This window comes from Tachypleus tridentatus, chromosome 5 (genome assembly GCF_004210375.1).
Source record: "Tachypleus tridentatus isolate NWPU-2018 chromosome 5, ASM421037v1, whole genome shotgun sequence".
NCBI lineage: Eukaryota > Metazoa > Arthropoda > Merostomata > Xiphosura > Limulidae > Tachypleus > Tachypleus tridentatus.
In genome coordinates, this window is record NC_134829.1 from 50,603,087 (window position 1) to 50,675,175 (window position 72,089).

A 72,089-nucleotide genomic window follows, 5' to 3' on the forward strand; every position below is an offset into this window, starting at 1 on the left:
AACAAATCTGCTTCTATAATTAGCAGAGACAAGGAATCCAGCCTGTCTTGTTGTATAATTGTTCTGTTGGAATTTTTAATACGCTTGAGTTGAGAAAATGAACGCTCAGCTGTGCAATTTGTGACCATTACTGTTAAAAATATACGTAATGCAATGCCTATGTTTGAAAATGCACACTCAATTCTGAAATTATTTTATAAAGTTTAGCATGACTGAATCTGGTTTTTTAGTTTTTGTTGCACTGAACTTATGGCGCACGTATGAGTGAAACAGCTGAAGCTTGACAGAGATTAGTGTCCAAGTCCTCTGGGTAAACATCAATTGGCTTTTGGGAACACCGAGTACCTTTCAGTTTTAGCAGATGAAGTGACGTCATTTGTCACATCACTTAGGAAAGAAAATCTGTTTGTTATTTCTTTGTACATCTCTCCTCTTCTTCTCTTCCGGGTTTCTAGTTTGTCAACAATTGTATAGAAGGTGATGATACGAAATTTATCTCTGGCATTCAGATGTACTTCTTGTGCATCTCCGTCATTGAGTACTTTCTTTCTGACGCGTTTACGAGTTTGAGCTGCATTATAATCAACATCTGGTAGTATTTCCTTAGCAACTGCTTCAAATCTTTCAAAGTCATCCCTTAAAGTGCGTAGTTAGTCAGCTAATGACCCGTACAGATCTGTACATGTTTTTAAGTTCACATCCTCATTTTGCAGAACTTAACTTGCTTTATGAAACTTTTGCAAAATCAACATGATCAACATAAAAACAAATTATAGCTCTTGCAATATTTGTAATATTGTCTGCTTCTCTTCCAGTGTCTGCCTTTTGTGACTAGTTTTTAACTAGACATTCTAAAGCTACCACATCCCCTTATAACGCCCAGACACATTAGTAGCATTGTCGTAAGATTGACCCCTACATTTTGAAAAATTAAGTTGGCAAATTTTACGTAAGTACTGTACTACCTAGTTTGCCATTTCCTCACTGGTATGGCTTTTCAGTTCCAGAAAGGTTAAAAAGTGTAGGCTGCCCGTCTTTTAAGTATCGAAGTACAACACTTAACTGATCTATATAGATCTGGCATCGAGTCAACTGACAAACTAAAATAACCAGAATTTACTTCATCTAGTCAACTGACAAACTAAAATAACCAGAATTTACTTCATCTAGTCAACTGAAAAACTAAAATAACCAGAATTTACTTCATCAACAATGAGCACGTGGATCTTCTGAGGCATTGATTCAATGAGTTCTTCACACGTGGTTTTGGACAAGTAAGAAGGATTTCCTTTTCCCAAATTTCCATATTTCGAAATATGCCCTGCTAAAAACGGACCAAACTGACTTATGAGCTCAAGCAGCTCTAAAAAATTCCCATTCTGCAGTGAACCAAATGTTTCATCTATTCCTCGAAAAGCCAGGTCACGTTCAGCTAACGTGCGAATAACAGCTATTACACACTCTATGATATATTCCTAGTAATTACACTTTTCTTTAATTTGTTTTTCTTACTCTCTTCGCAAGCCTAAACCTTGTTTGCGAGTTAAGTATGTTAACATAGTCTGGGTGAGTAGTGCTTCATTCATGATGATCAATTACAATAGTATTTCATCAGTCACTGAACCCTTCTCTTTAAACAAAACACGAGGAAAACTTGGACAAAAAGTTCACAAACAAAGTAGTAAACTGACCCTGTTGATGGTGAATACAATGATCACTCTCTCTTGTATTGCTCACCATTGGCTTTTTACCCCAAAGAAAAGTTTTTGCAAACAGTATCTCGTTGGTTTGCTACTATTGAAAGTAACATAGTGTACACATAACAACGTTAAGAATCATGCTGTCGTACATGTCGAAGTCTTATGCAATTTGAGCTAAAAGGTCGAATAATCGCTTTCAGACTGCTTTGATCAATCATTTGTTTTCTCAGCTTTTCAGAAATGTAACAGAACACATATTGATCTGAATTTATAGTCGCAAAATAGTTGAATTACACCAAAAGTTTGTTGTCGTTGTCTCTGTGTTTCTGTCTCGGATTGTTCGTTCGTCTCATAAAAATATCACAAGAGGGCCAGTTCGGGGTATTGTGACGTCAGGATAGGATCAAAGAAGAAGTGAGGAGAATATAACTGTGATCTCCATTTTGGGTCTAAAATTAGCATATTTCACAAAATGTTGTTGGCTATTAATGAATGGGGATAAAAACAAGGGTGTCTGGTCTTAAATGTGATTTATTTATCCCCTAAATATATCTCAGCTTCAGATCTGTTTATATTATTACATAATTACAAGGGAATACATACATGCTCAAATACTCTTATAGGTTACATGTAATCTATGAACGGTGGCATTCCTTTCTAAATTTTTTTCTTGGCATGATAAATTTTTAAAAATATACTCACACACAAAGGAGGTTTTCCTACAGTAAGTTGTTTGAAGCCAAAAATATTACGGCTCAGAAAAGCTTCAGTGAGAAACACACTTATAAAAATATTATAAAACACACATGAATAATGCAATACTAACACAAATAAAACTGAAAAAAACGAGACAATAACCCAAATATAACGTATGAAAACAAAGCAAAAAAAAACAACAAAATCAGCCTCGTCTCTGTACACATCTGTCACTACTTCGTTTTACTTATGTTTGTGTGGTATTATACTCTTATTTTTCTGTAGGTGTGACTGAATAAAGCAATAAAAGATAAAACAAACCAGTTCCACTCCTATAATTGTTTTATAAATAATCACAACAAAAAGAATGATTCAGAAAAATATTTCATCTTCAAGGTCAGACATCATAACATATTTTACCTGAAGATTTATCAACATTTTGTACTGCTTTTTACAGTAATCTTTCGTAAATCAATGACTTCTTACTTTAGATACATAGTTTAGTAGTTACTCGAAACTTTAGTCACTCACCGAGCCAAAGAAAACGTTTTTTTAACAATGCAGAATAAAGTCAAATACGGCAGATAAGGACAATTACAAAAAAAAATCAAAGTTGAGTGTGGCAGTGAAAGAGTTAAGGTCATGATAGTTAGGAGAAAAATCTGTGTGGTGCCCCCATTTTCTTGGTGCCCTAAACACGTGCTTATTTTGCTTAATGGTTAATCCAGGGGGAAAGTCAGGTACCTAGAGGGGATATCTTCAATTGTTCTATGTGCGACACTAGAATCTTTGGAAAATTCGTCGATAAAATGTACATCATAGTGCAGGATCAGCCATGAAACACGGACCCTTAGGATTCTGCATTTCATTACACAAGCCGATTCACTGGCTTCAATTGGCATTAAATAAAAGTAAATAAGGTAGCGTTTCCGTTGACATTCACAGTCACTCAATCCGCTTTCTGTGCTATTAAAGAACCACAACTTCTTCCCTGCACATGAAGGAGCTACACACACTTAAGTAAACACATAATAGTTTTTATTGTGCACAACGTTGTCCTTTCCAGAGAACTGTTACTACTTGGATAAAGTTGGGAGATTTTTCACGCAACATTTTACATTTGATAGCTAGAAAATTAAGGATCACAACCTTGGTTTTTCATTAGTTTGTTGACTGTATGACTGCATAAGCAGTTAATTAAATGGAATTCACATGATGTATTACCTACATTGTATGATAAGCATCAGTTAATAACATGGAAAATAATGATCGCACTTTCTTTCACAAATGACTTTCCTAACTGATAATCTTGTAGTTAATCCTAGCCATAATGTGTGTGTTTCTTATAGCAAAGCCACATCGGGCTATCTGCTTAGCCCACTGAAAGGAATCGAACCCCTAATTTTAGCGTCGTAAGTCCGTAGTCTTACAGTTGTACTAGCGAGGGTCCTCGTCATAATCATAAAATAACCTACCCATCAAAATGAATTTAGAGTAATGTCTGTAGTAATATCGTCACTCTCATCAGTAGAATTTTAGGACAGGTATATAGACGATAATATAAATCAACGACAACTGTAATCTACTTAAAATAGCCGATTTTGGTATATAGGTATATGTCTATGTGTGTCTTCTGTCTCTCCCTCTCCCTATATATGTATATTACACAAACGTTACACACAAAAAATTGTATTACCCAAATTGTACCATAAACATATGTTTATAAACAAATAATCAAATAAAACAACGGTTTACACATGAGCGCTACTACCATATTTTATTTTTAATTGGAACCTACACCACAGATGGCATCCAAACACAAAACATTTTATTTGTTTTGTTGGGTTTTTTTTTTTTTTTATTTTCGCGCGAGGACACTCAGCGACACCTGATACATGTTCGGTGAACGATTCCAAATCACGATGCTCAGACTGGAAACTTCAGGCACCCTAACTACCAGGTCACGCTAGGTCCACAGTATTTTCATTCCACTACATAGATGCTCTGCAGTTTGTGAGTACATTATAGTGATCTTTAGTTCATCTATTTCTTGTTTCGGTAATGTAATGAAGTTCAGAAAAATACTGATTATCCAGATGTTTATAAAGAAATTCTACTGCATATCAGGTCATTATAAAAGGCTAATTTTCTTTCGAACAGCAAAATGGCTGATTATATACTGTTGCAATGAAGGAAAGCAGAAGCGAAGATGTAGCCGAGACCAAAATCTAGATGAATAAATTTTTTATATGACCAAATGTTCAGGCCTCAGCATGGCCAGATGGTTAAGGCACTCGACTCGTAATCTGATGGTCGTCGGTTCGAACCTCCATCCCAGCCGCAGGGACGTTATAATGTGACGATCAATCCCACTATTCGTTGGTAAAAGAGTAGCCCAAGAGTTGGCAATGGGTGGTGATGACTAGTTGCCTTTCCTCTAGTCTTACACTGTAAAATGAGGGACGGTTAGTGCAGATAGCCTTCGAGTAGCTTTGCGCGAAATTCAAAACAAACCAAAGGTGTCTTCCGCTAGTACAGCAGTAAGTCTATGGATTCACAACGCTAAACTCAGGGGTTCGATTCCCCTCGATGGACTTAGCAGATAGCACGAGGTGACTTTGCTAAATGAAAACACACACGCGCGCGCAAACCAAACGTTCAAAATAAGTAAATAGGCCTGTTGTTATTGTTGTAGCCTGTTTTTATTCAAAAATATTATGTGGATTGTAAGGTTCGTCACATAACAAATAATGATCTTGACTAATTCTCCAGTTAGAACTCAATGGCACTCTACTCGTAATCCGAGGGTCACAGATTCGAATTCCCGTAGCATCAAACATGCCCTTTCAGCCGTGGGTTCGTTATATTATTATGGTCAATTCCACTATTCGTTGGTAAAAGAGTAGCCCAAGAAGAGTTTGGGATGGGTGATGATGACTCTAGTAATCACTGCTAAATTAGGGACGGCAAGTGCAAATATTCCTGGTGTAGTTTTGCGCGAAATTCAAAACAAGCAAACAGAAATCAATGGATAGCAGAAAACTATACCAGATTTCCCAGTCTATGGCTCTATTTTTGTAACTTGGCTGATGTTTGACACACAGTGAAAACTTTAATTATATGAAACACACTATAGTGATTTTGAAACTGTGTCACGTGCAAAATTTAATATAAAAATTAAACAGTTAGTAGTAAGCCGAATATGATGTTTTGTACACTATCCTTACATCTAGCCTTACCCTACGCCTACAAAGGTTTGCCAATGCCTTTTTTTTTTTTTTAATTTTAGTCAAAGTTTACTAGAGCTGCTTATGCTAGCTGTTCCTAATTTAGCAGTACAAGACTAGATGGAAGACAGTTAGTCATCACCACCCACTCTTTTCCAATAAATAGTGAGATTGACTATAACATACAACGCTTTCACAGCTGAAAGAGGGAGAATGTTAGGTGGGACGGGGAGTTCAACCCTCAGATTTTGAGTTGAGCACCCTGAAGTCACTTGTGGTGTTACCAATTTAGTTGTTTAATTGTTTGTTGAAAATTTAGTTTTATAATATGCAACACAACAATTTTTGTTTCATTACTCAACAGTTTTTCTAACAGCAAATTAAAATAATATTTACAGTGAATTACAGAAATTATTAACCTGATTGGTTCGTTTTAAATTTCACGCAAAGCTGCTCTATCTGCGCTAGCCATCCCCAATTTAGCAGTGCAAGATTTAAGGGAATGCAGCTGGTCATCACCACCCACCAACTCATAGGCTACTCTTTTACCACCAAAAATTGGGATAGACCTAACATTATAACGCCCCCACGGCTGAAAAGACGAGCATCTTTGGTGTGACGGGGATTCGAACCCGCAACCGTCAGATTACGATTCGAGTGCCTTAACCACTTCGCCATGTTGGGCTATATTAACTTGATAAAATGGCTGTAAAATGTTTCTCCTCTGTGGTGTTTTATACACCCCACTTTGCACCCATCCACTCTAATGTTTTCTGGGGGAAATCAAAAGGGATCAGTTTTGCTCCCTTCAATTAACATAAATTTGAAGACACATCCTTCAAATGTGTCAGAAAAACACAAAAACTACAACCTACTCATGATTGGTAATTATTAATAAGTACATTTTGCTACTAGATTTTTCATCTTAAGTTTTTAACATAAAAGTCACATTGAAATAAATGCTCTGTCCACTGTGGGGAATTGAACTCTCGATTTTTACGTTGAAAGTTCATAAACTCACAAACAAATACCACATACACAAAGTTAAAAAACAATCATTTATTGACAATAATATTATTGAAATAGAAATTACATAAATTTGTCTAAATAATAATAATTTCTTATATTTTTAGGAGCAAATTTACTGTATTAGAAGTGAAATAAATTAAAAAATACTAACTCTTTCCATCAAATTTTAAATGGTGAAAAGATTAAATAATTTAAAATTTTGCTTTAGCCCAATAGAATCAACACATGTTCAAAATAACACGTTCTATTACTAATGTTCATTAGAGCTGGACAGTTAGCTCCACATAATCAATTAAACGAGAGTAATTACACCATATCAAGTAAAATAATCTGGCAATTGAAGCTACAATAAAGTTTATTAAGGTCACAAAAATAAAGAACCAGCATTTCTGATTGTCCCCACTATTCAAATGTCAAATACTGTATTATGATTTTTTTTTTATTTGTTATTTTCAAGTAATTAAATTTGTTCAGCTTAATCAGTGTCAAGACTAATGAAAACAGACAAATCAAAATTAGCATTCCATTTTTTCAACCATTTAGTAATCAAAATATTTCCCTTATATTTATTAAGCACAAAGATTTTTAAATGGACTATCCATTCTTCTCACCACACAAACTTATTTTTATTCCTGCAAGTTTGGTTTCGCCTCCTCATGTAAGAATTAATGAGCCTAATGATTAATGAATTAACAAAGTGCACTGATTACCCAGATCTAGTGTATCATATCCCAAATTTTAAAATTAAAATTTATATATTTTTTTTCTTAAAGTGGTTTTAATAAAAATATTAATTTTAACTTGTCAAGATGTTACTAGTATCATTATTTTGGTTACTTCAGTTACCAAACCAAAGATAATTTACAATTTGCAATTTTGCCAAAAACAATTTATGGTAATGTAACTCAGAAGTTTCTCATTAAAGTTCAATCCTCATACATTAATCATGTATTGTTTAATTAAGTAATATTCTCCCCTTTAAAAATATTTGTTGCTTTTTGAAGAAAATTTTCCACACAAAAAATCAAATTATTAACTTTATACATTTTGGAATTATATACACAGCAATGGTCATTCTATTTAAGTTTACTGTAGTTATAAACAAACATTTTGCAGAGAATCTAACTCCACTGGAAGTTATATTTTAGTATTCAAATAATTAATTTTATTCTAATTACATGTAGGCTACATTTATATACATATTGTACATTTAACCTTAGTGTTATTTACAATTTTGTAATAGTTTTCAAATTTATCATCTTATGCTGTTCTATTAACAGATGAATTTAGGAACATATACTTAGATGTACAAATAATATTAATTCAGTAATAATATTTCATACATGTTTAAGAACAATAACCAACTATATCACACAAAGTTCAGTTAGTTTCACATATTATCAGTTTTATCACAGCTCAATAAAACGTGTTATAAATCTCAGTTTGTAACACAATATCAGAACAAGCAATATTTTCAGTCATCTTACTGGATAAAATGGGCCTGGTAACACGTGCTACAGGACATACTATTGGTTGGAATATACAAAATAATTCATACAAGTACGCAATATTATACAGGTTCTGTACCTAAAACAGAAAATATCACTCTTGTGAAAAAATTGTTTGTAAACTAAAAATGGCAGATTTCAAGAAATAAAGATACATGTACATAACATATATCAACCTGTTACATACAAATAAAATACATCATTGGTGAGAGACATTGAGTAGGTTGGGAACAAGTTGTCAAAATTTCTCACCGAAATGGTAATAAGTATTATTTTATGAGAAGTTTACTTTCATAAATATGACACAGCTATTATTATATTATATTATATTAATTATATTATATTATATTATATTAGAAATACCATTTGAAAATAAACCATAAAACAGAATTGTTAACAAATGTGAATAAAAAATCTTAAAATCAATAATCCTAGCAAATATAAATTAAAAAAAAAGAAAAGATTTGTATGACTGTATCATTTCTCAAAAATATAAAACTGTCATAGAAATGACTAATTCTTACTCGGCCATCTCTGCTGTACTGACACCAAGATATCTTTTAATACAGTAAGAGAAGGACTTAGATAATTATATTTTTACATTGTTTAAATTTACTAATTAATCATCTCTTTCAAGAGCACTGTGTGTAGGTTGTGATCATGTTACCAATTTTCCGAGTGACAGTCCGACACCTTTCTTCACCTGCTGGACAAAGGAAAGATTTATATCAAATTCTTAGAACCTTAGAACACAATATATATGTATAGTTATATCAGTAAGTGTAGAGTATTTGTATGAACTTTATTACTAACAACATGTTTAATATTTTAAAACATTTCTTTTTATAAAGTTATTTTATGATAATATTGTTCATAGCACAGTGTGCATTTGTAACAATATTAAGATAATTGACAAGAAATAAAATTAGTAATCTATATCTTATATTATCAGCTACTTTAAGTTATAAATAATTATTGAAAATGCCACAAATAAAGACAAACAGGTAATAAAATCTAGTAATGCTAAAATCTGGGGTTTGGTTCCCCTTGGTGGACTCAGCAGATAGCCTAATGTGGCTTTGCCACAAGAAACACCAAATCTAGCGCTATTAACATTATGATCGACATTCCTCATATCTGGAGGAAATAATTTCTATTGGAAAATTAAGGTAATTTGATTATTTAAGTTTGTTTATGGTTTAATTTCTTTATGAAAAGATTAAGATCAACTACCCTTAAGAAACAAGACTTAATATAATGAGAATTTCAATAAATATGTAATTAAAAGGTGTTAATGATTTTGTTATGGAGTTGTTTCTGTTGTTCATAGTTTAATCTTTTCACATACAAGTACACAAAAGTTGCACACACTAGTTTTAAAATAAACTGAATACTATCCACCCATTACTGAAGTATACGTATGTGACACAATAATACATAAAATTAATCATTTTGTCAATTATTTTGCATTTTACAATACAACTCAATGTAAGGATATTGTCACTTATATCCTACAGATTCAATACTGTATCATGTTGCAACACACTGGCTAGGAAAACGTAGCTGTAAACAAACAGCCAGTCTTCTAAATTAAGCATATTGAGTTGTCCAAGCATAGATGAAAACATGAAAGATTTATCCTGGCCAGAACAATAATTTGAATTTTGGAGTATGGTATTTTCCAGTTAGGATAAAGTAGTGGTTGGATAATTGTTTTTTCCTGGTGTACTAAGCAACAAGACTGCTGGTTATTCAATATGTACAGGTAAGGTACAGTTGTGCTAAGGATACTAGTCTAGTTGTTAATCTGCAAGTAAATATAGTAGCTCATGAAATTAATGATTATTTGTGGTCCAAGGGGGTTTGTACTCCTGAACTTCCTTGGACAAAAACCCTGAAAAGTTAATAAAACCACAAACCTCTTCATAGAGGTTACTTACCAGAATTTCCAAAATTCGGTTGTGTCTGGAAAATAATATTTGGCTGTTGATGACTCCCAAAAAAAGAATTTCCACTACCAAACTCATCTACTTCTTCAAACATTCCAAAATGTCCTTGAAAAGGTACTTCTGTATGCATGCCGGCAAACATATCGTCAAAGTTGAAAAATCTGTTATTACCAAACTGAAACCTATATCCATTTTTTTCATGGTTGTGGTTTTCATGTCCATTTTGATGTCCACTGTGAAAACTAAAAGCATCATCAAAATGATTAAAAAAACCAGTGAAGTCAAATGGTTCAGATCCAGGGTTAGTTCCCCCATTTTCAAAAGCAGCTGGTCCATACCTGTCATATTTTTTCCTTTTATCAGGGTCAGAAAGAACTTCATATGCTAGAAAAAAAAAAGTTTACAAGTTGTTTTTTTTTGCAAATATTCATCATTTGATTCATCAGAATCAAAGCTTTCAGAAATAGTTGGTACAATTATCAGAAGAGCACTTCAATTACAAAATAATTTATGAACATGTAAAGAGTATTGAACCAAATTTGCATGGGATCAATTTACTGAAGCAACTCTATTAGTGAAGACACACTAACCATAATTTCAAAGTTGCTGGGTATCTACACAAAATGTGGGAAGCTTTTAGTTAAACCCAAGTCTGTTGTATTCAAAAATTCAGATGTGTTGCAATTTTATCTGTACTCAAGATTATGTTTATTTCTTGATGATGAGAAACCAACTTGAAATAAAAATTCATCTCAGAATGGCTGGTATGGGTATTAACACTTTTACTATTAAAGCAGAGAAAAATGTTTCAACCTTCTTAGGTCATTTTTCTTAACCTGAAGATGACCTAGGAAGGTCTAAACGTTGTTCTCTGCTTTAATAGTAAAAGTGTTAATATCCATACCAGCCATTCTGAGATACATGTCTGTATTATTAATACCAGCATTACTCAGAAGTCAGAGTGCAAGGTGATGTTCATGTGATGAATAAAATTAGTTATCCATTATACAGTTTGGATATTGTTTAACATCTAAAACCACCAAAATGAGTATTATGTTTTTTTGACTAGCTTTGCATATTATATCTAGTATTTCTTCAACCACAAATTGTACATAAACCAGCAATGTAGGCTAATATACACAGTATAATGTTGCATAACATCCTATGAAAGATTATAGAATACACACTTTGACCCTTAAAACTAAACAGATAATTCAACAGTGGAAGAACTTCTGATAATATTTTGTATGCATGTTCTACACATTGTAATATTAAAGTTTAATGTTGGTTCACATTGAAAATCTCATGATAATGTTTTGTGTTTTTAAAAGATGTACACAAAAGCCAATTTGACTTCAAGACTAGAAAGAACTAACTCTGCTGAAACTAACTATGATGTCATGAGCTGTAAGTGTGAGCTTGTTTATGAATGAAGTTATTATTATTTCATATGGTTTGGTAATTATAATAAATTGTACATGGCACTTGGCAGCTTGTGGGGAGAATTATGTCAACCTTCATGGTTTACAAGTAAATTTGTTAGGAGTTTTTGTAGTGTACCACTTGGTGAGATGAAAGTGACAGACTTTATGGAGTAAAATTTCAAGCTTTCAAAGCCTTAAACCTGACTTTTTCTTTGACTAAAATCACTCTTCTGTCAGAGTTAAACTTTAGAAATAGTTTGACCAAAGATGTGATGGCACTGTTAGTGTGAGTAGTTTTAAAAACTCGTTGAACAGTTGTATGGAAGTGGAATCCATTTCAGAGTTTATATTTTACTTCACTGTTTGAAAGATAGAAGAGTGACCTTTATGAGCTTAATAGCTAAATCAATATTTTAACTCACAGTTTTTGGAGGATGGAAGGATGACCATTACAAACTAAATAGCAAACTTGATATTTTAATTGACTGTTTTTGGAAGATGGAAGGATGACCATTACAAGCTAAATAGCAAACTTGATATTTTAACTGACTGTTTTTAAAGGATGTTTTAAAAGGTAAATGGGTATTCAACACTTTTGTCTATTTTATTTTTTCTCACATTGAGACAAAAAAACTGAATGAAAGTTGACTGGTTAACTCAAGTTACTGAACATTTTTTTGTCAGTATATTTTTCAGTGTGCATTACACAGCAGGTATAGTTCAACTTTCACATAAAATCTTCTGACAACTTTAAAATATAAACTTACAACACACTTATTGTAAACAAAATAATTATGGATATTTCTGTTTTTATATATACATCACTAAATTAAGTAACAAGATATAAAACGTAAACAAATACATGCAAGCATCACATTTACCTTGAGCTATTTCAGTAAACCTTTCCTCAGCACTTTTCTCCTTATTTTTATCAGGATGATATTTGACAGCTAACTTTCGAAAGGCTCTTTTAATTTCTCGATCAGATGCACTACGTTTGACTCCAAGTAATTCATAGTAGTCTTTCTTGCTCAACCCCAAAATGAGGTCAAAGAATACTACTACTCCATACAATGTGCCAAGAGCAAGTAATTTACTCAAATTCATCGTGGCCTAAAAAGGAAAAAACAAATGACGGTACATATAATTTCAATACTTAGTTACAAGAAATGAATACTCTTAACCCAACACAAAGTATCATATCATTCATTTGATTAAACAAGATATAACTGCATGTGTACAAAATTTTAACATCAACAGATCACTCATTACTTAAATACAACCACGTACCATATAGGCAGCTTCCACTTAAAATTATTACTATGAACTTCAAATTCAAACTTTTATATATTTGCTTCATCACAGCTAAATATTCATCATCTGATAAACTAATAAATCAACATTTGCATCAAATGTCTTTTTCTAGAACCCCGATACTCTTCTTATGCAAAAAAAAGAAGCTATTTTCAAATTTTCATAATTTTAAATGTTAAATTAATTTTCAACATCCTGCCTCATTCATTAACACAATTATTAATCCCAATATCAAAGTGTCATCAGCAAATTGGAAAATTTTAGGGTTCACAAAGTCATCCAAATTAGTGAAATAAATAATGAACAAAAGTTCCAACACATATTCCGAGATCCTATCGGTTGTATTATTTTAACTGAAAGCACTATTTATTCTGTGCCTTCTCTCTTTGGATTTTTTTTTTTTTTACACTAACCTTTTACCATTTTTTAAAAACATTAACTCACTGAATAAACTTTCTGTAGTAGAATAACTAAAATTCTTTGAAAAACAAGATATACAAAATCAATCTAAATACCAAACTGATTCTTAATGAATAAATGCCAACTTAAAAATATTAACTCAACATGACATAATGTTGAAAAACATCTTAGCTGTCCTATCTTCCAAACCTAAACAAAAACCAGTCATTATTCATACAATTTTCAATCTTCCTCTTAAACCTGATGCCTCAAGAACATCTGAAAATAACTCATTCCAGAGTCAAAACATCTTATTAGAAAAATAAAACTGTCTTACCTGAAGATGACTTCTACCTTACCAAAATTTATACTTATATCCCCTAGTCTTACCTTTCTCACCATTAAGTATGAAAAAAGACAATACATGAACACTATCAATTTCCTTTACAATCTTAAACACCTCAATCATATCTTGCAAATTTTTTCTTTATTTAAAACAATACAATTTCAAAGATCTTACTTTAACATTACAAGCATAATTCCAGTAATCTCACTCTGAACTTTTTCCAACAATTAGGTCCTTCCAAAGGTGAGAGAAGCCAAAGATTGGACACAATCCAAATGTGGCTTAACCCATACAATTAATTACAACATATTTCAGACTTGTACTCAAGATTTCTTTAAATACCACCTAAATTCCTATTTGCTCTACCACTAGCAACATCACACATCTTGTACAACTTAAAAGTGATCAACCATTATACTAGTATCCCTTTCTTCCATGGCAATGTTAAGGTTATTCCAATCCAAATTATACTTACAAATCAAAATTATATTGCATTTATTATAATTAAAACCCATCTGCCATTTATTTATGGAATACGACTTTTGCATATTTCAAATACACTACGTACTACAATATTGTACTTTTTTAAATATACTTTTACAATATTTAAAATGTTTTGCAAAATTAACTACGTATTTTTTACGTTGTGTGTTCAAACTTTTTTTTCAAATTTACTTTTCTCCAACTTTTATTGTTTAAGCAATAGCGGTACTGTTCCATAAATTTAGATGTACATTTCTTAAAAATGCAGGTAACTTCTTATAGAAATATGTTTCTGAACGTTTAATAATTAATAATTTCATATAAATTCTAGCTTCCTAAAGATATATATTTCTAACGTTTTTATAACGAAAAATTAAATTTATACTTTTATAACACGTTATCTTAACAGTGCAATACTAAATTAACAATGAATATTTTCTATTTTCATATGCACATGATTAAACTGAATAAACATCATATGAGGTATCACCCAGTCACAAATTAATTACAGATCACTAAGTGCGAGTATGCTTTAATTAAAATTACTTACCTTTACAAATTAACGAACATTATTTACTGGAACTTAGGATAATATTGCTGTTTGTAGTTATGAATACAATAGAATCATAGTTATTCTTATATATTCGAGTACCAAAACCCTAATCATATGTGCTCCAATTCTTATATATACGTGTATATAAGTGACGGGACACGAATCTAACTACTATTGGACACTATAAAAATGCGTGTATGTTACGTCACTCAAAAGAAAAGCGCACTAATACTGTGGCAAAGTCTCAACAAAAAAATATTTTTTAACATATTTTACCATTAAAAATAATAAAAATATATATACATTTATATTTTAAGCTTCTTTATATTTTGTAACAAAAGTACGAAGAAAAGCAAACAATACAAAAGTATAATTACTTTTCTTGATTTTGAACAATGAAATAAATGTGTATATTCCCCTTAGGATGCCAAGCGCGTAAGGCGTGCGACTCGTAATCTGAGGGTCGCGGGTTCGCGCCCGTGTCTCGCTAAACATGCTCGCCCTCCCAGCCGTGGGGGTGTATAATGTGACGGTCAATCCCACTATTCGTTGGTAAAAGAGTAGCCCAAGAGTTGGCGGTGGGTGGTGATGACTAGCTGCCTTCCCTCTAGTCTTACACTGCTAAATTAGGGACGGCTAGCACAGATAGCCCTCGAGTAGCTTTGTGCGAAATTCCCAAACAAACAAACAAACCCCTTAGGATCTAACAGAAAACACACACACATATATACATACACAAAAACTTGCACATTATTTTAAAAAATATTTTCCGTGAAAATAAAAACTTCCGGAATTACCATCTATTGTAAACACACGCTATATCATGCATTTTTTGACCTAAGTAAAAGTAAAATAGGTGATGTGAAAATGAATTTGCTCAAACCTATGAAATCGTACACCCCACACGTTGTCAAAAGAGTACAGTAAAATTAATTGAATAAAATGGAAATTCACTTAGTGGTTATAAGTGTTTGTTTATCCTACCTTTATGCCATCATACAGGATATTCAATACCTTTGTCGTCTGATTGTAAAAGAATAGCACTAGCACCACAGTCGCTGGCATCAACAGCTAATGCGAAAGAATTATCAAAATCAGGTGTCAACAATATAGGGCAAGTGCAACCTAAAGATTAAACATTTTCAAAATCAGATTGACATATTTCAGACAACTTGAACTTTTGATTTTTTCTTTAGTAGGATTGTTAATGGTACAATGATGTAGCAAAGATCTTAGAAAACTTCCGGTAATAACCGGCCATTCCTGAAAAAACATTTCTTTTTGGTAGGAATTCGATAATTCACAATGCAATCAACATTGGCTTGAATTGGAAAAACTTAGCTGTGGTCTACAACATAACCTAAGTTAACAACTTTGGGTTTATAAAGTCACTTTTTTCCAAATTTACCGTGACATTGGCTTTCTTAAACCTTTCAAAAGTATCATGTAATACACATAAGTGTTCTTCCCAGGTGTAATTGTAAATCAAAAAATCATCAACACAAATTCCAACATCTGACAGATTGTTAGGATATTGATTCATCATTCACTGAAACGTTGCTTGAGAATCTTTCATCCCAAATAGCATGACATTGTACTAGGAAAATACATCAGGAGTAACAAAAGCAGAGATTTCTTTTGCCCTGTCAGTTAGAGGAATAGCCCAATATTCCGTCAGCAGATTACACTTTGTGATATATCTGGCTTTTCTAATTTTATCAATACAATCTTCTATTTTTCAAATGGGACAGGAATCTGTCTTTGTCAAAGCATTTACAGCAAAACTCTATACAGAATCCAACTGAACCATCAGATTTAGGTGTGTTGTCATTTCCTTCATTTAATCTCACTGTTCGTTTGTCTCGTGCCATACCTTGTTTTAATATAGGTTCAAATTCTATAGCAACAGAGAAATGTTTTATGGAGAATTTAAGTTACTTGCAAATTTACTTTTCGCACTGAACATTTTGTTTTAATGTAAGTAAAGCAGCATCTGTATGATAAGCTGTCACTTTTCCCAGTAATCTTGAAGTATTTGTCAAGATATGGCCAAGGATTGTGGGGATTTTCGATATAACTGCTGGTTCTTTCGTGTGACATTGTGTTGCATATAACTTCCCACTCTAATAGCTTACAGACAAGTGATAGAAAATACCATTAAAGACGTCCTTAATTAATTTGACGGTCTTCACTACAAGTCTACAAGTTCACAACTAAACTGACCATGTTTCAGCAGGATTATATGTGCCATATTTTATTACTCTGCTGTTGTTCAAATATTCAGGACATTTTGTTCTACCCATTGTGCAGTCTAACATTCTACAAAGTGCTGTACATAAAATTACACCATGTTGCAAGAGTTCTTTCTTGGATGTCATCCAATAATGAAAAACTGAGACAAAAGTCAAGAATAATTGGTTATGAGTTTCTTTTCGGGTTCTCAATTGAACAGAAGATTTTATGTCATGCAGATAATTTAAAAACACCCTACAATAGAAAGATATATTTGCTGCAGAGGGTCAAGTACTGACACAAACAACATAAAAAAGTATCTCTCTAAAATAATAACAGAGGACTTATTTAATAGCTTCAAAGTGACGGATAATTGCACTGCCATTTGTTTCTATGTCAATGAGCCTAGTTTTCCAAGATAAAGAAAAATAGCATAAGGGTTTTTTACTGGTTCTAGTGAAGTATTTTTTTTTCATCATTTGCAAAGAAAACATCAACATGCTTATTCTGAAGCACTGGATATTGCTATTGCATGGGTACGCGATAATTATTATCATAGTGGTTATAGCGTATATAGAAAGTTGCCAGATCAACTTTTAAAACCAATGCAACAAACAATGTCGACTGCTTCAAAAAATTCGAATTCGATGTGAACTTTTATGGATATGATATTAACAAATATCTTCTTAAAGTTCAACATGAAGTAATAAACTCCTCAAAACAGAAGGTCCAGGGAATTTAACCAGAATTTGAGCATAACACTTACTGCTGCTCTATTAGGGACCAGTTTTTCGTACTTATAAACGTAGAATTGAAAAAGTACCACTGTGCACATTTCAACGTCCAAATATTATTAACCCATACGGTAAAAATATGGAGGCGAGCATAAACCCCCATCAAAGATAGAAGTAAAATCAGGAGCTCAAGAGGAATAAGCATCTTTTTCTGGCTCAAAAAAGAGAATTATAATAAGACAATTCCTCCTGTAGAATTCCACAGAACTCATTAAAATTATTATAGGTTATTATAATGTTTCTCTCCACAGTAATATTATATAGTAAAAGCAAAAGGTGAATACTAACTAAAAGAAACAAAAATCAGGGTATGTAACTTGACTCAAAATGTATCGTATTTTATTTCATTCACTGTGTTAAGCATCAATATGTCATGTGGGTGACGTCACACTGAAGTTATATGACAAATGTAGAGAACTGCATCGTTAAGTTGTTCTCAATCGTGATTCTAATTATCCAGTGCTCGTGTTCTCACATGCAATAGTCTAATACTAAACTTTTTAGCACCAGAATCCTGCTTAAATTTATGAGACGTGTAACACTACAATCATTGTAAAGATCTCATATTCAAAAGTTAGTTTCCATCCTAAAAATGAATTGCAGCACTAATTATTTGAGACTTTGCACATTGTTATTGAATTGCACACCCACTGGGCCTGGGATGGCCTGGTATTAAGAGCTCTTAATTCACAATTTATGAGCCGAAGGTTCGAATCCAGTCACTAAACTTGCTCGCTATTTCAGCCATGGTGGCATCATTATGTGATGACCAGTCATACTTTTCTTGGTAAAAAGTAGTTCAAGAGTTAGCAAACAAACACACATATTTTCCTAATAACACAAATAACTACATAAAGCTTTATTGTATATTATGTAAATAATAAAATTTTCAAAATATGTAGATTTTAAACACACAGTACCCTTGTAAGTGTTTTGTTAAGCGTTTATTATCATATCAGTGTGTCTTAATAACTATGTGACATATGACAAAATCGTTTCTCCATTTTAATGCTCTGGCACCTGCTCTTGAGTCATAGCAGTTGCACAGTGCCTTATGCTTGCTCCTTAAGGAGAGTGGCAAAATATGTGCTTGGTGATCTGAAAATGGGCACAGGACTATAAACAGCTAGAATGCCCTAGTATTTACTGACACTTTGAGAAGTTTATTATGAAATACATTTAAGTTAGGGTGCAGACTGAATACTTTATATATATATATATGTGTGTGTGTACTCATTTTTATATTTCAAAATGCTGAGATTAATCTCCAGTTTCATCTGCCGGAGTAGCATCCTGCTATGCTATAACAGCTCTACACTCCTGCATTTACTTTTAATGTATATGGTGACATACATGGTGATCAAACCTCAAAAGGACCTTATATTATGACAAATAACTTGCAAAAATATTGCCCCAAAACAGCTTCTGCAAACAATATTGGCTTAAATACGTCTTTCCTGTTTCAGACATCTATTTTTTTCGGTTTTGTTTTCCTCCTAATTTTGAATACACAGTGATAAACTTATTATATGCTACATTTGTTATCAAAAAGCCTTGTCTCAACAGAACTTAAATATAAACATTTTACCGAAAGCAGTTTTTTTAGCACTCAATAAATAACTATAATAATTTTATTATTTCTGAGTATTCAAACAATAAACTCTTTTGTTTGAACATATTATTTTATGTTGTTCTTATGTTGACCAATTCCATTAGATTAGCTTATAAAAATAATTCAAATTTCAGTTCACATAAATTATAACGAATTAGTTTATTTTCTCCCTCCACTTTTGTTTAAGCTTAATCTGTACGCTGTTGTAGGCCTGCTTTACAAATAACGTTAAGTAATGTTTAAAAAAATCAGTTTTCATCTACGCAATAACTCACAAAGTGCTCGATAGTAAACATAGACTCAAATACTTCACGGAGACACACTGACTGATTCATGCCTCTGCGTTGGAAAACTCGTATTTCCATGACTGTCTTTCAACCAACTCTATTCCTTAAATAATTATACATATTTCGTATTTATAATCTACCTTTGAATTTATGAAAAAAAGCAACTTTATATTACATCCTTAGAATATTTTAGCTGTTCTAGACCTATCTTTCGAACATGTTGATCTTAAAATCCGCAACTTTTTCTTGCCAATATTTAAATTGCAACATTAAACATATGGTTTACAACAATATTACTGTCCTCATAATCGCATTTTCAGGTACAAATTACACAAATATAAAATACGAAATTCAATCTGTTATTCAATTTTCAATAAAGTCTGAGTGACAACTGAACAATATATCAAATTTTAATATATGTTTCATTATCTTTTTATGTATAATAATAAACATATATGAAAATTCGTTTACAGTTAAAACTGGTTTACTGTGCAGCATGTATGACACATCCAATGTCCTATTTATGACTATCGTCTGAAACTATTATTTTTTCATAAAAACTTTCGAATGTTTATACCATATTACAAGTTTATAATACTCTAAAATATATTTATTAAAATATGGTGAAGTGGTGTTGCATCAATCGTATTAATTTAAACTTTATCATTTATATGTAACCATGATTTTTAACATACAAAGTACACATAATTTATTCAAACATGTATTAAATGTGATTTCATAGAGTATTATAAATATATTCAATGGGTTTAAATCGCTTCTATAATAATTTACCTAAGCTGTATAGCTGAAATTTTAATATACATAAAAACGCTTTTATTTGGGCTAATTTGTAAATAGAGTGCCAAGAAAAAGGGTCCACGATTTGCAATCAATCGCGACTACATCGTCCAGTGCTCAGTAAAAGGAGTTCGCATTTGGACTAACTTGCACCTGCAATACTCACTAAATGGGCTATGCTTTGTGATTAATTGTGAACTATGTTTGTTTTTTAATTTCGCGCAAAGCTACAAGAGGGTTACCTTTGCTAGCCGTCCCTAATTTAGCAGTGTAAGACCAGAGGGAAGGCAGCTAGTCATCACCACCCACCGCCAACTCTTGGGCTACTCTTTCACCAACGAAAAGTGGGATTGACCGTACATTATAACGCTCTTACAGCTGAAAAGAGAAGCATATTGGCTTTTTTCCCCTTATTCTTCATTTAATCTTTTTGTCTCTTTCTTCAAATTCATATAAATATGTTTATTTCTCTTTGTTCTTCTTTCCATTGTTTTACTATCTCCAGAAAGTTTTGAATTTTACTTTGTGTCTATTTTTATCTTGAAAATTGAAGATTAGTGAAAAGTGCTAATTTATTTACCCAAAAAATAATCTACTTCTGAAGTAAATGTTATAACGTGATCTCTTGTTAGATGGTTCTTGAAGTTGAGCGCAAAATTACATAACAGACTATCTATGCTTTGCCTACCATGGGTATCTAAACCAGGCTTTTGGCGTAGTAAGTCAGCAAACATGCCGCTTTGTCATTGGGAGGCGGATGGGTTCTTTTCGAGTATTTGTTAAAAATAATTCAAAGTCCTCTCCATGTAATGATAACGAATTCATAAATTTCTTCAATAAGTGAATAACGTTCGTTACAGCCTCGAATACTTGTAGACTTTACTCTAAATACAGCAACTCAAATAATGTGGTTAACAGAATTTCCGAAAACTAAGAGAAAGTTCAAGTCGTAATACAAAATTTACTTTCAGAATTTCAGTTATAAGCGCAATAACCCTCACTGTCTAGCTTTTAGTGAATTGCACAGGCAATTAATGTTCACTCTATAACTGTCATTAAAGCAACTTAATAAAAGTCCACTCATTTCTTCACTGTTGCTTGTATTTATATGGCACTCATTTTCTATATGGCTTAGTGGCAGTGGGTTTATAACTTTATAATTAAAATATGATAAAAAACATACAAGTTAGCTTTCTAGACTAAATTTCCACATAATTAATTATTACATAATGCCAAACTCCTCTCAGCAGAAAATTTAATAAAATCCAAATCAGTATATAAATTGTAGATGCTGTTAATTTTTCACGTATGTTAAGACAACGAATAGTGTTAATGTAATAAAAAATCTACTTTTTAAAAACTTTAGGTGTAGAATAAGTTAAAAATATAAATCTAATCGCAGCACGCGAGTCGTGATAGAACGCATCATATTTTATTTTATAGCCACATACAGTGTTTCAGCACCTTTGGAATTTTTTTGAAACTAAAAAAACATTTTAAAACAAATTATATTTTAATTTCACTATATCTACATAAAAATCTATCAAAGAATATTGTCGTCCGACGTTGCTTTGTTTTGGAATGTTGTGACAGTAAATTCACATTGTTGTTGGTTTGAAGTGAAGTATAAAGCTACACAATGGGCTATCTGTATTCTGGCCACCACGGGTATCGAAACCCAGTTTCTACCATTGTAAGTTCGTAGACATACCGCTGTGCTACTCGAAGGCAATTCATAGTGCCTGACCACGAAACGGAAATAAATATTATATGCATGTTTATCAATTTATTGTTTTTGTGTACACATATGCACATTGCAATCAGGCGATTAGTTTTGTGATAGCAACAATGAACAAAAATATCGTACAATGTCTTCCAAACAGAAATTATAATTTTAAATTATACTGTTGGTGTGAACGTACTTTGTAGTTTCTGTGGGTTAGGTTAGGTGAAAGAAAGAAAGGGTGTGTGTTTGCTTTAGCAAAACTATATTGGACTATTTGCTGTGTCTACCGAGGGAAATTAACCCCCTGAGTTTAACGTTGTAAATTCGAAGACGTACCCCTGTCTCAGTGGGGGACAAAGGGAAGAAAATGAGCTATCGGTTTCTATTCAGCTCTGCACCTTATATCGCTGTACAATAGCAGATATCTATATAAATATAATATTACTGTCTGTTGTATATCCATGTAAGTATTTCGCAGTGTGTGGACGGACTTTCACCAAAATTGATGCGGAGGTTTATTAGGTCCATACGGGGATACACACAAAGTTTTGCATTTTGCGTTTTTAATGTTTTTTCGTTTTTCCACAATTACATTTAAGAGAAGCAATTTTTCATGTCGTAAAATAACCTTTCATTAATCATGAATTTATATAATTCCCGTCCAGTAGACGTGTTCTCCAACCAATAATAAATAAACTTATTCCTAAAATTGTTTAATCTCGAAGTCTAAATTGAAAAGAATCCAGTTAAATATATAATTTGATTAATGTGTGTTATCCGGTAATGTCACACAGGAAATATGTTTTATTTATGTAAACGGTTATTATATTCAAAGTAATTTTTTATGTTCGTTGTTAAGTCAAAAGCATATAACGAGCTAAGGGTGTTCTGACCATCGCAAAAGAAATTTAATTCTTTCCGCATTATGAAGTTTTCAGAAATTACGAGTTGAAGTTTGAGTTTAAAGGCACTATATGATTTGTAGTAACGTATACCATAGCTACGATCATTTGTTTAAAAGTTAGTACAGGTTAAAACAAGTACGTAATTTGAGTTAAATGTTTTTGGTTTTTGTTTCATTACCTAGAATGCTTTATGGTAAATAACCTATTATGGAGGATGAAAGACGCATAATTTCGTTGGTCGAATATCATATTCATGATGAAGATTCCGAAAGTTCAGATAGAGGCAAGCCTTAGGTTATGATTTTCAACAATTTTTGGTAAATAAGTGTTGTAGTGATATTTATTTTAGGCTATGTGATATTGAACTGACTAAGATGTAACATTAAAGTTAAAATACTGGTTCCTAATCAGTCGTAGTAATACTGAGTCATCGGGCCTATGGCAATTATTTGAAAGTGAAAGTAGCCTATACCTAACTTTCTGTTTAAAATTTTAACTTTAAAGTATTAGGTGTTCTGTTATTTTGTGGTAGCTGCAAATTAGTGCGTGGATTGCAAATGGTTCGTTGGAATAGAAGATTGCACTGCATTGCAGTCTCTTCTGAACACTTTTATATAACATAACTAAGTAAATTTGGCCATTTTTTCTTAAATTTGACGCATTTTGCTATAGCTTTATTTGAGCCCTCAACCACACAAGTTTAGACAAATGTTACGTAATATCTTTATTCAAGTTATTGTCAATGTTAGTATCAAGCGGTTTGTGATTTTTATAACAGAGACTGCACAGATAATTTTAGTTCTACTCAGAAGAATATACGAAGAAGCAAGTGATGTTTAATAATAAAGAATATTGCATTATTTAGGAAGAAAATAATTTTTACTGGTGTAATATGTTTCAGAACAAATTTATTCCTTTCTAAGTAAAACCTAAAAACAGGATCTGCTTTTGTGTATTAAAATCAGAATCAGAAGATATAAGTTTGGGAAATAGTGAGAAAATGAACACATTAACATGTATAATACATAAAGTTAAATCTAATCAAAAGACAAGTTTTATTATGAAAACAATTTGTAGATAAAGTACAACAAAAAAAGATACAAATTATTATTAAACATTCAAGGCTAGCCTAGTCTTGTGGTTAGGGAGCCCAACCCACAATTTGAAGGTTGCAAGTTCAAATCACTATTGCTATCTAGCTGCTCACTTGGGTGTGAAATGTCTTAACATAAAACATACTGGCCGACCTAAACTAGTTGGGATTTAAGGTTGTTATTGTAAAATAGGATAAGGATACAAGGTCAGTTGACAATTTTACCATGATTGCAGCTAGATCTATGGACATGTAGCTTCTCAGTAAAGGATGCCAACTGATTGCAGAAGAACAACTGGCTCTAAATAACATACAGATACCTTTGTTTTAAGGATTTTCTGAATACATTTTCAAATGTAATCATAATTCTGTATATCTTGAAAAGATACTTTAGTCTTGGGGTGATGTCTCCTTCTTCCAAAACTGATTTTCAGCATTTACAAAAACTCTAAAAGTGTTTGTTTCTAGAAAGCAAGAAGTTGTTTCTTTTTCACAACTTAGAAATCTAAACAGATTGCTACAGAACTTAAGGTTCATGGTCTGAATTTTATTCAAACTTTTAACTTGATTTAACTGAGTAGAACATGTTGGATAGGCAAGCACAAGTTTTAAAAGAAAAAGTTACAACTCCTAATTATGCTGGTTAAAAACACATTTGTTTGGATTTATTAGGCTTAAGTATCTTTCATTTAACTTTTATGAGATTTGTAAGCAGCTTTTTCCTGCAATTTATCAATGTTTATAGATTGAGTCTTGTACAACATTACTAAAAGTTAATTTTAGTTGTACTCTTTAATAAGGATTTGAGGCTTACTATTAATTCAGACTTTTTTTTTTTGTTTCATTACTTGTACAAATATAAAAAAAACATTTTGAATAGACTGAATTGGCTTCTCTTATTCCTCTTATGTCTTGATAATATTTTTGTAATGTGTTGTTCCATCACTGGACAAAGTTCAGTTTATGTCACAATTATGAATTAATTTATGTGTCCAGTGATGTTTCTTACAGGCTGATAGGCCTCACAAACTGTCTTTGGAACATAAGTTCCAAAACTAATGTACTCCCAACTTACAAATTCATTTGCAAAATTTCTTCAATAACCAATCCATGCTGACTGACTCATTATTTAGCCTACTAATTAACTGAATCGCTGTTTAATTCATTAACTGATACTGAACTGAACAACTTATTAACATAATGATTCACTGGTTCTGGATTTTATACACAATCACATTTTCTGTGGAAGAAAATTTCTACGTTCTACCAAGACCATAATTTTCATGAAATACTGAATTTTGTATTATCATAACAAGATCCCTCTATAACACAAACAACTAAATTAAAATATTAAAAAGGAAGCTGTTACAACAATGATTTAACCTGTTTGTCTTTTCCTATAGTGTTTGTCCTTGACCACTAAAATGCATACTTATTAATCCATTAAATATACAGTGATAGGGATGGTTTACAAAGTAAATGTTCTTACAATGAAAATAATGTTTTTATGTAAGATTTTGTGCATGTTTATTTTATATTTGTTGACTGTAATGAAACAAATATGTTTCCATGTTTTTCATTTACACTTATGAGGCAGTGTGGCTCAGTGACTTCATGCTTTGGACATGCAGTTGGATGATAACTCTTCCTAGCTGTTTGATGGATGATAGCTGGGAAGTTAGCCTGTGATTGGCTGGCATCCCATTGAGGGGGGGGATGCATCATTACTCTTTTCTGTATGTCCCAATAAAGCCAGAGCTCAGCAAGAATTTTTGATTTAAGAGGCTGGCTTTAGAAGTAAAATATATGTGTTTATGACCATTAAGAAGTTAAATACTGCTGAGATTTATTTATATGCATACATGTGTCTTGGTAAACCTTTTATTTTTAATATTTACATCTTTCCAGTTACTTTTGTTTTTATTCAGTTTTGTGGTAAATTTTACACTTGGATGTGTTTAGAGTAGAGTGAACTGTAAAACAAAAATATTATTATAGGTTATCATACCATGACTTACAGAAACCAGGGGACTATTTGGACCTTCAAAGCTGTCCTTAGGCACAGATTGGTGGGAGAAGATAAAAAATTTACCCCCCTCCCTTTCCTTCTTCTTAGCTAATCTTTTGTGTGTCACTTTATTGAAGATTTTTAAAGGTTTTAGTATGTCTAGTACATAGCACATAATATGTTCAGATAACTTACTGTTGTTATAAAGGTATTATGTATTGCTGAAACAATATTTCATTTTGGTGATTTCTATTTTTGGTTTCATGTATGATGTTTTACTAAATAGTATAAAATTTCTTGTAGTACTGTTTAGAATTGTTCATGCTATAAGCTCAAGATTAGTTTGTATAACTCGTCACCTTTTTAGTTCTTGAAGTACGAGTAACAAAAAAAATACTTAGCAAAGTTCTGTCAAATAGTGAAGATGGTTTCACTGAATGAAAATCTTTCCTTACTAATCTTTTTGACATTCTTTGAAGAAGAATGTTGGCGAGAAGACTTGATTTACCTGGATTTCCAGAAAACACAACAAGAAGGCACAAGAGGAATTATTACTATCATTTTGCATATGTTTCATTTAATAGATGGGACGGCCTCGGTTAACTAACAGGCCTCTTGTTGTCTTAAGATGATATGTTAGTGTCTTGCAGTTTATTACATAGGTTATTATCTACACGATTCAGGTCAATTCCAATATTTTCCACAGAATACTCAAATTGGCAATATTGCAAATATAGCTTTTGAAAAATGGAAACATTTGAAAGCTTATCATGTAATCTTCAGTAGTAACTTACAGACTGGAGGAATGTTTCTAAATGTTGTCATTCTAAGTTAAACAAATTGATATCATAAGTAACTAAAATCTCTTGTTTCTTAGATTGGTCTGAAATATGAATTTTGTCTTCTAATTTTACTTGTAAGTGGCATAAGACAAGTGTCACACATACAGTTCATGTGTATTACCTAGACATTTTTTATTTATTAATGCTAAATATCAAATATTACCAATGAACATCATGGCGAACAAAGGTTTTGTTTTAAATAAATGTTTGAGTTGAAGGTGGTTGTGTTTTGTTTTCTTTGACTAAGCTACTGTCATTTTCGTGTGATGTTAATTTTCTGTTTATAACTTTAAAAGAATACACTTTTAGCAGTTTAATATTTGATTGTTGAATATAACTGATGTTAGTTTCTGTAATTATTTTTACTACAAGAGCTACTAAGTAAAAAGTATATTTCTGTATCTAGAAGATGTTGGTATTTCTTCTGACAGTGAAATAATGGCCAAAGGTGATAAGAAGGAAAAGAACCCAAACATTTCATATGATACCTCTCTTCCAGCACAACACACTGTAAGTTCCATTGAAAATTATGAACTTGTAATATCATATAAATGTAAACACTTTTGTTTGTTACAGTTAGTTGCTTGCCCGCTTGTAGTTGAATTAATGTTAGAATTTTTTAACTGTCAGTAATTTTATGTAGCTTTTTCTGTGTTGGGTATTTGGGTTTTTTATGATTTTAACATACGAGAAGGTTGTTTTCCCTTTTAATGATTAGTTTTCACTAAAAGTGAAAAATAGATACTTCTGTAAATGATAAATATTGGAATCTTGGTTTTTAAAATGTTATCAGTTTTTTTTTGTAGTATATTGCATGTTGCTTATAGGTACTAGTTAGCTGTCTTAATATTGGGAGTTTTATTTCATTATAGAAAAGTAGATGCTTATACATTTTACAAAGTGCAACATAAACATTTTTTAATTGAGTGAATAGGAATACAAAATTTATTTTCATAGATTTAAATTGCACCTGCAGAATTTAAAATTAACATTTAGTAGCTGTTTGTTAACTGGGTTTGTTGTTGGAAATGTATGTTACTTTAAAGATGTTATGCTGACAAGATGTTAATTATGTACTAAATGAAAATGTGGGATTATAAACTGTATTGCATCTTAAGTTAAATTAATGAAGTTGTAGTCATAAAACCACCATTGTCCGAGGTTTCCAACACTGTAGTGTGCAAAAACACAAGGCAGATTATTATTCTGAAATGCACCCATTCTAGACCTAAATTAATCAACCTTCAGTGTGCAAATGAGTGCTAATTTCAAATTCCAGTATGATACATTAACTCCATTCACATAAATAGCTATTTGTTTTTAGTGCTACCCTCTATGCAAAAGAACTTTAAATGCATGCCACAATCTTTTTTGTTTCTCTTCATTGAAATTAACTGATTACAGTGTGTTTCTCATGCAATCATCACCTGTCAGTTCTCTAGCTTATAATAAGAGTACAAAATACTCTTATTTTGCATGTGACTACCTCTGTTTAATTCTACTGAATTATCACTGTTTGTTTAGCAGTACTTGTACTCAGATAAATTTCTTTTGGCACTTTTTGTGTGAATCATGATTTTAATAGTTTAATTTCTAAAGTGGGATTTCTTTATTGATATTTTCTGTTTACATTGAATTTTTTTTAATTTAAGGTAATTTCTCAGTCTTTGCTTTTTTCTTATACTTGCATATTGCCCATCAAACACTTTGATTTATACCATGAATTCTGAGGTTCATTTTCCCACTTTGGATTTTGCACTATTTTCACAAATGCAGATGGAAGATTCTCATCATTGGATTTCTCTGCTATTGTCCATTGTGAGATTAATCATTCTATGGGTAAACCTACCTCTCATGAAAAACTGAACCTGTGTGAAGGTTTGATATTCTTCTTACACCATAAAAGTTTGCCACATTTTCTCCTATTTCTTCTGCAGAATTGATGAAGTCTAATGCAGAATTTTTTACATGATTTCTCAGGTATATTATACTTTATCCAAATCCATGTTTTTCTGTCATTCCTTATTGCCTTAATGTTGGCTTATTTGTCATCTTTGACTATTGCTTTACAGACATGGTTTCACCATAGTTGGGATTTTCTGGGTTGTGATAAGACCTTATTCTGGTAGTATTTTTTCTCTGGTGATATACTTTTGATTGTTTATCACAGACTTTAGAATCTTGCATGTTAACACTTGACCATTTCCTTTTTTGGCTGCATGTTTGTTGTGGTTCAAGTCATAACATGTCTATATTCCTGTCCATTCTGGTCCTCATCTACCAATCCATGTCCCTCTTCCATGGGTTTCTCATCTTGTTTTATCCAATATTGATGGCAAGTTGGCAACAGCAATGGGGACTGATAAGAGTTTTAGTCCAATGGGAGTTTGACTATATTATATTGTAATCCTTTGGCAACCTTTCACTATAGTTTCATTGGTTTTTTTGGATTGTATCAAAGGAATTTGCCCTACTATTTCCTTCGTGCCTTCTTTGTCTCTCTTACTCTTTTCCTTCCCCGTGACCTGGGATCCTTCTGCCAGCCTGCATCTCTTCAAGGTGGTACAAGATTTTTGGTTTCTACAGGTCATTGCAGTTGTTCATCACCTCTCTCCAGACTGTTTGTTGTCCTCACAAAAAATAGAAACTGATAGCCTGAACTGGGTTTGTCCCACCCCATTATGATTTTTAGTCTGTTCCATTTTACCTTGGAGTTATTTCTCGCTCTTAAGTGGCTTATTCTCAAAGAGGAATGTCATGTATGTTTATTTGAACATCCCAATATTTCATTATTGTGACCCTCTCTTTAATTTATTCTCCATAGGGGGTTCCTGTGTTTTGAGTGCTGCCCATTAGACTTGCTTTGGCCCTGTATATCTTGTTGGGAGTTCAGAGCATTTGTTGCATTTTCCTTTCTGTTTGGTGAACTGGCTACTGTTTACTTTTTTTGAACAGGAGTCTACCTGGTACTTTTATCAGCTGCTTCTGTAGGTGGTTAATCAAGTTGAAGAAGTCCTTACTGCGACCTGTACAATATCTTGTACAATTGGGTTTTTTATTTTCTACACAGTCTCAGTTGAGCCTGCTTTTCTCCTCTTTGACTTCATTCAGTGGATTTTCAGTTTAAGTTTGTACAATTCTATCACTTTTGAGGATGTGATCTTACACAGTAACCTTTATCCCCATAGATCAGGTTGTATCATAGGCTTTTCACAACTAGTGGAATTCTACTGAAATCCTTTATTGGCTCTTGTTACCCTTTATCTTACCCTTGTTATTGATCAGCATTAGTGTTTAGATGTGACTCGCACATTGGCTGATGTCCCACTTTCTCCTCCCCATCTAGTGTTTTACATTTTATGGGTGCATCATTTAAGATATGGGTGGTATGGGTTGATAAATTAGTAGATTCTGCATTTTTGGTCTACAGTTAAGAGGTCTTATTCTATTATCATCCTGGACCTTAGATCATGTTTTGGTTCATTTTCTTCATCTGGTGGTTATCCATTCAGATATTTCTTCAGTGGTTGCCTATCTTAATCATCAGGCCAGCATCTGTTTTTCATTCCTCTTTATTTATACATTTGACCCTCTTTTTGGACCCACATGCTCTATTTCTATCATTGAATGTCATGTTCTGGGTGCTTTTGCTCTTGCTGTGGATTTGATTCTTGTTCAGACAACATTTATATGATGTAGAGGTCTCATAATCCTTTAGTTTTCCATGGTATTTGACGTCATTGGGGTACGTCTCCCACTGAGGTTTTTTTATGTCCTTTAACCATAAATTGCTTTGATCTCTGATTCCAGGTCATATTACTCTGTCAATCACTGTTTTTATCCAGGATTGGACCAACACATCTGTTTATCCTCCCATTCTCCTCCAGGTGATCTTGTTCATCATTGACACTTTGTGCCTTAATAGTTTGGTAACTGTAAAACATAAAAACAAATAGGAACAAGATATAAAAATTGCAATTCAGCCCTTTGATTGGGATCTGTCATTTCTCCACATGGATGTCAGTTCCAAGTGGCCAGGTTTTGGCCAATCAATATAAATCCTCAAACTTGTGATACAGATGTCTATTTTCCTCTTTCATTTATACTCCATCAGTGTTGTGGGTCATGGTGCAAGTAATTGTGGATTGTTACAGTTCTTTCCCTTATGCTATCCTCCAGTGTTTCTTTTTCTGAGGATGTTAATGTGCTTTATGTAGTTCCAGCCAATTTCACTTTTGAGAGAGATGCTTTACACTATGTGGACATCTTTTCGATATAGGATATTGGGTTACTGGATCAATCTATCAATTTATCATATTCACGTGTCCCATTCATGTGTTGAGGGACACTAGATTCCCTCTGGCCTCATGAATTTGAGTTGAAGACAGTACAGTGCTCACTCCTTGCCCTACCAGATGGCTTGGGTTTGAATTGTAGTTGACATCCTGATGGTATGATTCTTCTTCTACCTCTGCATGGATGTTTGTTCCCAGTGGCACGGGTTTTGGGTGTAGTTGTCTCATCATGTAGAATTTGTCATGCCGTAGACATTCTATACTTCGGGGCACATCCTTTTCCTTTTACAATTTCTGGGATCTCAGATTTCTCAGAATCTGACTATCTCATCATAGGGAGCGTCTTTCAGATATTTTCAAAGGATGATTTTTTGTTTCTCTCATGCTGATCCCTCCACTTATTCAGTGTGGGATTCTAGCTAATTATGTGAAAGGAGGTAATGTACCATATTAGAAGTTGTAATTTTCCTTCACTGAAAATTTATTTCCAGTAGGTAGTTACCTCCACTCACACTTCCCATCCTTCCTTCCCACTGAAAACTGGTGCTTCTGCCAAAACACGAAGTGATATTTTGGGTGCACTAAATCATGTCAGAAAAGGAGATAGAATTAGCAACATAGAAAAATATTCATAGCTTTGATTAATAATTTAAATAAAGTGCTAATTTTATAAATCTATTGATTATTTAAACCCATGTAAGGAAGCAGATATATTTTTCTTTTGTAGATGGCTGTAAGGGCTAGGTGAAAACAGCTAGACTATATAAAGGATATATTAATTCTTCCCCATATAGTAACCTAATTATATATTGACTTTGAAGTTTTAGCTGGCAAACAGTGTATTTACCTACAGAATATGCAGTCATGTTTCTTTCATATTATAAATATGATTGATTTAGGATATTGAAATAATTTCAACTAAAATATGTAGAATTAATCTTAATAGAGATCCTGTGTCTTGTGCGAGGTCAATACAAGTACCTTTATCCAATATGGGTAATTTTGAGTAATATGATGTTTAATTAATAATACTGTATGGGTCAAACATAACATTGTGTGACAAGTGATAGACAAAGTTTGGAGGTGTAGCATGATGAGTAGAGATAGACAATTTAATTAATTAAGTAATGTAATCAGTTATCTATGAGCACCATATTTGTTTGCTGTATCTTTGTTGTAATAAAGCTATTTGCTACTGTTACTAATTTTGAACTACCTAAGTTTAAACCTACTGACTGGCAGCAGCCATTGTTGACATAATTTTTCTTTTGTGTTTGAACTGCTGGCTAGAGAAAAGACAACATATTGCTGGTAGCATCAATCACCATCTTTTTCAGTTTTTGATATATGTACATATTATGGTTTGAAGAATATTGTATTAATTGATTACTCAAAGATAATTTAAGGGACCATCTATTAAGCACCACAAGTTGCCCAGCTATAATGATGAGCAGGTTAAAGGTAGAATACGGTTTAAAGTTTTTCTAGTCATGTCATTCTATTACAAAAAAGGTTTTGTTTTAAATGCCTAGTGTTCTTATTCTAACTTAATATCTGTATGGAATAACTGATGTATGTGGAATGAAGAGGAATAGGGTCTGTAGTTATTTTTTTCATTAAAATAGTACAACTTGAGTCAAGAGGCACATTGTGTTCAAAATAGACATGCAAACTGATTTATTAGTAAAACATCAAGATCATTTGTGTAGAGGTGAATTTCAGATATGCTTTAACATATTGTCAATATGAAGTGGGTCCAAAAATACTTTGATTTAAAAAAACAAGTATTCTCCTACACCCACCCAAAACTTAAAAAGTAAAGATATCATTTTGAAACTATAGACATTATCAAAACTAGTGATCTCTCACTAAACTGTAATAATGGCCTCAACAACATTGTCCATATTTGGCAAGGTTTATTCACCATTCATACATTTGACCAGACTTGACCTTTACCTATATCTAGTCACCAACTGACAACATTTAAGTCACAATTAATCCCTGTGTCTTTTGTCTTCGTAATGATATGTAAACCTTGTATTGCTCAGTACAGATCATGCCTGAAGAAGTCATGATCTGTTGAAACATGTAGTATGTCCTATCACCAATGCAATTATTCATTATGAATGTAAATAGTTGTTCACCTACTTATTATTATAACTGTATGTTTTTATTGTACTTGTTATTATTGTCCTGTTATTGCACTATAGACTGATTTGTAAGATACAGTTAGCTTGCATAAATAAAATCAGTACAATTTATCAAGATGGTCAAGTTTATAAGACCTATAGCTATAAATAAATATTTAAAAGTGCTCTATGATTTTTCAACATTTACCTCTAATACTATATAATTTTAATTTGTGTTTTTGCTGCTTAGTTCTGCAGATTATTGTATTATAAGCTTGTCTGTTTGTCTCTTTGTTGTGTTGCATGTCTTATATTGACCACAAATTTATATGTTGCCCAACACTTAATAAATAAGGTATTATTTGGAACATTTTTTAAATATAGCAGATAAGTAGTCTGGATTTGAATAACATTTTTCTCCATAATTGTTTTTAATTTTTGTTCCAATATGTAATTTTTTAATTATTTGAAAAAAATACTTGACCTGTAAGCTCTGATGTCATATAGTACTTTTTGTAGTACTTAGGTAACGATTTGGAAGAGTTGAGTGGGAGAACTCTACTAGATGATGACAGCTGTCAGAGTTTGCCCCTTCTACCACTTCCTGGAGTTGTCCTTATTCCAGGTCAAACACTCCCCCTACAGTTGTTTGAGCCCTCAGCTGTTAGCATGGTCAAAAGGATCATAGAAAAAGATCGTACTCTTGGAATTGTAAACCAGTAAGTACTCAGATTACCTCTTATGTTCCAAATTACTTTAATTACCAAATTTATATTCACTCAGAATTGCCTTTCATAAATTACTGATCTTGATTCAGATGTGTAATGATTACATGTGATACATTTTATTGTAATATTAACACTTTTCACGTGGGCTCAACCAACTTGATAATAAGAAATTAATTATTGTGGTTTTGGTATTATAATTTTTAACATGGCACATGTCTTGACATAATTTAATTAGAATTCAGTAAATATTGCAAACTTTTTATACACAAAAATTAAGAATATTTACTAAAGATTTGTTTGTGAATGTATATAGAGCTCTGAGTGCAAAGTGCTTTTCATTTTAAGATTTAAAATGCTTCTTTTTGTATACAAATTTTCATATCTCATTTGTAGAACAAATAAATATTGAATCTTTAAGTTAAACTTTGTATCTTACTTTCTTTACCCTAACTACATAGACTTGATGAATCTTACTTCATAACCACCATAAAAAAAAAAAGAAAGAAACAAATCTAAATGAACCTTCTCTTCTTTTTAGAATTATTCAAATGCTAACAAGAAACTTCATTTGTTTATGTGAAATAGCTCAGGCTTACAACAATATATATTTGATTGTACTTAAATCTATTGTTTTATTGCCCTTTAAACCCTAACTAATAATCATGGTGTACAAGTTGTAAATCACTTGGCCAACACGTAGCTCACATGAATGCAGACTTTGACAAACCCTGGGTATCAGGTTGCCACATTTTATTGTGGTGCTTAGTTTTCACTCATCTTATTTATGCATAAGGTTGTGCTAAGTACACTTTTAATCTAGAACATTTCTGGACTCTTAAAACTCCAGAACTATTTTTGCATTCTTTGGGTCCTAAATTGAACTTTGTTTCTAGACTTTTAATGGTGGATTCAAGATTTCTTCATGAATAACTTGAATGAAAATGAACATTACTTTATAACATTTTCAAACATTTAATAATACCCCCTCCCCAAATAAAAGATTACAGGAAGCACAGACATACATTGGTTGTCAGTGAATTCAATGCATCTGTCAGTCGTTGTTAGGAGGAAAATTATTTTCCAAAATATGTTAAAAATTTACACAATTTGGCCACTAATACCAATGTTTATAGAAAAAATTAGAATGCACAGATTTCGTGTTTTAAACGTAATAAAACACAGTTAATAAGCCTTTTATCCATATTTGTGGTAGTGGTGGAGCTATCTAAGTTGCCAAAACCAAATACCACACACACACATGTGGGTACATAGCTAAACTTCTGGACACTAAAACTCATCAATGAACCTTTGAACTGTTAGCTACATGCTGCACAACTAAAACATCTGATAAAAGAGTGAGTACTTATCAACTCTCCCTAACTTAAACAGTAACTTTTGTTTAATTCAGCTTGTGTAATTCTTTCTCATTAGTTATATGCAAACATTTATATATTTATATAGTGTAGGTTTCTATTTAAGTTCATATACTAGATGTTATAATCCACTCCTCTCTCCTCTGAGTATCAAAATTATCCTAGTAAATGTGTGTAATACTATGCAAGTTTCTGTTCAACATTTAGGTTATTATTTGTAATTATACTTTTGTATTTCCTGTTGGGATGTTTATTAAATCTATAATCACAGATGTTACCTATGACAACCCTTTCTGTTCATGTTACTGAGTTGCCTTCAAAATTTAATTGAACTGCTTTAATGTGAATGTATTTTAATAAAATTACTATTATCACATAAATTATAACTTAAAGTTTTGTATTATCTTGTTTTGTTCCCTTATTTTAAAAAGAAACATTTAAAAAAAGTGATTACAACTACTATCACATGATCTGGTTACTAGTGTAAACTTTACAAGTTATTATACATGATACTGTGGAAACAGAATAAACTGTTAACATAGAAGATCAAGTTCCACTTCTCTTTCATTAGCATCTGGAAAATTTCCAAGAATTTCCTTCTTGGTAGTTTTATATTCTGATATTTCTAAGCTTAAGGTCAGCCACATCCACTTAAAAAGCCAAAGCTGTGTTTCCAGATGAGAGTTTAAAGTTGAATGATATGCTTAAAACCAATAAAAAGAGAAGATTTCTCATTACTTGGTTATAACCTGACAAAACCTCTACCAGTGTATGGGTTTGTATTGTGTAATAGAAAAGTAGGTTAGTTCATCGTTCTCTTGAGGTGTATTTAGTGCTTGGCAAGTGTTTCTTACCTTATATCTATTAGTTTGCTAAACATATAAACTACATTCAGGTTTTATGTTTATATTTTAATTAGGTATGTATTATTTGTGTTTATAAATGCTTATTTGAAGATTTTGTAATTGTATACATTTAATTTGATGTAACTTGTGGAAATGTCCAAGCAAGATAGCATCATTTGTGTATGTGTGTGAGAGAGAGAACATTAGTGAAAGAATTTGTGGATGTGACCACCTTTGCCCTATAAAAACTATAACTGCAGAGTCATGTTGATAGGAATAGGTTGGCATACCTGCAAAGGAGAATTAAAAATAAACTAAACTACAGTGAAAAGATAAAGATGTGAAATTACACATGTGGCAAAAGAGAACATTTAAGAAGTGTGTACATATTTACATTTCTTAAAATTAGTCATTTCATTGCACTGCACATTGATGATAATATGTATAAAGTTGATGATATAGAAAATGAAAAATGAAATGTAAATATTTGCTTTAAAAACATTTGATATTCATTTAGGAGGTTCTGGAGCTTATGGAAATGAAATATGGAAGTAATGAATATAAAAATGTTATTTATTATCTTAAAATGAAAGTCACATTACATGTGTTGTATTCAGAGTCTAGGTGCTAACAACTGCGTTAAATAACGAATATTTTATTATAATAGTAGAAAAACATCTAAATTAAATGTCTTATTTTTCTAAGACTACATAAAGTTGTGATCATTCGAGACAAATTTAAATCTATTTTATCAGCTATTTTGATTTTTTATGAAGAACTTTCACATGAGTTACATACCTACTTATGTTGTAGCAATTGGATTTAAATTTTGTTTTTTGTTACTTCTGCAGTTGTGTTGTTTATTATTAAGACTACCATTGGCAAATGTCAATATATTTTATATTAATTGTCCAGAAAACATTCAGGAATTTTATTGTATAGATCAGAAAACAAAGAAAAGTCACTAACTTTTCTGTGATCTCGTATGACATGGATATTACTGTTAACACCACAAAAATCACATAGAGGTTGATTTGGGCACATTTAACACATAGATGTGCCTATTTGTTGCATAAACTTGGTTTTATTTACCATTAATTGTCATGAAGTATGAATGCAATGGTAGTAATTACACAAACAGTAGCTATGGTCTTACCTAAATGGATTGCAAGGAACCTGAACAAGGCTTTGTCCTATCTTTTTGAATGTCACTGAAGATCATTTCATTACAGCTTGAAAACCCTTTACAAATAACCTAAATTTTACTTAAATTAGACTGTTTCCATTATCTAAGTTAATTTGAGCTCATAACTTTTAGTGCATTGCTGAACTAGTATATTGTTTAGTTACTTGTTTACCAATCAAGAAATAGAAACAACAAAAAATAAATATTTACATGCAGGTCTTGTAATATTTTGCTTTTAAAGTCTAAATGAAAGTTAACTCCCCTTTTTTTGTAGAATTGTTGTTAGCTCATTACTTAATTTTTTTTGAAATATACAAATTTGAACACAAAATATTAATGGAGAGTGTAGCTTGCATGTTTTACTTTCTGGTTCATGTCACTACATACCAGATATATTGAAGGCTATAAAATTTAGATTATGTCTTAGCAATGTCTATAGTAAAACTGTATAATCTATATTAAACTCACCACATTATGTATGGGTAATAAGAATACCTAAAATGAACAATTTGGAGTGAACAAGTGTCGCATAATGCATAGATATGAACATTGAGAATATATTGGAAATTAAAACTTGATTATTATACAAGTTTTGATTATGACAAAGTGGTTTAATTATATTTTAAATGTAACTCTGAAAAAAAAATTATATCTTGCATTTTGACCTACCCATATCCAGAAATTTTGGTGAAAGTCAGTTACATTAATGCCATTTTTTTAATGAAGTTACTTTTTAAGCATAATTTGTCTCAAAGTACATATTGCTTGTCAAGGGATTTGTTCATTCCAGACACCAAACTCCTTCAGTTGATGTAGCATGTATTGGTACAACGGCAGAGATAAGATCTTACATAGAGAGAGCAGATGAAGATATTAGACTTTCTACTATCAGACTTAAAGCAGAAGGTCGGCAGCGATTCCAGATTATAGAAACAAGGAGACAGATTGATGGGTCAGTGTCTTTTTTGTTCTTTCTTAAAAAAAGGATCGTTTATATATGCAGCACTTCAAGAAGAACCATAAAACTTGTAAAAAGTTTTTTTTTTTTCTAACGTGTTAATATTACCTTTCTGTTACTTACACTGCAGCTTGAGTTGTGACTTTTTTATCTAGTGTATTAATGGGTAAGGTGAGGATTCTTCCCGAGATATCCATGGGTGAACCAGGAGAAGGAGCAAGACTTCATTGTCTTGACAGGTTTAAAACTCTACCACTCCCCATTCTAGAGCATATGAAAGTCAAGATGCAGGACTCCATTGCCAATTCAACTTTGTTTAAATCACTTATAAAAGGAAAGGTAGGGTATTGTGTTTCTAAAATACATTATTTTCAGTATGAATTTAATATATACAAAAGTTTTATCAAGTAACAAAAAAGTTAAAAAATCTTTATTTGCTTGACAAAAAGGCTTAAGAAAATTTCTTTTTTAATCTACGAAAGAGACAGAATTGTTATGGTAAAGTAGGTTTGTTAATTATCCATGAAATAATTTTTCTTGTACTACTAAATTTAATTACAGCAATTTTATGTATAACAGTTTTTTCTTTCTTCCAGTATGATAAATTTGACTTTGCCAACTATACAAGATGGCCACGATGGGTATATCAACAGTATGATGCTGTAAGTTTTTCTTCTCTTGTAGATTTATTCTTCTGTTGTGCTTTTAGTTATAATTAAAGCATGTATTCATTGGCTGTAAGTTTTTCTTTTCTTGTAGATTTATTCTTCTGTTGTGCTTTTAGTTATAATTAAAGCATGTATTCATTGGAACTTTACAAATTTTAATTTTTACATTTGTCTTCAGTAAATTATTGAGACAACCTCATTTTGTTAATTTTTAGGCTTTTGTTTTTGTTATAAGAATTTACTATAATATAAGCAAGTAAGTTAAATATGGTTTTAGTGGTATGTGGTACATTTATGAAGCCTTGTTTGGTTGTGTATGTTAATTTTGTAACTTTTTAATCTCTTTTTCCAAAATATGCTTGCCATTTGCTGACACCTTGGCTATTTCTCAGTCTCCAGGGTTTCCACTTTTTATTCATCTAAGCATTGAGAATGCTTGTTTGTTTTTTAAACCCCACTTGAATGCCTTGGACAGATTCTTAGTAGACACAGCAGATAGCCCATTGTGGCTTTGCTATAAGAAAACACACCAAAGTAACTTTTACAAATGACCTGGGAATGGCTGCCAAGAATTTAGACATTTTCGGGTTCCTTTATTTACTGGGTCAGCCTCAATCGAGGATCATTTTGAGCAGCCCCCTCTAATCCAATTTCTTCTGTTGGTTTCTTATGTTTATGAGGTTTTGTGGTCTCTTCTATTGCATTTGACTTTACTTCTTCCTTGTAAGCAGAAAGTCAGGCAAGTGACTGCTTGGATTTTCCTCCTCATCCTGACATTGCTGTTCATGCTGGTAGATTTGCCACTCAGTTACACAGTGGAATAGCTATGCCTTGTCCCCCACATTCATCAGATCAGCATATTTTGGCTTATCACTGCCAGGAGAGAGAGCCTGTTTAGATTATCAACAGATGGACCTATTTTTGAATCTTGCTCTCATGATTGTTCTGTGGTATTTATCTTCCATCCAACTTTTGTCTAAAACTTATTAACATCCCTTCAGCAAGTTGAGGACAAGTTAGGTGGTCTTGCTGACATCTACCTCAGTAAGATTGTTTTCTTCTGTTCTTTCTGTGGTTTCATGGTTGGTTTGTTGTTAGGATTTATTGGGTATAGTTACTTTGTTAGAAAGGGTTTGTTTATTGTCTTCTGCTCTCAGAGAGTTACCAAAAGCTCAGTCTCATGCTATTTGCTGGAATTCCAGGAATATTAGAATTCCAAATTGATACCAACCATTTTATCATCCATGGTTTCTCATCTTTTTGGCTCTAACTTATGGATATTGGCTCAAAGTGTTTTCTGACACCCCCTCCCCTCCCCCCTCCCCCTGCTTCAGTTCCAGTAATAGGGTCCATCTATATTCTTGAAGATATTCTGCTTGGGCAGACCAATGAAGATTGGTGGTCATTATCCTAGTGATGGTGAAACATTATTACATTGCTTCCTGGACATTTGGATCTTGCTCACCAGGGATCCATGGATACTCCATGTCTTGGCTTCAAAGTTGGTTATTCAGTTTACCTCACTTTCACCATTGTCTGCTTAACCTGTTGCCTTTAACAAGTTCACAGTAAGTGGAACTCCATTCCCAGGCCGTAAGAGCTGTTAGTCAGAAAGGTAGTAGAGAGGGTTGATCCCATTCTGTTGGGATTTTATTCTTATTTATTCATGATGCCCAAATAAAACAGGAGATTGGCATCCAGTCATTGATCTATCTTGACATAATCAATTTTTTAGATCCTTCTCACTTCACTATGAAGTTTTTTTTTTCACCCTACAATGGCAGTTTGCACAAGGGCCCTAGATGATCAAGTTCGATATGAACAACACTTGTCTGCATGTTCCCATAGCAGAATCTTACAGGTTTGTGCACAAGAGCAGCTGCTACAGTTCCAGAAACCACAGAAGTGGGCTTCCTTCTCAGATTGGAGAAATCTGTCTTCATAATGATGCAATATCTTGTCCATTTGGGTTTGTTTTTCAATACTCACCTAAGTCATATTTGACCAACTCCTCTATAATTTCAAGCCATGGAAAGAATTGTCGGGCTTTTAATTCTGTCTTCTTCTCCTACTGCATTGATTGTTCTCTTTCTTTTAGGAATATGAGCATCCCTCGAGCCTCTCAATCCTTTGGGTCAAGCACATATGAGGTTTTTTTAGTAGTCGCTGTGAGACCAATGGATCATGCTTTTCAATCCTTTGGATCATACTGTCTCATTGCTCAGGAGCAACATCATCAGTTGCAAATGGGAGATGGATTGGAGCAACACTACTGTTGGGGTACTCACTTCACCACCTTGTCTTAAGATCCATCTGTTCACAGATGCATTTCTTCAGGGATGTGGAGCTTATTTACCAGGTAGGGAGGTTCAAGGTACTTGGACAGAAGATGAGTCTACCCTCAAAATCAACTTTCTCTAACTTCTTGCAGTACATCAGGTAATGGTCAAAGGTTTGTCTCTTTTTGAGGGGAAATATAGTTTTGATACATTCCAACAATTCCACAGCTGTATCCTTCTTGTCAAGGAAGCACACATTCTTTAGACCTTTGTTTTTGTATCTTGGATCTTCTCTACTGGGCTCATTCCTATTATATCAGTCTTTTAGTGTGTCATGTTCCAGAAGTGATGAATTTAATTGCAGATCATTTGTCTAAATTCAAATAGATTTTTCTAACAGAATTAATGATATATCATAAGGTTTTTCAGTGGTTTTTTTTCAGTTCAGACATCCAGTACCTCATCTTTAAGGGTTGGCAGCAGATGCATTCAGTCAGGATTGGACAAGTTTACATCTGTATACCTTTTCTCCAATTCATCTGTTGCCCCAGGTTCTGACTATGGTTTGTCCTACTTCTTGTCAAATTCTCTTGGTTGCACCTTATTATCCACCTCTATCTTTTCCACATAGAAAGTCTTTATTGAGACAACCTTGATCAAATCTTCAGAAACTCAATCTTCAAGCTTATAAGCTATGCAGTCCTTTGCTTGACACAAGGGTTTAATTTCTAAGATTTCTCCTGTACTAAACTAAATCTCTCCACCAGCCAACCATGATTGTTTATAAACAGAAATTAAAAAATTATCATTAGTGATGTATTAAAAGAAAGTTAAACCCTTTCATCCAAACGTGTCCATCATATCCTGTTTTCTAACTTATGTGTTTGAGAAAAGGCTTGTTTCATTTGTTGTGGCTTTGCATCCTTGTCCACTAGTTTTAAGTATTCTAAATATCAAAAGGTTTTTGAATCCCCATTTCAATCACTTTCACTAAAATCCTTTCATATTTTTCAGCCTAAATGACGTTTTTCAGTTACTGAATTTGGATTTTATAGTTGTTTTATGTGCATTAACTTATCTTCCTTTTGAACTATGGGCTTCTTGTTCTCTTTTCCAATTTTCTCTTAAATTGTATTTTTTGTTGTTGTTGGCCTGTGGATGTTTTCCGAGAGATTTTTGAGATCTATTCGCATAGGACTCTTTATCATTTCACATTGGTCTTGCTCTACTTTGATAGGTCTTTTCTTCCCAAGATTCTGGCAGCCAGGGAAGGGGGAAGATCCTTCTTACCATTTTATTTGCCAGCCATTTTTCATTTTAATGACTGTTGCAATCCTTATTTTTGTTCTGTCCCATCAGGGCTCTATGTTGTTATGTGGCTTGTATGAAGTCATTTCAAGGTACCAATAACCAATTGTTCATTCATTAGGATCTTTCGATTTCCCGTGACTTATCTCCCATTACCCTCACAAATTGTTTTTTTTTAAATTGATTCACATGGCATATAATTGATTATTGTCACATCTCACCAGACTCATCTATGTCATTAACTGCCCAGTTGAATTACCCTGTGAAAGATATTGTGTGGGCTGGTATGTGGACTCCTCATACTTTCCTATCTCATTATTTACATGATCTGGCAATTTCCCCTTCTGAGGGTTTTTGACAATCTCCTGTTGCTATTTTCACCACATCTTAGACTTTAACTAGAGGTATTTCCCCAATTGTGTAAATTTCCAGGGTCCCTTTATTTTTCACTGGATCTCTCTCTGTGGCAAGTGTTTCCCAGGTAGGTATGCTTTCTTTTCTCAATTCCACACTAGCAACCTTTCACTATAACTACTACAAATTGCAACAGGTTCTGTCAAAATGGGATGTTCCATAAGACCTTCTTGGTGCATACTGGTTGGTATTACCTTATTATGGACCACCACTCATGGACAATCATGAATAAGGTCTTCAGGCTAAATAAATTGGGATTAGTTAGCTTGTAAAAATGTAGTAAATTTGCATAATTTCTAGAGCACCCATACCTCAGGACCTTTCAATGCATTCCCCTCCCCAAGAATCTAATAGTGGAGCTATGGTGTTTTTACACCCCTCGTTCCCAGTCTCTGGGGTGGCAGATGGAGACTTTTCCTCCAAAGTGTTTGAGTGTGTTCTTCTACTCTTGAAGAAGAGGAAAAAGTTGGATTCTTCCTGCTAGTGTCCCTGAATGTTTTTCCCAGATGATAGTAGGAGTGGTACCAGCTTCTGCAGAAGCCTACTTGTAATTCCAATAAGATTTGATTCATATTTTTCTGACTGGGAAGTGCATGGCTATTCTCTTTAATAAATGTTGGTTTGGTATATTGTTCATGGATGATGGACCATTATCTTCTTATAATTCTACATGCAAAGTGGTTTCTTCCCAGGTCCTTGGTTGAGTACAAGTTCAACATTCTCTCCATAATTCCAAGTGCAAGTGGAATGCTCTTTGTACACTTGGTTGGGGAGTTGGTGTGAATGTCTGTAATTCCAGATTGGATGAGTTCTGCTCCTTTGGTTGAATATGGCATACACAATCCTGTCATTCTGAGCCTGAGATGCTGTCTTTGGACTTCCTCAGGTGGAAGAGAAAGTTTGTTCATTTAGGTGTTGTTTACTTTCTCCTCATGATTCCAGTGGTGTGAAACACATCACTCTTTGGCTACAGGTTGGTCTCCAATTAATTTAGTATATGACATGTGAATAATAAATTGACAGCTTAGAATGTCCCCAGAATGGTTTTCTCTGTGAAAAGTCTGTCACATTCTTTCAAACCAAGTTCTCAAGGAAGTAGGTTGTGGCTTTAGTCTGCTAGAAGTTTTAATATTTTTTAAACCTAAATACGTCTTGGCTACTAAGCTCAATAAATTATATTGGAATTTTATGGTATCAGTGTAGTTATTTATGAATTTTTTATTATTGAAAGGTATACATAAAATAACCTAAAAAATGTTTGATATCCTCTACATGCTAAATTTTAAAAGGCTTAGCAACATACATTGAGCAGCAACCAGGTTAAAAGATCATAGCTAGAAAAGGTAATTATTTGCTTTGCTTCTTTACTTATTGTTATATATTTTAGGGAAAATTAGTCTTGTAATTTATTTCTAAATGGTAATAATTTATATACATATATGATGTATAATAATTCAAATGTGACTGTATATTACAAAATACTAGTCCACTAAAACACAGCTAAGACAGGGAAGACTAAAGGTCGGTCAGTTTTATATTACTTGAAACATAACATGAGTGTACATGCATCACGTCATGCAAGTTATGTAATGTTAGCTAGGCACGACTGGAGGGTCAGAATAATAAAGATAATGAATATATAACATTATGAGACTTAAGATACTTTAAGTATTTGTATTTTTTGTTGTAATATATAATAATTCTAATTCTATCATGAATAAAGCATAATTTATATTTCCTTTTCTTATGATGATGTTACAAGGTTGGTCAAGTGACAGACCATATATAGTTAGAGTATAGAAAGTAACATACAATATAAAGTCTTACTGAAAACAAACATTTGTAGGTGTATTTAGGAGGTTTTAGAGGTTACATAAATAATGAGATTTTTGTGATGAAGAATTATTTTCTTAATGATAACATGAAATCACTTTACACTCAGACTAGTAATAAATCAAACTCTATTTTCACAAACAAACCTTTAATAAAACCATTTAATTAAAACAATCTGATTTTCTGTACACAAAATACTTCTAATATTTACTAATAGTTTACTTAATTTTGTGAAAATATACATATTAAAAAATATTAAAGTACTGAATGTGTGCAAATGGGTAGATGAACTTGTGTATATTATTTTGAACCTTTGGTGAAAGGGTTAATTCCAACACAGTACTTACCTATCTCTCATAAGATTAGCTACTGTCATTTGGTAGTGTTCTTTATATGCAAACTTTTATTTTTATATATGCCACAAACCTTCTGCCATTCAGGAATTGCAAGATTCCAACATGTCTGTCATGCAAGTCCCTCGTGTTTCATTTTATACCAATAGGAGTATGGGTTCCGACATGCTCTTTTCTTTGTTCACTTTGTGTTCGTATTTGTTTCCTCACAAAGTGCTTGTGTTTTGAGTTAATTTGCTCTTATTTAGTCTTTTTGTTAATCCTAGTTGCCTTATTTTCTGCACTTTAATTTGGTGTGTGCACTGAATTCTGAAGATTGTTACTATTCTGGGCTCTCTCTCTTGGTGTGTGCATTGAATTCTGAAGATTGTTACTATTTTGGGCTCTCTCTCTCTCTCTCTCTTGGTGTGTGCATTAAATTCTGAAGATTGTTACCATTCTGGGCTCTCTCTCTCTTGGTGTGTGCACTGAATTCTGAAGATTGTTACTATTTTTGGCTCTCTCTCTTGGTGTGTGTGCACTGCATTCTGAAGATTGTTACTATTTTCGGCTCTCTCTCTTGGTGTGTGTGCACTGCATTCTGAAGATTGTTACTATTTTCGGCTCTCTCTCTCTCTTGGTGTGTGTGCACTGCATTCTGAAGATTGTTACTATTTTGGGCTCTCTCTCTCTCTTGGTGTGTGTGCACTGCATTCTGAAGATTGTTACTATTTTGGGCTCTCTCTCTCTCTTGGTGTGTGTGCACTGAATTCTGAAGATTGTTACTATTTTGGGCTCTCTCTCTTGGTGTGTGTGTGCACTGAATTCTGAAGATTGTTACTATTTTGGGCTCTCTCTCTTGGTGTGTGTGTGCACTGCATTCTGAAGATTGTTACTATTTTGGGCTCTCTCTCTTGGTGTGTGTGTGCACTGCATTCTGAAGATTGTTACTATTTTGGGCTCTCTCTCTTTGGACTTACCTCTGCACCTTATGTATTTTGCTGAATAGTCCAAGCTTTTTCTTGATGTGTCCATGCACTGGGGTATCAGTTGGACCCAGTCTTTCTCTTTAATACTTTGTTCAATAGAAATATTGGTTTTCCCATTCCATCTTGGCTTAACTGCTTCATGCTGGTAAGGTTTTATCACTTTTGCAATGTGATTTTTCATGACATCGCTGGTCTCCCTCGGTCTTGCTCATATGAGAGCCCTTTAGTGAGCACTTCTTGATCGATGGAACTTTGCACAGAATGTACTTCCCACCATCTTTTGATATTTTCCTTCATAAACATGTATGTCCCTGACTGGTACCACCCATGGACTGCATGGGTAAAGTAGAAGAGGATTGCTGCTCATCCCTGCCACATCTGGGTCTGCTTTTCAGAATGAGGTTCCATGGTCACCCTTGCACTGACTCAAGTGGTGTAACTGTTCAGTTCAGTTCAGTTACAGTGTAGGGTGATGGTGTTCTGCAGGTACAGATGATTTCCTCCTATTTGCTATAGTCAGTGACAATGGAGTGAGGTGTCAGAATACAATTAACCACTTCTGTTGAGAGGTCCTCGTCCTACCCTCACGTAAGTGTTGATAACTGGTGGGCAAGATTTGGTTGTAAAGTTAATCAATCAATGTATGTTCTCACACAGATTTTATGTTGTCTATCTTCCTCCTTCAATTTCTTCTACCTGTGTTATGGATCACAGCTGTGGTTTTGTAGAATTGTTCCAGTTCTGTTCTTGCCTTTCCCATGTGCTCTTCTCTTGCATACTTAATATATATATATCGTTTGTGATGATTGGAAGACCAGTAATTAGATGTATGTCATTTTGTGAATAAATGCACTCTTTGTTCTAAATGTATTCCATGTGTGGTTTTGATATTATTTTTAAGCATTTAAGTAAATTATTCTCTATTCTCTCTTCATTGTTATTTTCATTTAATAGTATTAGTTGGAATGTTTTATCATATATTTTTATTACAGAGATTTTTGTTTGCATTACTAGCTTAGTATGTGGATTTAGGACAAACTTAAACCTTATGAGATATTATTGGAATTATGGTCAGAAATACTGCTATCAGTAAGGATATAAAACTAACAAAATAATGCAGTCTTGTTGTTATAAATAATAACAGTATATTAAATTTACTATATTCATTTGTATTCATTATGAGTTTATTTTTAATTTTGATTTATGTAGATATCTTGTCTTAGTCAGAAGATAAAACAGATAAGTTTATATCACAAATTTATAAGCAAAATTGAATCATAGTAGAGGAATTATTAGCTAATATTCAGACAATTTTTTAAATGTATATAAAGGAAAAATGTGAGAGAAATGTTATATTTAAAACATTACTTGTCCTTAAACACGATACAAGCTTGCTTTCTTAGTGGTATTACTTGTCTTTAAACACGATACAAGCTTGCTTTCATAGTGGTATTACTTGTCCTTAAACACGATACAAGCTTGCTTTCTTAGTGGTATTACTTATCCTTAAACACGATACAAGCTTGCTTTCTTAGTGGTATTACTTGTCCTTAAACCGCGATTACAAGCTTGCTTTCATCGTGGTATTACTTGTCCTTAAACACGATACAAGCTTGCTTTCATCGTGGTATTACTTGTCCTTCAACACGATACAAGCTTGCTTTCTTAGTGGTATTACTTGTCCTTAAACATGATACAAGCTTGCTTTCTTAGTGGTATTACTTGTCCTTAAACACGATGCAAGCTTGCTTTCTTAGTGGTATTACTTGTCCTTAAACACAATACAAGCTTGCTTTCATAGTGGTATTACTTATCCTTAAACATGATACAAGCTTGCTTTCTTAGTGGTATTACTTATCCTTAAACACGATACAAGCTTGCTTTCTTAGTGGTATTACTTGTCCTTAAACACGATACAAGCTTGCTTTCATCGTGGTATTACTTGTCCTTAAACACGATACAAGCTTGCTTTCATAGTGGTATTACTTGTCCTTCAACACGATACAAGCTTGCTTTCATAGTGGTATTACTTGTCCTTCAACACGATACAAGCTTGCTTTCTTAGTGGTATTACTTGTCCTTCAACACGATACAAGCTTGCTTTCTTAGTGGTATTACTTGTCCTTAAACACGATACAAGCTTGCTTTCTTAGTGGTATTACTTGTCCTTAAACCACGATGATACAGGCTTGCTCTTAGTGACATTACTTGTCCTTAAACCGCGATACAAGCTTGTTTCATAGTGGTATTACTTGTCCTTCAACACGATACAGCTTGCTTTCATAGTGGTATTACTTGTCCTTAAACACGATTACAAGCTTGCTTTTTCTTAGTGGTATTACTTATCCTTAAACATGATACAAGCTTGCTTTCTTAGTGGTATTACTTGTCCTTAAACATCGATGCAAGCTTGCTTTCTTAGTGGTATTATTTGTCCTTAAACACAATACAAACTTGCTTTCATAGGTGGTATTATTTGTCCTGTAAACACGATACAAGCTTGCTTTCATAGTGGTATTACTTGTCCTTCAACACGATACAAGCTTGCTTTCATAGTGGTATTACTTGTCCTTCAACACGATACAAGCTTGCTTTCTTAGTGGTATTACTTGTCCTTCAACACGCATACAAGCTTGCTTATCTTTAGTGGTATTATTACTTGTCCTTCAACACGATACAAGCTTGTTTCTCTTAGGTGGTATTACTTGTCCTTCAACACGATACAAGCTTGCTTTCTTAGTGGTATTACTTGTCCTTAAACACGATACAAGCTTGCTTTCTTAGTGACATTACTTGTCCTTAAACACGATACAAGCTTGCTTTCATAGTGGTATTACTTGTCCTTCAACACGATACAAGCTTGCTTTCATGGTGGTATTACTTATCCTTAAACACGATGCAAAACTTGCTTTCTTGGTGGTATTACTTATCCTTAAACCGCGATACAAGCTTGTTTTTCTTAGTGGTATTACTTTGTCCTTAAACCGATGATACAAGCTTGCTTTCATCGTGGTATTACTTGTCCTTAAACCGCGATACAAGCTTGCTTTCTTAGTGACATTACTTGTCCTTAAACACGATACAAGCTTGCTTTCTTAGTGGTATTACTTGTCCTTAAACACGATACAAGCTTGCTTTCATTGTGGTATTAGCGATCCTTAAACCGAGTGCAAGCTTGCTTTCTTAGTGACATTACTTGTCCTTAAACACGATCTGAAGCTTGCTTTCATAGTGACATTACTTGTCGTAAACCGCGATGAAGCTTGCTTTTCGTGGTGGTGTATTACTTGTCCTTAAACACGATGCAAGCTTGCTTTCTTAGTGGTATTACTTGTCCTGAAAACGATGCAAGCTTGCTTTCTTAGTGACATTACTTGTCCTTAAACACGATACAAGCTTGCTTTCTTAGTGGTATTACTTGTCCTTAAACACGATACAAGCTTGCTTTCTTAGTGGTATTACTTGTCCTTAAACACGATACAAGCTTGCTTTCTTAGTGACATTACTTGTCCTTAAACACGATACAAGCTTGCTTTCTTAGTGGTATTACTTGTCCTTAAACACGATACAAGCTTGCTTTCTTAGTGACATTACTTGTCCTTAAACACGATACAAGCTTGCTTTCTTAGTGGTATTACTTGTCCTTAAACACGATACAAGCTTGCTTTCTTAGTGACATTACTTGTCCTTAAACACGATACAAGCTTGCTTTCGTAGTGGTATTACTTGTCCTTAAACACGATACAAGCTTGCTTTCGTAGTGGTATTACTTGTCCTTAAACACGATACAAGCTTGCTTTCTTAGTGGTATTACTTGTCCTTAAACACGATACAAGCTTGCTTTCTTAGTGGTATTACTTGTCCTTAAACACGATGCAAGCTTGCTTTCATAGTGACATTACTTGTCCTTGAAAACGATGCAAGCTTGCTTTCATAGTGGTATTGATTGTGTGGTTCATTGAATACTTCAGTGTGGATTATCTTACATTTACTAGAAAATTATTATTGTGAACTTATTAAAATATACAAGTGCTGTTCAGATTTTTCAGTGTAAGTAAAATTATATATATATAAATGTGATTTTTCTGTTGAACTTCTTGGAATATTGAAGCACACAAAATAATGACTGGATCGTGTTCCAGCTTTTATCAATTGGTTCAGAATAAGTCCTATTTATAACTACAGATATATTTATTTATTTACTTTTGCAACTTTTGTATTAATCTCTGTGATGAGAAACAGTCCTTAAAAACATTTATAGTTCATTAACCTGAATATAAATTAGGCTTATAGACAGTTCTTTTACTTGTCTCTTCTTTTTCTTTGTTTTTGTCACAATTTAATATTTTTGCACAATCTAAACTGTAACTATGGTATACATGGAACATCTTTTCAGTGTTTGTTTTCATAAAATTAATTTATAATGACTCGACTCTAATGTTTTGGTTAAAGCTGACATCATGAATTTCTTTGTTTTTTTATTATTTAGAAATATTAACTATTATTAAATGTTTATCATTTTTCTTGTATGTACTGTTTTATATAGATTGTTTTTTAGTGTGTTGCTCTTACTGCTTATAATGGATAATTAATAAACCAAGAAAGACTATGAGAAATGAGTACTCACCTAAATTTTAACAAATTTGTTATATTTTCCTTAGCACCTGTTAGTTCAGAGAATTAAACAGGAACTTGAGAAATGGAACTGTTCTGTGCCTGCAGATAAAGTTGCCAAAACTCCAGTGGATTTCTCATACTGGGTGGCAGCCAACTTACCACTAGATGACTACAAACGTCTCTTCTTGTTGGGTTTAAATAGTGACATCCAGCGACTGAGATGTGAGTTGTCTATGTTGGAAAGGGTGAGTTTTATAAAGCAATAAGATATAATATGATATAAAACAATATTTCTGTAAAGCTAAGAACTTGTATAGGACAACTTGCATTTGATTTTTTTTATATTCAAAGCAATACTCTAAACTTGTGTGTAGCACAAAATACTTATCTTCTGAATAATTTGTTACTGGTCTATATATTAATATATTAACTACTTTAAGTATTTGCCATCATAATTCATTATTGAAAAAAAGGAATGTATCATGTGCCAAGAACTTGGTATGTGATAACATGAACAGTCTACCATAAATGGCCAGGTGGATTAAGGAGTTCGACTCGTAATTCGAGGGTCTTGGTTTCAAATCCTGGTCTCACCAAACATGCTCACCCTTTCTAATTTGGAGGTAATTTAGGATAGTTACTATCTGATGACTTTGCTTGTTAGAAACAAATGCTACAGACCAGATGATTGTTTAATACAAGATATGCATATAGAAATAGTTACATCTGTCTCAGTATTTTTGAAGTATTGACACAAGTTTTCTTAAACTTTGACGAACGTTGTTTCTTTTTCCAACAACAGTACACTGTACTTTGCTGTCGAATTTCATCATGCAATAAGGACATCATCAACAGGTGTGATGTCTTTAGTATGTCATTGGAGGGTCCTCAGGGGACTTATGTCAACCCAAGTGGTTACGTACACGAGATAGTAACATCTTATAAAGCTTGTGGACTACTGTTGCAAAACAGGTCATCAATAGAACAAAGCTGGTTTCCTGGGTAAGTTAATACACAGATACAAAAAGCATGTGCTAAATGTGTTATTTACTGATTGTGTTTTCCAAGTCCACCCATCTCTCTCTACATCTACTGAGTCATGGATGGCTACAGGAGTATTACAGTTATTTGTATCATGCTTCTATCTACACTCAATGAAATAAGGAAGTGATGTGACTTTACTATTTATTTGAGTGCAGTTCTGACGATTTATATATTTAGATAAGATGCTACAATTAGTTGTCTTTCAAAAATATAAATTTTGAGCTGAATTTTACTTGTAATTTATGTGTGTGTATATATATATATATATAAATTGTTCATAAAGAGTAAATTTGAACTTGTATTATCCCACAACAATTGGTTCCTTTTATTATAACAGAATTTCTACTTGTTATCAAGAGCATTTTTGCTGAACATTTGAATTTAGTTGAAATTTGCACTGAATTTTAAAGTTTCTTAGCTTTTGCTCAGCAGTTTGGTTTAAGAGATCTGGTTTTTAGGTTAAGGTATAATGTCTTTTTCCTTATTCGTAATTTCAAAATGAAGGTGTACTGACACTGTTCGTTCTTAAAAAGTCACCTTTCACAATTGTGAGATAAGACTTCTTGTGGGTTTAGTGGTGGTGATACAGATAATAATTTTATACCGATATTTTTAAGGTATGCTTGGACTATTGCTTCGTGTAGTGGATGTGGAAGTCACATGGGGTGGAAATTTACAGCTACAAAACGTAAGCTACAGCCCCAACAATTCTGGGGATTATGTCGAGCTGCTTTGAGACCTGCTCTTCGTTCTGGCTATGAGGATGAACAGTGGAAACCAAGCTTCTAGTTTAACAGATCTTCAAATGTCGACTTTGTTTGTACTGAAACAATGTGAATTTTTAAATGGATTACAAGTCAGAAATGCAAATTTAAAAGTAGAAATATAAACACAAATTAATAGGACCTTTGCTAATGATCTTGCTTCTCTGTTATATAATGATCCATTCAAGTCTTTGCTTAAAAAAAATTAAAAGGTAATTGACACAATCAATTATACTGAATCAACTAGTCTGGCTTTCAAGAAATTTTAAAGCTTTCAACTGTGAATGGGAGAGAGTTTAAAGAAGTCTATCCTGATAATTTGTGTTATTCTGTGCTACAGAGTTATGTGAAAGCTTAGAACTTTCAGAGGTTCATTTTTTTTCTGATCTATGTAATGAAACCCATGGAAAAATCCAGACACTTAGTAAAAACAGTACATGTCTTGATTGTCGTAGCTGTTCTTTATTAGAAGTTGTAAATGTAGGGAACATGCCTGTTTTTTTTTTGGTAACTTGATGAAACTGAATACATGTTTATTATTATTATTATTTCCATGTTTAACAGCATTTTGATAATTTAAAATAATTGTTTGAAGAAGTTATTAGTAGAGTTTATACCATGTAAAACTACATCTTAAATATAGTAACAGTGGCGTTAATATCAAGGAAGAAATATTTGAGTTTATTCACAGATTCTGGCAATTATCATAGCAATATGTAAGTACTGCACAGGTCTGAAAGATATTTAAAACATTTCTCTAAAAGCTTACCTAAATGTGCTGGGAATGAAAATAGTAGTTTGTGATCTAAACAAGCATGATTATTATTAACTGGAAGAAATTGTGAGTTAAGTGTTATATATGAATATCGGAAGCTAAAAGCAAAAATTATGAGAAAATTAATAAGAAGAAAGCTGGCATTTTAAGTTGGATAATACTTTTTAAATGAACTTTCATCAGCTGTGTACACTTGGACACTAAAGTTCACATAGCACGAAACATTTGGTTTCATGACAAAAACAATAAATAAATGAAATGGGTAACAGAGATGTGACAAAGTGGATGGAAATGACATCATTATTGGATAAGTCAGTAAGAAGATGCAAATCTTGTAACATTTGGAAAAAGAAATATATCTTATGTTCCTACAGAACAGCTTAGAATGAAGAAAAATTAGTGTTTACGTAACGCTGTGAATTAATAAATACAATAGATTGGGTTTCAAAAGAGTTTTGTTGTTAAAGTGTGTTAGTGAACGTTTCAACTTGGTATCATTACATCCTTCATGATAAGTGTACACTCTTGAATATTCTATAGAATACTTTAGTAATAACCACTTTATTCAAGTTTTTTTAAATGATGTTTGTAGTATTAATGTAGAAAATTGTCTTCAATCTAATCTTAAATAAAGAAAAAAATTAACCCTTGTTTTTGTACTTGTTTGGAGTAACATGCACATGATGTTATAATCCATCAAGTAGAGCAACTTTCTTATGTCAGAAACAAAAAGACAGTAGAATAATCATGTTATAAAAAACCTTGTGTATAAATATTAAGTCACCAGGCCTAACTGGAATTAAAAGTGAATGTCAAGAGGTGATAGACTAAAACTTACTTTTATTTTATTAAGCCAGGATGTTTCCAGTCCCTTTGTAACAAATATCTTTTAAACATAATAATTAATGCATACTTCATTTTATTTTATAATTGTAGACATTAAACTTCTGTATTTTATGCTATTATAAAGTTCGTGCATGGGAATTCATACAAAGATGCACATACAGAAGCTGTGTGATATGGTAAGTGAATTATCAAATATTTTCAATAACTTGTGAAATCTGTTGAGTTAAGAATTTACCTGTGATAATCGTTTTTATCTACTTTTAACTCAACAGGCTGGGAAAAAAATTAAAACTTAATTGATCTAATTACTATAACTTTGGAAGTGCTGGTTTAACTTTTGTTTGGTTAAAATATTTCTGACAAATAATTATAAGTGCATTTTATTTAATGATATAGATTTCTTGAGTATGTAATAAATGAGCTACACTATTTAGGACATGATTTGCACATTGCTGTATTTCAGAATATGAAATTTATGTATGGCAGTTACATGTTATGATGACATAAAATATGTAAAAGATAAAATATTCACAACATAAACTGGAGAGAAACATTTCAATCAAATTATACCTAAAGATTGAAATTTAATAAGAAACAAAAAATAATTCATGAGACAAAAATGCACACTCATTGGTTATAATATTAAGGGTTTCTTGTTATCAAGAAATTCATATTTGCATAGAATATTTAGTTTTGTTATTGAGTCATACAGGCTCTGATAAGTATGAAAAATATAAGAACAAACAAATACACCTGTATATCAGTTATTTTCTCGAATATTTAGTTTTGTTATTGAGTCATACAGGCTCTGATAAGTATGAAAAATATAAGAACAAACAAATACACCTGTATATCAGTTATTTCTCTGAGCATGTGAAGGTTTTATCTTTTGTGAAAAGTAAAGTAAGATATGCAAAGCTGTATTATAGTTCTACACGGGTTGGTCCAGATGAACTGTTTTCTTCAAGGGCATTTTTTGAACCCTACAGTAATAAAAGGCTCAAGCAGAGACTATATGGAGGAGTTAAAATGAGTTTTCTTGATTTTCATTGAGTTAGAGAAAACAAAGTGATGAGTGTATGAGGTGAAAGGTTGCACATTTAGTAAATGTTTAAAATGCTCTTTAAAAAACTCGATCTGTTTCTGACTGAGAAAACTTTACATTATATACACATTTCTACAATATTGTTGTGATTCTGGTACTACATGTCGCTGTTGATCATTCCAATAGAAAAATGAGATATTTATCCTCAAAGTATCACATAACCTGTCAATGGAAAAGATAGCTTCACACAGAGTTTCATACTTTACAGCAATATTTCTTTGATAAAACACGAGTTAAAATCACAGGAGAATAATCCAAAATAAAAGGTAATTAAAGCATATTCCTTGAAAAAGTCTTATTTTAAATCAACATGTGTAAATGAGAAACTGAAATACCCAGTGTATATAAATCTAAAACTTACAGCCCTTTGCTTCAAAACGAGTTCAATAGCATTGAGTTGTTTTTCTAAAACGTATTCTAAGAACACCTATGTCATTTAATAATAAAGGTGAAACAAATACAGTTCTGGTATTTAACGTATTGTGATAAAAAATGTAGACAGACTGTGGAAATGTTCTAGTTGCTTTAAACTTCTGGTCTTGAATTTTTTTCCCAGCCAAGTTGGTTAAAATAATGTACCTCTATCAAATGTAAAGATTAGTTTGATGTTAAATAAAATAGTTTTGCTTCAAAAAAGTGTTTTCATTAAAATATTTCTTGATTCGGTTGGTAAGTAAGTCTTACACTGCTAAATTAGGGATGGCTAGCGCAGATAGCCCTTTAGCTTTGCGCGAAATTCAAAACAAACAAACACAAACGATTTAACAGGTATGTATGCGGTTGGTAGATCTTATGTAATGGGAAAGTCTAGGTGATAGAGCATTTTTAGAACGAGATTTAGGAGGAAAGTCTTCAATAATTTAGCCAATCAGTTGAAACGTTGTTTACGTTCCTTTTATTTGTTTTGTTAGTCTTTTTTTTTAACAATGTTATTCAAATTTTATTATCAGCGTGTTAGTATTCTCAATTTAATGTATAATTTGTAATTGTTGTTGATAACACAGTGCTGCGAATTTAAACTTCATAAAAGGTTTAAGTTTTAATATCAGATTTTACATAATTTAGCTACGAAAATTTCGAAATTAATGTATCGTGTAAGGATTTGTTTTACAAATCGGGAAGCAAAATTTATTTGGGTTAAATTATTTTCCTTTACCACAATAGACATTTTATTATTATGTTTGCTAACAAAAATACAAACAAACTGAAGAAAACGTAAAAGCATTGATGCCAAACGACCATACATTGTCATTCATCTTGATTTGTTTATGTAATGTGCGTCTTTTAGTTTTAAAATTACATGATGTGGCTTTTATTTTCGTATCGCGTGGCCAGGTGGTTAAGGCACTCGACTCGTAATCCTAGGGTCGCGGGTTCGAATCCCTGTCACACTAAACATGCTCGTCCTTGTAGCCGTTAGAGCCATATAAAGTAACGGACAATCCCACTATGCGTTTGTAAAAGAGTAGCCCAAGAGTTGGTGGTGAATAGTGATGGCTATCTGCCTTCCCTCTAGTCTTACACTGCTAAATTAGAAACGACTAACGCAGATAACCCTCATGTAGCTTTGCGGGAAATTTAAAAAGAAACAAACAAACAAAAGCATGTGGAACATCTCGTTTGAATGACCAGCAGTAACCATCCCTCTTATTGATGTTCCACCTTTCCTGACACCTTCTCTGCATTTCTCTGTCTTGACGAAATCTTTCCCCTTATTCTTCGCTGACGGTACTGAGAGTTTCAGGGTAATAGCCCATATATGAGTGTAAAAAACGAACGTTCGAGCTCATATTACAACCCAGCTACTGAATTTATCGAGCATGTTACTGTCAAAAGTTTCGTATTTTGGGTTGTTCTTGTTTTCTAAAAAATTGTCAAAACATCTTTAAAAGTAATCATTACTCCTTTATCAACTTTCCTCATTGTGTTTTCAAACTTTTCATCCAAAGTTAATGTCATAATCTGAGGCCCAACTAAAATTCTTTCTTTAAGTTTCACTTCTGAAGGAGCTGAAAATTTACCACATACATATTTGAACCAGTCGCCATCATTGTCTAAGGGCTTATACAAACTGCTTCAACAAGCCCACTGTTATGTAAAGTGGAGGTAATAGGACTTTATTCGTGTCAACCAATCTCTCATGTTTAATATTTTTCGATCTTGTTATCAGGCTGAATTTGTGTGGTCATTGCTTCTTTATTCAGTGCTGATTTCATGCTTTGCTGTCCCATTTACACATAAACAAACAAACAAACATGGACACTTTCTATAACTAGATTGTTGACACAACAACATACAAAAGACTTTTAAGTCTCCACAAAGTAGCCTACCATATTATTTGTATTTGACTTAATTAAAAAGAGGTTCGACATTTTTGTTCGTTTTCTTCAAGTGAAATGAATTAACAATAAGAACAGATGCACATATGTTACCATTATGAAGGAGAACGCATTTTGACGTCTTTTGACGAAATAAATGGAAAATCGCAACTCACTTGGTTCACAGACTGCAGGTCCTAACAATGGCATTAATTCAACAATACTGCTGCAACAAACCAGTCAATCTTCTTGCAAAACATAACAGATAAACTCTTTTTGCCCTCCCCTTCATTGGCACGGCGGTATATCTGCAGGCTCACACCACTAGAAATCGGGTTTTGATATCCCTTATGGACAGAGCACAGATAACCCACTGTGCAGCTATGTGCTGAAATCCAAATAAACAAACTCTTTCTCACAATTCCTGTATGAATAATATGATGTCCCCAAAGTAAATAAATTCTTAGCATTTAAACGGCCCAACTCCCTCATCATTTCATTAAATTCACCTGGTGTGAACAACTGTGGTTCACCAAAAGTTTCAGGTTCAAAACAATCCCTGTTATCATGGCTATTGACATCAGGTTCATAATCAGATAAAATTGTATCCAGAGTCTCTGGTGGAGTAGGTTCAGGTACATCAAGTCCATGAATATAGGTTCGGACAAGAAATTCCCTTTTTTATTTCAAGTATCGTAATCTTGCACATTGCCTGAGTAAAAGTAACAGTCATTTCCGTAGTTACTAGGCTCACGCAAATACTTTTTATTATCTTTAGTAGACTGACTCAACTCTTCGACAGAAACTGTGCAAACTTTGTGCAGAGCCCATGATTTGTCTTGATCCTCAAGTTTTATTTCAATATAATGGTTTACCTTTGTCTCCTCATAAAAAAATTATCATAAATATAACATAATATGTTTGTGTCATTTATACAACTTATTTTTTGTCATAGAAACGAATAAACAATATTGAAAAGATGAAAAGGAATGTCGAAGTGCACGTACAAACAGATACTGTCCAGAAATGGCACGTCATGAGGCCTGTTACCATTTATATACTAGTGGTGTGTGTTTCGTGGGTTCTATTACGATCGATGAGATTCTCTCGTTGCAGTTCATCTAATGGGATCTATAGTCAGTGGTTATCAACATTTTAAGCATAACAAAATGTGACTCAATTTCAGTGAAAATGATTTACTTATGTGAAAGTACATATGACGTTTTGTAAAAAAAAAAAATGTACGCTATGGAGAAAAATGAATATCATTTCCTGATTCAACGTATAGGAATTACTTTAAAACATAAATGTATTCTACAGATTATGAACTACTGCATAAGGACCTCTTTGTCTCACTTGAAAGCATAGGCAATCTTACCTATTGGGCAACTGCCTGTCGCCCCATACATGGAAGCTATTATTTTGTTTGTTTTTCTTTGTTAATATAAAGTATTGTTTTGTTTTTACAAGTTAAAGTGTTTGCAGTAAGGAATTTTTTTTTTTTTCAAAAATAGTATGACATTTCGATCGCTAGTGTGACACGATAAACTCAGGGTTTAATTTCCCGCGGTGGATACAGCAGACAGCCTGATGTGGCTTTGCTCCAAGACAAATAAACAAATAAAACTCATGATGACAAGAAACTCATTTGAAGTAATAATGTATTCATAAGGCGGCTGGTATGAGTATTAAAACTTTAATTAAAATACAGAAGAACGTTTCAACCTTCTTAGGCCATCTTCAGGTTAACAAAGAGAGTTTGCAAGTGACTGTTGCTTGGTGCTGTCTTTGGGATGAGAGTATAAACAAGTGCGAGATTGCACTGGTTTAGTTTTGGTTTCAGTTCTTGTATAAGTAAGGTTTCTTTGATTTTGTTTGTATTTGTTTCCTTATTTAGTATGTTGGTGTTTCTATGGTATTGTTGTGCTTATTTGATTTGCAGTGTTCAGAAACGCGTAAAGATGTGTTTTATGAATCTGGTTTCCTTTTTTTTTTCTGCTTACTTCTCCGATATAGCAGTCGTGGCAGCTGTTGCGTTGTATTTTATAAATAATTTTGATGGTAACCTTCTTTACTGTTCAAACCTATTTAGTTGAGAATGATCGCATTAGCTATCAAAACATCGTGCCTGTTTAAGTAAATATATTCTTCCTTACTATAAAAGCTGTAACAATATGTATATATATAAACAAGTATGTAAGTCCGAACGAAACTAAAGTACTTAATTTTATTTTAAATTTAACACTGAGTTTTGTCTCTTTCAAACAGTATCTTCGAGATAAGTCTTATTTGTAAAAATGAAAGAGTATGGTAGTTTGTACTTTTCTTTTACTAGGTTGTAGTAACTGGTTCTCCATTTCGCTCATTTGTAAGAGTACTCACTTACGAGAATGTTGTCCCCGTCGCACCAAACATGCTCGCCCTTTCAGCCGTGAGAACGTTATTATGTGACGGTCAATCTCACTATTCGTTGGTAAAAGAGTAAACCCAAGAGTTGGCGGTGGGTGGTGATGACTAGCTGCCTTTCCTCTAGTCTTACACTACTAAATTAGGGACGACTAGCGCAGATAGCCCTCATGTAGCTTTGCGCGAAATTAAAAACAAACAAACAAAACGAGAATGTTTTTAAATTTTGTACAAACCTATACAAAGGTTATCTGCTCTAGTCGTCTCTAATTTAGCAGTGTAAGACAAGAGAGAAGGCAGCTAGTCATTACCACCCACCACCAACTCTTGGGTTTACTCTTTTACCAACGAATAGTGAGATTGACCGTCACATAATAACGCCTGACCACTAAAAGGGTCGAGCATATCTGGTGTGACGGGGATTCGAAATCGCTAGTCGAACGCCTAACCACCTGACGCTGCTGAGCCTCAAGTATTATTTACGTCTACTTCATCCATAATTAATATTTATCTATAATATAATGTTTAGACGTTTATACATTTAAAGATTAACCTTACATTTTATTTTTGTAAGCCCAAAGCTGACGTCACAGTTTCATACCACTACAAATAAAACGAGTTATAGCGACAGGAAGACTGTTTATTTCTATTATTTTCAAAGTTTAGATAGTTTGCTTTCATAGAGGGCTTTGAGTCAACTGCAGTGAAAGCATTAGAGCGTTTCGTAACAGCTATGTTAATGCGGCGAGACTATTGCAAAAGCAGACGGCTGTTAGTTCTAGTTATGTTATGGGTAGTTGTAAGAGTAGTGGCATGGCATATTCAAAAGTAGACAAAATGATAAACAATAATGCACGCTTATTTCATAACGCAACAATAATGTTTGTGCTTGGTAACCTCACAGCATTTGCTGGTAAGAATTAGGTTTAGTATTATTCACTATTTAGAACATTTTGTACGTTTTACAAATGATTTGAAGTAGAAGTTAGAACCAAATCTTGTGAGTTGACAAATTGTGCTTAGCTTATTTGCAGATCTACTACTTGCTCTTGTAGACTAGTGATATGTTCGGTTTGTTTATCCAGAACACATTCTGGATGTTCTTTTCCAGTAGTGGTGATTAGTGTGCTCGAGTCGAAATCTGTGGGTTGTGGGATCGAAGCCCATTGCCTGATCTGCAGAGCGTTATAAAGTGTTTCAGTTTCTCTGTTCGTTGGAAAAGAGCGCATCCTAAGAGTTGACGGTAGTTGATGTTGACACGCTGTTTAACCTTTATCACTGCTTAGCAGAACGATGATGTAACAGTTAGTCTAGCGTTTATTTCCAGCGGTAACCCTTGTTTTGTAATTTTTACGCGATAAGTTCTACTCCAGACAAAGGAAAACAATTGCTGTGCTCTTTATTGTGATAAAATATTTAAACACATGGTGATGACGTCACTGTTCCAATTACTCCACCTCCTTGTCAAGAATTAGCTGTGAAGAAAGTCTGGAGTAACTTCAGAAACTTCTTTGTCATGTGACACAGTAGGATCAAGTAAACCCTAGATCTCTACCTCTTGGCTGTTTTGATTTCTTTAATGTAGTAAATAAAACCCTCATTAGTTATCCGATGCTGTGTAGTTCGATAATTAAGAAAATCTATTTTAACACTTTGCAGCTACTGCATTTGCGCTACGATTGCCCGTAAGTTATCGCACACGCGAGTGGACCTTATCAGGCTCTGGCTCCACGCGTACAAACGTATATATTTTTTCCTCATTTCATAGTAAATATTTTGCTTTCCCTCGTTGTTATAAACTTTCAGTCTTGTTTCTACAAACAACTCCATAGATACCAGTAGAAATATACATTATTAATCTTATTTTTACACAACTTTATTGCTGTGCAGAAAGTACCACATTCATTAAGTGAATTAAGCGTACCCTTTATAAGTGGTAGAAGTAATAAATATAACGATAGATTACTTAACGTTAGTATATATGTGTAAACATCTCAACCAGTGACGTAATTTTATTTTGAGCACTACCTGAGTAAGATCCTGAAGAGTGGACGCAAGATTTTTAAAATGGCTGGCTCTTTCATCATATAGAGCATTAAAATGTATAATGTGTGGCAATTCTAGCGTTCTTTGGTGATCATGCAACAAACTTGTGTGCATTTACTAATACAGATCTGAACAACTACATGAATTATTGTGGACACTGACACATTTCCTCTAGGAGATGGACTATACATCGCGTCTACCGGGGATCAGTATTTGACAACCATTTTTTCAATGTTCTGTTGCATAGTATACCATGCTAACATACATCAAATGTTAATCACAGTTGATTTGGTCTGGATTATCAAACTTTACAAACATTTATTTGTTGGTTTTTATTATCTTTTCTGCTAAATCACAGTTGGTTTGGTCTGGATTATGAAACTTTACAAACATTTGCTAAATCACAGTTGGTTTGGCCTGGATTATCAAACTTTGCAAACATTTATTTGTTAGTTTTTATTACCTTTACTGCTAAATAACAGTTGGTTTGGTCAGGATTATCAAACTTTACAAACATTTATTTGTTAGTTTTTATTACCTTTTCTGCTAAACCTTCAGACTAGAGGTATTAAGGTGAAGTCCATGTTTTCATAAAATCCAACAGTTTACACAATTCAGAAAATAACTGTGTATTCAAAGTAACCCTGTGATGATCTATAAGTGAATTTTTTTCAGTTGTTGGTTCAGACTATTCAGTGTTCTGCTAATGGATTGTGTTAAAACATCATCTGTTGGATAATCTTTGACCCACATAGTGATGTAATCCATAACAATTAACACATACCAGTTACCTTATTCATTCTCTGGGAGAAGGTTATTCATATTCATGGTTATTCTCTGTGTAGGAGAATCACCTGTTTTCTTCTGGACATTACCCTGTTCTAAGATGGTTTTTAACACTGGGCAGTGTGCCACTTTTATGTGACCATTTAGTATCTTGGCCTGAACATGGCCACTAAAATTACTTCACGTTAACAGATGTTCATGTAACACTTGTTACGTATTATAATTTATCTCAGATGAATCTTTATTATGTTACCTTTATTATGTATTGCAAATTCAAACAGCCAGAAATTTTAATTTGGAAGTTAATTAAATTATAACATGTATGAAATTTATATTTGCAAACAAGACTTATTTGTGCAATTGTCTTTCTTAACACAAATACATTTTAATATACGAGTAATAATACTACAATTGATATTAACTGTTAGCACAAATAATTATTACAAATGATGGTTTATATACAAGAGTTTTAGAAACAATACTGGGTCTTATATCTGGTCTGGAACTAAATCTTTTACTGATGTTCACAGAGAGCAAATTAATTCTTTGTCAATGCACCTGTACACTTCTTTTTCAGTTGGCTAGCTTGAAGTACCTGTATGTTTTCATTGATGACAATATCTAATGTCCTCATAGAAATACTAATGTATGAAATTAATTCATTGAAGTTGAACAGTTTGTAATGTTCAAAATCTATAAATGTTCCTGGTTCATTTCTGTCGTTTTCTGATTAATAAGTGTTAATCACAGTTATAGTTTCCAAAGCTTATAGTATATGGACTGTATCTGACAAATGATAATAACTTTTGGCATATCGGTTTTATGTACCAATCATGCGAGGTTCTCAAATATTTAACACCATTCAAAAACACAACAGTGTTTTCATAAATATTCTTGTTTCTTGCTTTTGATAATATACAAATTTAGAGAACAGGTGGGACGTATGTGATATTCATCCAACAATACAAGTCACATGTATCAAAGTGAAACCTACATAGGTGTTAACATAGATGTATAATGGTAAATCTCTTACACACTTTTGTAGCCTCCAGTCTTTGCATTGAGCAAAACATTTTTTCCTTGGACTCTGAGGAACACTAGGTGTAGCATGGGATGAGAATCATTTCTTGGTGTTTGATAAAATGGTACAGGTACCTTCCTGTACTCATAGCTATGAGTATAATTACCCCTGGCTACATATATCTGTGCAGTATTTCTTCTGCTATGCTCATGTGCTTCTTGCTGTATGGCAGTGCCCAAGGTAGCTTTGGGTCCTTCACTTTCTCTTCAAAGACTTCTCACAACAAATTCATTCTTCTCTTATATCATTATTCAACATACACCATTCTCTCTAAATACATACATTTTACTCTTCAGGTAGTCCATGTAATGCTGAAGTGGTTTATGCACCATTATCCACTCTCTCTAAAACTGATACACATTTTAGAACCAAGCATTTCAGTAACTAAAACCTGCTTTAGTAGAAGATCTAGTGCTGGCATATCCACAAGAAGACTATGAGTTCTTGTTGTGTGGTGATACCAGTGAGAGTTTAATTGAGGCAGTGGTACCACAACTGTAGAGCAGAGTGGAACATGTGATAGTATAAGCTAGTTGTATGCTTGTTTTTCTTTTCTTTCACCATGCAGTATCAATGGTCAATGTGCTTTGCCTTTGTTTCTCTAATGGTAAATTACTTCTGTTTGACCCATTTACCATTTGACCCCACAAGTGTATCAGCATGTTCAATCAACAGGTTTTTTAGCTTCTAGCACTGTGAGGAATCATGATTGCTTGCACAATCCTAACCCCTTGGCTTTAGATTTGGTGTCAACCAAGTACTTGCTTTAGAATACAATACAACAAAAATAGTGCTAGTGATAATGCTAGGTTTGGTTACCTCCTTTTCATCTCCTGTGCCAACAACCATTCCAGTGGGATTGACCATCACAGTATAATGCCCTCACAGCTGAAAGGGAAAACATGTTTGGTATGATGGGAATTCAGACTTGTAACCCTCAAATCACTAGTTGAACACCCTAATCACCTGGACATGTTGAACCAATAGATGTGAAAGATACTCATTCATTGGCTCTGCCTGACTGCAGGCTTCTCTGTGATTTGTGGTTGCCTTGACAGAACAACATATAGACTTCATTCCTACTCAGCTGCTGATGCTGCCTGTTTTCTGGACAGGAAAGAGTCATCTTGAGCATTGGTTCTACAGTGAACCATGAAACATTACTTGTGTAAATGGAGGTACTGTGGTTTCCTCCTCAACATACACTTATGCAGTCTACTATTACTGGACCTATTGTGACAGACTCAGATTGTTTTTCCATAATATTCATAGTACCTTCTTCCCTGAGATACCAATGCCATACCCAAATTCAGAGATGATTAACCTCATTCTGGGGCTGACACTAACTAAATGTTGTTTTAGACTGCCTCTTCTGTCACCTACAGTCTATAACTATGCCAAAATATATCCTGTGGTAACTGACCAGAATGTTTCAGATTAGTCAGTGTTCTGGCAGCTTTGACATCAACTAAGAACTGTATCTCATGCTTTTTTAACATCATAGGCATATACCCAGTGCCGCATAGCCCTATGAGAGCTGGATTAACCATAGACAATGGTGAGATGTAAGAGTTTCTTTCTTTGCTTTTTGAATTTTGCACAGAGTTACATGAGGTCTATCTGTGCTAGCAGTCCCTAATTTAGAAGCATAAAGTTAGAGGGAAGGCAGCTAATCATCACTACCCATTACCAACTTTGGGGTTACTCTTTTACCAATGATTGACCATCACATTATAATGCCCCCACAGCTGAAAGGGTGAGTATGTTTGTTGTGATAGGGATTCACAGTCATGACCCTCAGACCACTAGTTCATTACTTTACCCACTTAGCTATGCCAGGCCAAGAGATGTGAGAGATACTCATCTATTGGTTCTGTCTGCCCATAGGTTTCTTTCTGATTTGTGGTTGTCTTGGCAGTATACCTCCCATCACAGACAGACTCACCACTTTCCTACAGATCACCATCTTCAACATTTCTTGTCTAATATCTCACCTGGTGGCAGACATTGTCCATCATTGATACCTCTTTATTTCTGTTAGTTTCTCATAGTTGGCATGAAACAAAGCCAGGGTTTTTCTGTTTTTGATGATGAATGCTTGGGAATCCTATAGAGGTCATTCCATTTGGTCTCAGGCTTTTCAGACAGTACACCCCCTGTAATAATCCTCAGTAATCTGTGCTTTATGTGCACTGAGTTAAAATTTCATTGATAAAACATTCAAACAGCAGTTCTGGGTGCACTAGATTCCAGTATTTCTCCTTTTCTTGTCATCAGTCTTAGTAGAAAATAAGCACTAGATCTTTACAACATCAGATAAAGTCTGATCTGTAAGAGATGACATTTCTTGAACCCAACAGTTCTTTCTATCAGATGTCATTTCTCAACACCTAGCTGTTCTCCCTGGTTATATATCTTTTGACTAATAGAAAATGCTGTTTCCTCAAGTGTGAAGCTTCAACTCATTAATTCAAGAATTTAGAAAAGCACAAGTAAGTATATTCATCATGGATAAAACAGGAAACTTCTCAAAAATAAATCCTCTGATTGCAGTAGCAAATTTTTTCCTTACTATGCTGCTGTATTCTTAGGTGACTGATTTCCCTTAAAGCAGCTGAGTAGGAGCTGCAGAATAACAGGAAGTTCTGACTAAACATGTACTACAGAGTAATTTTGAATTCTCATAACATTGACTGGGCACAATATACTAATATCTTTATTTCAACAAGACAAACACAGTAGAAGTGTATTTTTTAATGCTTTTGCTGTGCAGCTCACAATATGTGTCAAGTAAATTAATATATGAAATAATCTTAAATCATTCCATATATCTATATATTCCAGACTTAAATAATGTAGTGTTATATACATAAACCAACAAAGCTATTGTTTTATTGTGTGACTGATGGTCACTCTTACTTTGAAATAAGAGTTGTCTTATCCGTGAGGTATTACCTGACTTGACAATGAAAAAAAACTATTTCTTTACAATATTCTCCATTTTACAGGGATTCTTCCTGCAAAAAAGTTCATGTGTTACCCTTGTTGAATGACTCGGTTCATTATCTAACTATAGTGAGAGGAATATAGTTGCTTCTCTGACTAACCTTCTACATTAAGACAACTTATGCAATATCACAAAAATTTTGTATAAAATATGAGAGTAGTGTACTTACGTACCTCCCCTACCCTACAAAGAATAGAGATTTTCTTTTCACTCAAAAAACATTTTCATAATATCTTTATAACTTCTATTAATGATTGCTCTGAAGTGCTTTAGGAAGAGAAATAATAAATTTTCTTTCCATAAAATGTCTGCTTAATATTTTTCAGACTTTTTCTTGATACTTATTTTCCATGTGGGTGGTTGACATAAATGTACGAGAGACTGAGTGTGTAATTTTGCAATAATGTTTCATGTCCTTTATTTACATTATTTTCAATTGGAATTATTAGTCATTTCAATTAATTAATTGTAATTATTATTTCAATAAATTAGTATTACCCATTTATTTTTACTGATGCATGATTTATTTATTTATATTTATTAATACATATCTATACTAATAAATGGTCACAGTTATTAAGGAATATTCTGTAAATAAGCTGATTAAGTTATAGGAACTTCTTTATTTGCATATGTAATAAAAAGAAGAATTAGAATGTATTAATAATAAAAAAAAGGATGTTTATAAGTTACACTGGAAGTAGGACTTTTGAATGTGTGCATAGAAACATAGCTTCATATAGTAGAAATATGGGTAAAAGATTGGATTAGTAACTTGTCCATCTTGCTTCATAGTTCATGCAAGGTCACAAGTGATTTAATAACACAGTTATCATATAAAAGTGGTCTTATATTTCTGTTATCAAGTATTATATGGAAGAGAAATGTGTGTAAATCATTCTTGTCAGACATAAAACACCTTTTCATCACACCATGTCAGGCATTTATATTGTGGTTGGTGAGTTAAATTCAAATGTATGTGATATCCCAAACCATTTTCTGCAATTTATGGTGTGAGTGCATTATAAGAGTCACAATTAGTCTTTTAGTGTGAGTGGTAGGGTTCTTCTGATTAGCTGCCTTGTCACTGGTCAGTAATTCAAAATTAAAAATGGCAGTGTTTAGCCATTGTAGGTGTGCCATAAATATGTATATGTATATATTAAAATAAATTTGTCAAGATAAACTATAAATAATTTTTCAGTGTGTAAAAATGTAGTTTTTAGCATATGCAAATTAAATGGAGAATATTCTTAGAAAGGCTCATACTGGTTGTAAGCACAAATTATTAAAGAACTGGTTTATACAAGTCCTGTTAATTATGGTTTATGAGTTAATTAGTGCCATCTCTTCAAATCAGAAAAGTACTAGTTTATGTCTTATGTAAATTTTAGACATTTGCTTGTAAATAATAGTTTTGTCCAAAAACTAATAAATTTACAGCATTGAATATATGTACTTGAATAGTCTGTGACTAAATAGAAATATTAGACATTCTGTTTTTACTTCAGTGGTCTTAGGTTTTGTTGTACCTTACATATAAATTCTTGAAGGTGAACTAGAACTGTTGATTTAGGTTTTAGATCTTGATGTAAAAAATTTAAATTTAATGTTGTTGATAATTATTTCACAGGGTTTAAAACTTGTCTTGTTTTTCCCCACAGACATATGATTATAGGTATAAATACAAGTATAGCTGTGCTCTTCATAAAAACAAATAAAGAAGAAAAGGAACAACAACAGATACAGTTTTAATTTAGTTACATTGTAGATATCTGTGGAGAGAACTATTTTAATAATAACACATGTTTTATTAATTTTCCAATAGTTTGTTTGTAATGGTTTTCAGTTTCTGTTGTATGTTTTATCAGCTGCTAAATATTGCCCCGGGGAAGTAGTTGTGAACAACAAGACAGTTGTCATAGGTGACATGCAACACAAAGATGAAATGTATACTTCTCTGCTTTACCATTGTCCTTTGTCCAGTGACCCAGAATACTATACTGAATGCTGTAAAACTGGAAATCATATTTGCTGCCCACGGGTCTTGCATTTTTACGAAATTCAAAACTGGTAAGTATTTATAACTGAAATGAAATGATTTCTAAAATATGTGGATATAAATAAGCAGTATTTATAAGTATTTATTCAGCTATAAATATGTTTTAAAATAATGTGATGGAGTTTAACTTGCTAGGTTTTGGTGTGATCAAAGACATTTATCAAATCACAAGTAGAATTTAGAAATCAAAAATTCAAATGTACTTAATGGCATCCATTTAAACTGGACCCTTGTTACGAGTGGAGTGCCTCAAGGTCAGTGGTTGGTCTTTACATTTTTATCATTGATTTTGGGGGGGACAACTAGTAAAGTTTGCAGATAACATTAAATTGTATTGCTAGGCTCTATTGAGAATGTTTGGTTACTATAGAATGATTTGGTTCAGTTGGTTAGTTAGAGAAATATTTAATATATTACTTTTAATTATATAAGTGTTAAATAATTAATTTGTATAATAAACATAGAATCACACTCAATAGAGTGAACGAAGTGAAGGAACTTGCCCTAGTGGAGAATATGCCAAACAAACTATCAAGTTTTGTTTCTTCTAATAGTCACTTGCAAAGATTTTAGAATTTTAAAGTGTGCTTGCAGTCATATTGATTAAAAGCCAAAAGAGGTAATTATCTCTTTATATGAATCACTAGTTAGACTTTCTACATTTAGGTCTTATTTGAGAAACAGTACTAACTTACTGAAGAAAGGTCAGAGGAGGGCTTGTAGGATGGTTCTGGGTATGACATTTAAAATCATCAAACTTTCATCAGGATTTTAAGTTCAAATTTCCTACAAATAGAACCAAGAACTCTAAATAGATAATGTTTTGCCTCAACAAAAGGAGGGGAAGTTTTTCATTTTCAACACCTGTGCCTCGATCCTCATCTCTTGAGACAAAACAAATATTCCTCTCTCACAAGAATTAGGCCCATTAAACTTTCCTTACCTCAAGTGAGTATGACAGCCACTGAATCAATATTAATATTCTACATTCTGGTTTATTCATTAAAAGCATCATGACTTTTGTGATTTAAGGGATTATATTCTGCAACAAACCTAGAACCAGAACTGGAAAGGCCAACTTCAGGTGACTGATGGTGGTTCTCGTACTTACCTGTTAGTCTTCCTGGCGGGTTATGATCATCACCATTATGCTACAGAAAGTCCTTTACAACTTCCCTTACTGTAGTTTCTCTCTTAACATTGTAGACTGGATGTCAACATTGGCTTTATGTTATTTATGTTTTTCAATGTTGTTTTGTTTTACCTTAATTTCCTTTTATGAATTTTACTACATTTACTTTATTTTTACCTTTTTACTGGACGTTTGGCACAGATAGCCTAGCTGCTTTGTGCCATAAAACACTAAATCAACCAACTAATCTGCAAAAAAATCAGCTTTTGATCTTTAACATTCATGAACATTTGGGATATTTTAGAACTGCTTTCAATGTAAACATTCCAACTTTCATGTTATAATCATGTTCGCAGCTCCACCTATCAAACATTAAAAGTATAGTACAACTTCCAGTGGTATGCAGCCAATTCGAGACATAGCTTCCCATGTGTTTTGCTCATTACCTCAGAGAGATAAATTTCTTAACAGTTTTCTGTAAATGTTTGGAATGTAGAATAGTCTTCACACATTGTTTGTTTTGTATATGCCATGTTACTGGAACAGTTGTTCATGGATCCTCTTTAGATCATTGAAAAATAGCATTAAAGAAGAAAGCACTTCTTTTGAAATGGCTTGTAATGTAGTTAGATGCACTCAACAGCAGCTTAAAATATTTGGATTTTATGTTAATGTTTGTAATGTATGAGAGTACTGGATATATTTTGGATGCATTATCATAAAGGGCCATGTACAAATAAAGTTCTCTTTGATAACTGTTGATACAGAACACTGATATTTTGTTTGATATGTTTCATGTTTTTTATGTAATGGCTACTGTGATGAATAAAATAATTACTAGTAGAGAATAATGTAAAATAAATAAGGTTTATTTAATAAAGTTTACTTGTTTATTTATTCCAAAAAAAGTCCAGAATAATTATATGTGTTCTAGGCTATAAACTGGCTGTTAGTATTATATTAATCACAGTACTTATAAAAACTCAAACTCCATCATGCCCTTCCAAGTGAAAAGAAAATTCACTATTAAGAGGTTGGATTTAGGCTGTTTTATAGAATCCTGCTAATTAATTTGTTTAAAAAAAGATTGTAGTATATATTTATGTGTAATTTGAAATATAGTTTAATATACATGTAAAAACATGAAACATATATGTTTTAAATAAATCGGTAATTTTAAATTCAACAATTATTACACCAACAGGTTAGCCATGGTTATAGCCCTAACAGTTACACTGTCATGTGTAACCCTCACAATAATTACTATTGTTTGCTGTTTCTGGTCTCGATGCAGCCCATATCATCTCTGTGTAAAAAAGTACACCTCAGTCATCCCCAAAACAAGTAAGTGTATTTTCTGTAAGCCATGTCATTGTTAAATATTTTAAAGAAAAGGTTCATTTTCTGTAAATTCCATGAGAAGTAAATATTTTGTAACATGAGGGTCATCATTGTCTGTAAAATCCATGTTTGATGCTTTGGGGTCATGAGTGGTAATCAAATGAGAGGTGCTTTTTGGTGGCTGTCTTCTTTCTAGTCTGTCAGTTCAAAATAAGAAACAGTTGTGTGTAGATATTACTGTATGGCTTTGTACAAAAATTGTGAAACAAATAAAAAGCTCTTGAAGAAGATGGAAAAGTGTTACAGTAAATCAAGAAACAGCATCTTATCTTTAACTAAATGTATTCATGTTGGAGAAGGAAAGTTGGCTGTAATTATAAATGTGGCAAACTTTTAGTAAAATGTGTACAAGCCTGTTGTACACTAAAAGTTCAGATGTGTTGTGAAGTATTTGTACTCTAGATATGTCTGCAAATTGATGACATCAATCCAACTCA

General features: G+C 32.9%; 3 protein-coding genes across 12 annotated transcripts in view; 2 read left to right on the forward strand and 1 right to left on the reverse strand.

Annotated features, from left to right (window-relative positions):
• Positions 1–6,667: 6,667 nt before the first annotated feature.
• Positions 6,668–14,866, reverse strand: LOC143251151 (dnaJ homolog subfamily B member 9-like). Of its 2 annotated transcripts, none has more exons than XM_076502534.1 (4): positions 14,626–14,866; positions 12,415–12,646; positions 10,101–10,493; positions 6,668–8,866 (listed from the first exon to the last, which is right to left on the reverse strand). In XM_076502534.1, the coding sequence occupies exons 2-4, from the start codon at positions 12,638–12,640 to the stop codon at positions 8,793–8,795; spliced, it is 693 nt and encodes a 230-aa protein (XP_076358649.1). In that variant the 5' UTR covers positions 12,641–12,646; positions 14,626–14,866; the 3' UTR covers positions 6,668–8,792. The 2 variants fall into 2 exon arrangements, with proteins under 2 accessions (XP_076358649.1, XP_076358650.1); XM_076502535.1 differs by having other exon boundaries at positions 6,668–8,863; positions 14,626–14,800.
• A 7,461-nt stretch (positions 14,867–22,327) lies between these two features.
• Positions 22,328–56,049, forward strand: LOC143251152 (protein cereblon-like). Of its 6 annotated transcripts, XM_076502536.1 has the most exons (10): positions 22,328–22,540; positions 23,165–23,265; positions 27,332–27,435; positions 33,869–34,068; positions 38,272–38,433; positions 38,595–38,778; positions 39,036–39,101; positions 50,924–51,124; positions 51,682–51,881; positions 52,541–56,049. In XM_076502536.1, the coding sequence occupies exons 2-10, from the start codon at positions 23,190–23,192 to the stop codon at positions 52,710–52,712; spliced, it is 1,365 nt and encodes a 454-aa protein (XP_076358651.1). In that variant the 5' UTR covers positions 22,328–22,540; positions 23,165–23,189; the 3' UTR covers positions 52,713–56,049. The 6 variants fall into 6 exon arrangements, with proteins under 6 accessions (XP_076358651.1, XP_076358655.1, XP_076358653.1 ...); XM_076502540.1 differs by lacking the exon at positions 22,328–22,540 and having other exon boundaries at positions 22,916–23,299; XM_076502538.1 differs by lacking the exon at positions 22,328–22,540 and having other exon boundaries at positions 22,945–23,265; positions 27,335–27,435.
• A 4,791-nt stretch (positions 56,050–60,840) lies between these two features.
• Positions 60,841–72,089, forward strand: part of LOC143251154 (uncharacterized) — a 25,729-nt gene continuing 14,480 nt past the window's right edge. For 3 of the 4 annotated variants that reach the window (XM_076502547.1, XM_076502545.1, XM_076502548.1), the window contains exons 1-3: positions 60,841–61,050; positions 68,929–69,130; positions 71,456–71,595. In XM_076502547.1, coding sequence (XP_076358662.1) covers positions 60,927–61,050; positions 68,929–69,130; positions 71,456–71,595 — 466 coding nt within the window. In that variant the 5' untranslated portion in view covers positions 60,841–60,926. The remainder of the gene's footprint in view (positions 61,051–68,928; positions 69,131–71,455; positions 71,596–72,089) is intronic. The other variant, XM_076502546.1, reaches the window with a different exon arrangement.

Coding starts and splice junctions, on each gene's coding strand:
- LOC143251151 (XM_076502534.1), bottom strand. CDS start 12,640: ATGAATTTGAGTAAATTACTTGCTCTTGGCACATTGTATGGAGTAGTA. Junction 10,494..12,414: donor GTTTACTGAAATAGCTCAAG/GTAAATGTGATG, acceptor TTTTTTTTCTAG/CATATGAAGTTCTTTCTGAC. Junction 8,867..10,100: donor ACCGAATTTTGGAAATTCTG/GTAAGTAACCTC, acceptor TCCTTTGTCCAG/CAGGTGAAGAAAGGTGTCGG.
- LOC143251152 (XM_076502536.1), top strand. CDS start 23,190: ATGGAGGATGAAAGACGCATAATTTCGTTGGTCGAATATCATATTCAT. Junction 23,266..27,331: donor TTCCGAAAGTTCAGATAGAG/GCAAGCCTTAGG, acceptor TTCTGTATCTAG/AAGATGTTGGTATTTCTTCT. Junction 38,434..38,594: donor ACAAGGAGACAGATTGATGG/GTCAGTGTCTTT, acceptor TTTTTTATCTAG/TGTATTAATGGGTAAGGTGA.